Source organism: Cornus florida, unplaced genomic scaffold, assembly GCF_030987335.1.
Source record: "Cornus florida cultivar Cherokee Brave unplaced genomic scaffold, ASM3098733v1 CherokeeBrave_3.0.0_Hap2_Chr11, whole genome shotgun sequence".
NCBI classification, from domain to species: Eukaryota; Viridiplantae; Streptophyta; class Magnoliopsida; order Cornales; family Cornaceae; genus Cornus; species Cornus florida.
The window spans coordinates 109,762,084-109,819,422 of NW_026775581.1; the positions used below are offsets into that span (position 1 = coordinate 109,762,084).

Here is a 57,339-nt window from a genome sequence, read left to right on the forward strand (position 1 = left end):
GAGCTCTGATTCCGTGCGCTCTTCGCGGTTGATGAATGGCTGAATCATTATCAATCCGATGATTTTCAATTTCTCAAACACTTGTCCGCTGATCTTGTGAGTTGTGCTATACGAATGGATGTGAAAGTTTATACTAAAAATAATCTAAATGGTGGTGAATGGGTTTTACTTGTTTCTTTATCCAATTTTTACTTATTTTAATTCTACTAAAATAAAACTAAAATCAAACTAACAAAGCAAAAATAAAGTGCAAGTAAATAGAGTTTGAGAGATGACACCGGAATTTTTAGCTAGGAAACCTAGACCGGTAGAAATTGACATAACTCGTGAGAGGTCGCTTCACAAGGTTGATAAGAATGTGGTTTTGAAAACTTTGGAAAGTCAATTTTACATTTATAAAACCACTACTACTACTATATCACTACTACTACTATATAGTATAGTAAGTATGGATCGTCCACATGGATTAGTGGATTTATTCAATTTACAATTAGTGAACAAGTGATTAAATAGAAAATATGTTTGCTTATAATCCTAGCGGCTTCATTCAATTTACTATTAGTGAACCTGTGATTAAATAGAAAATATGTTTGCTTATAATCTTAATGAAACTAAACAAATGCAAATAAAAGAAATGATAATTGGATAACTGAATGAAGATATTGAAAAATTTAAGTCATAGAATCCACCTCTAAGCCTTGTAATTATACCATTGCAATCAAATTTTGGAAAAAATATTTGTGCAATTAAGAATTGTGGTTATATGTAAACAATCATGGTCAAGAGAATATGTAAATTGCATCAACATGCATAACTCATCAAAGCTAAGCATGAATTGTATACCTGGAAACTTTTACTCTAATGTTGTAACACAACCCATCAAATCTAAGCATGAATCATTAAATAAAATGCAAATGCATCAATTAAGTACCATTATTTAACCATCATCCACACAACTACAAGAAGTGGAGATGTTGAGATTAATCAACCACAATCAATGCATAAGACAATGTAAAAATCATAAGAAGATTGATTAAAGCATTAAACACACAACTAATCTCGGTACAAATTAAAGAATTTAAATAAAAAAAACTAATCTTGGTACAACCAAGTTTAATTTGCAAGGTTAAACAATCTACACAATAATCCCTAAATTGAAAACAAATAATACAATACTTAGGTTGGGGTTTCATGTAACGACCCAAACCCGAGGGTCCGAATCGCTTACCGGGTCCCGACCCGACCCGTATATACCCAAGGGTAAAATGGTCTATGTGACCCGTACAAGGCATTTGAAGTCTATATGAAGTTTTAACGATTGATTCTAATCATTTTAAATAGCTTCTGGATGAAGAAAAAAAAAAACCCCCGGTTACAATTTGGTTCACTTACAGTTACAAGAGTAAATCGGTCTTTTTGGGTCGTTTATTGCATTAGGGATCTTATAACTGCCTTCTAGGCTATATCTAGTTGCTTAGGATCATTTATAAATGAAAGAAAATAACTTGGTTCGAGCTCACCCATTTTAGGGCTCAAAAGGGTAAAAATGTCATTTCGGGCCAATCTGCTTGCATTCTAGCGGGGCCATAGTGATTTAAGCTCCCCCAAATATCTTAGTGGACCCATACGTTGAAGTTCGGGGCCAACAAAAAACTTTTAAAAAAACAGCGCCTAAAATCTAATACGGAGCGCTCCATCGATGTCCTCGGAGCGCTCCATGGGTGCCATGAGCACTCTAGCGCATGCCCTAAGTACTCGGTAGACACTCTCGGAGCGTTCCGTGGGTATGTCCTGGGCACCCCGGCGCATGTGCCGAGCGCTCGCAACAGAGTAAGGAGTGCTCAGAGCAGCCCATAAATGGGGTTTTTGCCCCTATTCGTGATCCTGAACACCCATTCGGTCATTTTTTGCCTAAATGCTCCTCTCTCAACTCACTAGCATGCATTTGACAACATAACTCATCAATTTAGACTCTTATATAATCAAACATGCATAAGTATGGTAAATGAAAGCAAGACATCTATTTAAAACCTTTAAGTTACATCGTTTACATTAATACATAGTCCGACGGAATAAAGATACAAGTTCAGACCCTTCCGGCCACAATTACAATGCTTTATAAGAATTTACATCAATTTAAGCGTCTAATACAAGATAATACAAAATGGTGTTTTCGTTAACCCTAACTACACTTGTGAGGGTCCGTCCTCAACCGCATCGTTGCCATAACCTGAAAAATATTAAAGGAATGGGTGAGCACAGAGGCTGAGTAGAAGATCCCGAAGACACAAACTTTGGACTCCCTTGAGCCACGAAACAAATAAGGGCAATGAAAGAATATCGGGATCATGCATTGGGGAATGTCATAGCATTTTAAACCACAAATCAATCTCAACAATTTCATTTAAACAATCCATCAAATTATTACATAGAATGTAATGCAGTGTTCCTTATTTTCCCAACCCTAGTCTCAACCAACTCCAAACCTGGCCTTTACCGGCCCTAATTCCCACCTACACTAACCGACTTTTACTGAGCTAGGATTGACACTATCCATGGCCTCTTGGCCATTTGGATCCTAGTATCAACTTTTTCATGTCTAATACCAAACAACGTCCCTTTAGGTCGAGTTAGCATCGGGCTTGCAATACCCGGTCCATTTCTAATATTCTCTTTTCCACCCATCCTAAAATGGCTAACTTGTTAATCTCTTTCAACTTTCTCACCATTCTAAAATGACTCTAATGTCCTTCAAATTCAAGTTTCCCACCATGCCATGGATATGAATGCAATTGCATTAACTTAACCTCCATCTTAATTATACAATAGAAATGGCATCAATATGGCATTCTCTATACAATAGATACAAACATGGCATTCTTTATAATTTATGCACAAGTATGGCTTTCTCATGTAAATCATATCAACAAAATCATGCTAACACGTTAGCACAATTAGCAATTCTTCAACTAGTCAATGACAACACTTCATTTACATGGAAAAAAACATGTTATACATCAAATACTAGCATGCTTTCATCACATTTTCTTCAATCATCATTTCATTTACAAAACTTGCATTCTACATGGTCAAGTAAGGATTCAAAAGAAGATTTCTTAACAAAAGGCAAAGTACAAAGTATTAGAAATCCCTACCTCAAGGATGGCAACCAAACAAGCCCTTAACCAATCCCAATTTCAAAATCACCCTTAGTCCTTGCAATATGGATGTTAAAAGATGGCCTTCTCCAAGCTCTTTCACTTTCTCTTCTATGACATCTTTAAAATCATACCCCAATTCCTCCAAATTTAAGTTAGAAGCATGGAGGTTATTGTAATACCCCTAAATTTAAAAAGGATATAATTGAAATTTTGTTTATTTTTTTTTAGTGTTTAATATGCATTTTTGAATTGATTTTTGTGGCTATGTGCTTATGTGTCAAATTGTTGTTTATCTTAATTAATTGTTTTATTCTTTATATGATTTAATTGTTTTATTCTTTAATTTGATTGAATTGTTTTGTTTGGTTAATTGTCTATGTAATGTAATTGAGGTTTTAATTAATTAGTTAATTGGATTTTTGTTTTTATTTAATTAAATTAGTTTTGATTGTTTTAAATGAGTTAATTAGGTTGTTAAATTAGGATTTTAGGGTTAGGGATTGTGTATTTGGCCGACTAGGGTTTAGTTGGGTTTCCATCTCTTAATATAAGTAGACGTAGGTTTTTATATGCCTATATATATACTGTTATAAGTCTGCTTAGGGTGGTAAGCACAAACCCTATTCCTGAATAGTGAATATACAGAGAGTTTAAAATGAAAACAGAGAGAGGTTGTGAGGAAAAGATAGAGCAACGTCAGAGAGGGTTTTGGCAGTGGCTTGAAGGTCAGACCTAGGAGGAGGAAGGTTGAGCAGTAGGAGGTAGAGTTGACAGTGAACGGACGTCGTCGGAAAAACCTAGGAAGACGGCGACAGGGTTTTTATTCAAAAACCACAGAGGCAAGTTCTTTTCTTTCTCCTTCCCTTTGGCTCGTGTTCTATGCACCTAGATATCCTCTAGGGTTTTAATTAATCAGTAATCGGGATTTACGTGTTTATTATATGCTATTTTGATGATCTGTTTGTATTAAAATCAAATCTGCTTACAATTTGTGCATGTCTGCTTCCAGTTTTGTTCCTTAAAGGATGTTAAATTCTGTTGTGATTTTTGTTACTGTACTTACTTCCATCTTCTATAAACGAACCATGGGGATGTTAATGGGATGATATAAGATCTTAGGTTCAGTATTGATGAGGAACAGAGAGGTTGGAATGGAACTGTTGTTGCAAAATAGTTTCAGTTTGTTTCTAAAGCATGTTTAGTTCGGTAGCAAATTTAATCTTTGTATTTAATTCCAATTGTTGTTATTAAACCATTGGGATGCTATTTGGTATTAATAAGACCCTTAGGATCAGTTTTAGAAACCAACTATCATCGAAAACGGAGAAGAAAGTGGAACAGTGAGCTTCCCCTTTCTGGAAGCGGCTCCAAACACTTTGAGCCTGCTCCAAATTTTTTTGGAGCCGGCTCAATGTTGGTTTGAGCCCGCTCTATTTATTTTAGAGCAAGCTCTTTCCATTTTGATGCGTACTGTAAGTTTTCAAAAACTGTTTAGGCTTTTGGGGTTTCTGAACAGTTTTAAAACTTTAATAGGGGTTTCAATAATTAATTTAGGATGTAATTAAGGTCTTGTATTGCATAAAATACCCTCTTTATATTAATGGAATTAACAGTGCGCTATTTAACAACTTGTGTCCGGTTAACTGCTGGAAGGAAGTTAAATTGTCTAATTTTAATTTGACAATTTAGGGTGCTATAATATGATTCTAAATTAAATTTTAGATGTATGAGGGAGTCTTTTAATTAACAAATTGGACTTGTAGCATAGTTTATGGCTCGGTGCTAAAACAATAAAATAGTATGCAAAGATGCAACCTAGCATGCTATTGATGGATAAAAGGAACTGAATTGCTAGAATTAATTTTAGCAATTTCTTGGACAATATTATGATTTTAAAACTTATTTATATGCATGATAAAGTTATTGATTTATTAAAACTGATCTATTCATACTTTGGATGTTAGTCGTTGAACTGTTAAACAATATATGGTTTAACTCTTGGATTTAAATTGTTAAACCTTTAAACATCTTTCTGCAATTATTTGGATATTGGTTTTGGATTGTAAATCGCTAAACGATTATATATATGTGGAATTTTAATTGCTGAATTAATATATTCTGTCAATTACATGGATATGGAAGATTATATGCACCGGTATAGGATGGTGTCATACTAGGGATGGTTTAGCTCAAAACGCATAAACCTGACCTATTGGATTAAAGGAAAGGATTGTAAAATATTGAATCCTAATTTTGTTTAAGTCAGATTAACTGAGTAAGTTGTGAGACTATCTGGATTAATTGATGTTTGTGGTTTAGGTCAGATCAACTGAGTAACTTGAGTGACCATATGGATTTACTGTTGTTTAAAGCTAACTCATATCAACTGAATAAGTTGAGTGGTTAACTGATTATACGTCTTAGGTCAGATCAACAAAGAATTGAATGACATACTTTGGTTTGGACGTATTTTAAATATATGATTACGGTACCACGATATGAGCTTGAGTCTCAGAGTCGTTGGTTAGGGTGCGTATATGCAATGGATACGTAGCTGGCAATAGTAGGTTAAGATGTACCATGTTAGGTCTAAGTACTCATGCCCACCTTTGGGTGCGTTTTCGCATGTTGCCTTATATTCAGGTTAAGACCCCTACTGTAGTCCAGTGAATGTCCCTTAGTGTGGATATTTATATATTTATGGACTAGATAGCTATTGTTGAGATATCTAGGGTGTATTTGCGTATCGGGTCACTGTATGGATTGCAGTTAGAATAGAACTTGTTCGTGGGCCTGACCCACTATTATTTTCAGGTAACGGACGGTTCCAGGTCTTAGATCTTGTTTGTGCTGAGCAGAGACGGCCTCTCATTCTTCCGATGACGTATGAGCTTCTTCATGATTTAGCAATGGAGTTCTTCAATTGATGATTTCAGTGTTGGAGTTTTTAGGGATCCACCAGATGGATTCCCGAGTTATATTAGAAATAGAGAATTTGGATGTATCAGAATAATTCTTTATTAATTTGATTTTATTCCGAGGTTTCAGTATTTTGATTATCATTCTAGTATCTTTTTAGCAAATTTTTATTTATTCCTGTTTCCTTAATTGTATTCTGTGTTTGTTTATTGTTAATTGGTTTGATATCCTCGGGTAATCGGGCGTGGGCCTGGCCAACCCGCATCCAAAAATCCGGGGGTATCACAGTTATGTATGAATAGATATAGAGAGAGAAATAGAAGAGATAAAGAGAGAAGAAGAAGATCCAAAAATGAAAAAGAAAGGGGGTAAGGCTTGGTCTTCCAACTCATTCCTAATGTTATGTTCGATAGGAATGAGAGAAGAAGGGTGGAAGGAAAATAGAAAGGAAAGAACAAATTTCCTTCATCCGGTAGAGAAAATATAAGGAAAAAAAATGATAATAGGAAGGATGAGTCATCTTTCCTCCTTCACAAATTTTCATCCGCCCAAATATTGTTGAAGTTGAAAAGTAAGTGATGGGTTTAATGGTAAAAATAACTTAAAAACTTATCTTTCGTTTTATCATACAGATTAAATTAAATTTTTAGTTTTTTCCATTCTCTTCCATCCAATGGAACAAAAAGGGGAAACACTTAATCTCTTCCCTAGGGATGTCTCATTCATTCCTTCTTCTCTCCATTCTATTCAATTTTTTTCCTTCCTACCGAACAAAGCATAAGGCCAAAAATATGCCAAGTGTCACCAATTTATGGGCTACTAATTTATGCCCAAGTTACCATTTTACCCTCACTCATCCATTGCAATGTCATCCACATCCCATAAAATATCTACATCAATGTATACTTATATATATATGTATATGTGTGTGAAATGTCTACAATACCCCTCACTTAAAATGAGAAAATCGGGAGAAGTTCCAAAGCCCGGAAATCATCCCGACTTCGAAAAATTCTAAAAGTGATATCATCACTTTTAATTGACTTAAAATGATTGAAAATGCACTTCTAATTCCCCTGGCTCAAAAAAATGACCGAAATGGCCCTCGGCGCCCGCGTGACACGCAAAACAAGGTACGAAAAATAAATAATAAAAAACCCAGAAATATCCAAGATATTACACTTCATCCAAGCCCTAAGAGAAGAACTAGTTAGTTATGAATAAGGATAAGATGACCATTGACGCCCCAGCTGCCATCTCCAATCATAACCAAAGATCTTCGATGGTAGAAGAGAGGAAGTCTAGAAAGAGAAAGTCTCCAATCCTTGCCCCAAATCCAACAAAATCACTCACACTCTCTGCCTCACATTATGAGTTCTAAGATAAAGATGGTTTTTTTTTTCCTAGTTGGGATTATTTACATCAAGGAGGAATCGATCCTGAGACTTGATGTATCATGAGGTACCAAGACCCAAGTTTTTTCTAACTAGGCAAACCCCTTAGAAAAATGCTTGTTTACTCCTTGGAAAAAGTCTTTTCTAACTAGTCTAGCCCCTTTGATGTCATGAATCTGCAATACATTTCTAGGATGGTTGATTGGTTTATAGCTAAACTCAAGGCAACTCTATGAAGTACAAACTGGAAAGATACTTGTTTACAACAACATTATGGTTCATTTGGGGAAAAAGAAATAAGAGGGCTCATGATGGTGTTAAACACACTCCTCAACAACTAACAACTGAAACATGCAAGGAAGGTTTAGATGCATCAAGAATCTCTCTCTAATCAAAATCATATGTATTAATGTTGTTTAAAGGTTTATATTGTTTAGTTCTCTTGTCTTCTACTGATATGGGGTATACCGTATACCTCATTTTAGTTTTTATTTATTTATTTTTTTGTAATGCTTGTCCTAGTGATCCTACTGGTCACTTTCCTATGTATTATATTGTTTACCTTATATGAATAAAATTAAGGGTAAATTACACGGACTTCCCTAAAAATGAAACTAACCTACACAGACCTCCCTTTTGTTAAAGTCAACATCATTTAATGATGGATTGTGCTGATGTCATGTATTAAATTGAGTAAAATACCTATTTTGCCCTTCATATATCTCCTCTTTACTCACTTTCTCTCTTTACTCACCTATTTTTTATGGACACGCTTGGTTATTTACTCGCCGGTGCCGGAATCTATGGAAGCTAATGGGTCAAGTTAGTTTTGTTTCTTAGAACTTCACTAGAAACAATGGAAGCTTATGTTCAAAGCTTTATCGATGGTGGGTATTGACACCATTAAGTTTCAACATTGGTTAGCTTCACCGAAATGGGTCTCTCCTTACTGGACCTACTATTCGACATTTGAATCAATTAATCATGGAGTTGGTCTTCGGTTTTCTCGGACGCACTTGGTTCTTTGCTCACCGGTGCCGGAATCTATGGAAGCTAATGGGTCAATGTAGTTTTGTTGTTTGGAGCTTTCATAGGAAACAATAGAAGCTTTTGTTCGAAGCTTTATCGATAATGGGTCTTGACACCATTGAGTTTCAACGTTGGGTAGCTTCATCGAAATAGGTTTCTCCTCGTCGGACCTGTTCTTCGACAATTGAATCAATTAATCATGGAGTTGGTCTTCAATTTTCATATATGCACTTGGTTATTTGCTCGCCGGTGCTGAAATCTATGGAAGCTAATAGGTCAAGGTGGTTTTGTTGCTTGGAGCTTCACTAAAAACAATGGAAACTTCAGTTCAAAGCTTTGCCGATAATGGGTCTTGACACCATTGAGTTTCAACGTTGGGTAGCTTCACCAAAATAGGTCTCTCCTCAACGGATTGTTCTTCGACAATTGGGTCAATTAATCATAGAACTGGTCTTTGATTTTCATGGACGTACTTTGTTCTTTGCTCACCGGTGTCGAAATCTATGGAAGCTAATGGGTCAAGGTGGTTTTGTTGCTTGGAGCTTCCTAGGTTAGTAATTTACTATAGCAACTTGAGGGCATTTTAATAAATTAAACAAGTATGTTAGTCCATTTAACGGTCCATCACTAAGAAGGGAGGTCTGCGTAGGTTAGTTTCACTTTTATTGGATATCCGAGTAAATTTTTAAATCATAGGGGAGATCCCTGTAATTATAACAAACCACATGGGAGGTCCATGTAATTTACCCAAAAATTAAATACATTAAGGGAAAAAAATAATGCATATTCATTAAATAGTAATACAAATAATATAATATGTCCGACTCACGCAATAAAAAATGTTGACTAGTGGGCTTAAGCCTTCACAAGCCCAGATGTTTTGGATATTGGGCTACCTTTTAGAAACTGCGAGGATCCCCCTCTTTATATTCGTTTTTATTTTTTGAATAAAAAAGTGGTTTAGGTCACAAATCAACCTCCTGTCCCATTATCCTTCCTAAAATCAAATGCTAATATCATTCAAAGAAATTAAATTAGATTAGTGATATTAAACTGGCATATTCTTTTGTTATAGGACTCATTTTGAAAAAAATAATGTTGTAAGAGGACCTCTTAGGACATTTTGTGTGTAAATTTGAATCGACAATATTTATATAAAGTGGAGAGAAAAGTAAGTGATGTACAATTGAAGAAGAGTGTCATATAAGCATATCTCGCTTCTCATTTTCTTTCATAATATCTACGAATAGTCAATGATGTGGAGAATTCCTATAAACTTTGCCGCCTTTTATTTTTGTAGGTCTCGCATCCTTTTTCTCTCTTACCTTTTCTTGCGTTTTTATAATAAAATAATAAAATGAATGGATAATTTAAATTTAATAAAAATAAATAAATAAATAATTTTGCAAGTACGCACATGCCCTTTTAATAAAGAGCCGTAAGCCATTATGATTATCCACGTATTTGAAATATTTAAAGAAAACTAGAAAAGAAGGAGAAGCTCATTCACAAGATACTGGAAAAAAAAAATAGATTTATTTTTTATAAATATATAATTTATGAATTCTTCCATAGTCAATGATGTGGAGAATTCCTATAAACTTTGCCGCCTTTTATTTTTGTAGGTCTCGCATCCTTTTTCTCTCTTACCTTTTCTTGCGTTTTTATAATAAAATAATAAAATGAATGGATAATTTAAATTTAATAAAAATAAATAAATAAATAATTTTGCAAGTACGCACATGCCCTTTTAATAAAGAGCCGTAAGCCATTATGATTATTCACGTATTTGAAATATTTAAAGAAAACTAGAAAAGAAGGAGAAGCTCATTCACAAGATACTGGAAAAAAAAAAATAGATTTATTTTTTATAAATATATAATTTATGAATTTTTCCAAATGATAAAAGCGCCCCAAAGAGCATCAACAGCGGATTCTAGAAAGCCTTTTTTTCGCGTGCCAAATTGCCCAACTGCCCCCTAACGGTTAGGAGCTAATTGGGTGGGCCCAAAAGAGCTCGCGGAATACTGCGAGGCCAAACCCGATCAAGAGTTTTTTTATTATTATTATTTTCTTGCCAAAACTACGTCGTTCTGGGTGAAGCATTTTTTCCATTTTTTTTTAAGGCTACAAAGGTTAGGTTGTATGATTTTTTTAGAAAAAACCCAAAAATAGGTTATTTTGAGCTCATTTTTTTTTTTTTTTAAAAAAATAAATAAAAAAAATTCATTAAATAAAAAATATATTGTTTAGGCACTGTTTGTTCAAAAAAAAAAAAAAAAAATTGATTTGGGCCAAAAATAAATTAAAAGACCTTTTTTTAAAAAAATTCTTTTACTTTAAATTTTAAATTTCCGCTACAAACATTGCATTTGGCCGTTAAGGCACTATTTGGTGGCTATAATTTTCAAAAAATAAAAAAAATAAACTTTTTTTTTAAAAAAAAAAAAATTTAAAATTCATTTCTCTTCTATAAATATTTCAACTCCTACCACAATTCATCACATCTACATATTTTTATTATTTACCATTCAAGCTATTTTATCTTCTATTTTCTCAATATTAGTTATTATTTTTAAACTCAATCCGATTCCATGGATTCTCAATCAAGTAACTTCCGACCTTCCAAATAACAACCGATTATTCGAAATCCAAATTATAATCTCGATCCTACCTTTTAAATAATTTGCAAAGATATTATTTGCCAATTGGAAGAAATTTTACATAATTGAGAGATAGAATGTAGGGATGATTTTTAAATGAGAAAATGAATGTTCATTATATAAGTTGAAAAATATACGCAAAGGAAAATTCGGAGAATCAACGGGTGCGTGACCGAGCAGCATTACGTCCTTACTTTTGAAAGGAAAATCAAGATTTTAAGCCTCCTAAACATGTGTACCTGAGTATCAACTATGAAAAAAAAAAAAAAAAAAAAAAAAAAAATAATGGAGAGCAGAGCAAAATCTGCTTATGTTATCAAAATTGGCAAGTGGGGATGCTCTAATAACTTTGATCATGCATGGAATTTTCATCACCATGGAATAATTTCTCTGTTTGGTTCCTGTGAAGTGTCAGTTGCCATTCCTCAATACTCTCTCTATTCTTTTTCTGTGAAAGACTAATAAAATTTCATTTCTCTCTCTCCTTCTCAACAATAAAACCAATTAACTCTGATACGCATCTCTGTGTCTCCAATTTTCCTTTCCATCGCAAACCCTAGACCCAATTGTGTCAGAGTCCATTTTCAACCGTATAGAGACTCCTACTTTCTCACTCTAGTCTCCTAATCATTCTCGACACTGTAAGCATCCCCATTCTCCAAGCTCTCCCATTTGTTTATATGTGTTTGTGTGTATATGGGTATGTATAGGCTCTGCATTTAGCTGATGGGTACTTATGGTTGATTTTTGTTTCTGATGACTGCCGCATAAGTTTTTTCATATGGTAGTTGTTATTGCTTTTGTTATCATGATTTGTTCTCTGTTTTATCAAACAATAGCATGAAATTATTGAAATGCAAGTGTGTTATGTGGGTCTGTCATTTATATTGATTTTCCTGATGTTTTTGCCTTTCGATTAACTTGTAGATGTGTTCTTCTACTTCAATTGTTTTTTTTTTTTTTTTTTTTTTTTTTTTTTTTTTTTTTTTTTTTTTTGCTTATTGAACAGCCTCAGTGGTTCAATTAGGAAATAAGCTTAGGAATGAAATATCCATAATGTCTCCAATATATTCGTCTATAATACCATATTTTCAGGACGAAGCCTTTTTTTTTATTATTTTTTAATTTTTATGGCAAGAATTTTAGAGGTTAGGGGGGAGGGGGAGGGTGCAGGGCTCAAGGGTTCCCAGACATGGCACATGGGAGCAACCAACCACTCCGGCAATACCGCACTAGCCATATTTTTCTAGGCAATTAAAAAAAAATTTATTTATTGAAAAAAAAAAAAAAAAAGAAAAACCTAAAATTCCCTTAAGGGTATTCTGGGATTTTTATAAAAAATTGATCAAAATTGCAGACCAGGGGATTATTTGCACGTTACCCTTCTTCTTTTTTTATCAATTCCCCTATTCAAGCATGATTTCTTACTTCTGGAATTCTGATATATCCATTTTATCAATGTTTTATATCTAAGAAATAACAGCTGCAGGTAAAAGAAAATGTACCTTTAAGATATCTTTAATAATCTTTCTTCTTTTTTTTTTCCTTAAAAAATTTCTTTCAAGTCGCATACAAACATGACTGAAAAGTGAAAATGTGACAATTTTTACCTTACGGGCATCAAATTTTAGGTTTTTTGGTACAAAATGTGCATATTATCTTATTTGCGAGTGGACATGTTATGCATGCACGAAAAGTTGTGCTTATACTATTTCCTGGGAAAAGAAACATTGTTCATTTCTAAATAAAGATATAATATGTTTTCAGCTTGATAGAAAACTACTGTACCTTATATTCTGTGTAGTTCTTCTCTTTTTAACTTTCTGTTTCTAGTTTTCATCCTTTTGGATCTGTACGTAAACTTTCATACCTTTATTTTCTTTCTATTCACCTTTTAATTATTGCTATGTAAGGAGTGATTTAGAAAATTACTGGCAGTATCAACTTCATACCAGGATCTTAAGTTTTCAACGACTTAATACAACAAATGAATAATTTTTAAACTAAATGAATAATTTCTTATATTTTGTACAAGTGCACACCAATGGAGAACATTATTCTTCTGGGTAAATACAACAAATGGAGAACTTGCTAACTGGAGATTTCAGGAATAGGGCTGAAACGGAAATAGCTGAAATGAGGAGGAAGAATGTTATGTCAGTGGACCTTGCAATCCAAAGAGAGTTGGCATATTGGAAGAAACTAAAAAGTTTGCAATTGCTTGCAGATGTTGTCCCTATGCCTTTGCATGTGAGAATTTATCCTCTCTTGTAATTGCCTCTTGACTCTTGTCTTTGTGACTTTAATAATGGCTATATCTATGATGGTGGATTTGTATTGTCCAATTCTTTATAAATGTCAATGAAGCCATTCTATCTATATGGCATGTCCTTACAAGCCTTGATTAATTTACTTCTGATAAAGTGAAAATTGAGCCTTTTGTTACGTGGAAACTTAAAAGGGGAGGAGGTGAGTTGGTGATGTTTCTAAAGATGGAGACAGGATAGTGTTGTTCAAGTAATTTGAATGTTGTCCACTGATATTTTTGAAATCCTTGGGAGAGGTTTCTATAAACCGCTCCTAATGTAAGTGTTGCACTCAATGCTGGTCTTCTGCTACAATAATATGGTTTAGTGATTAAATGTACTATGTCTATATGCATAAAGATGGTGTGGAGGATTGTATCATATGTTTTATATTTGAGATCATAATAGAATAGGATTTATGTATCCAACCCCAAGTAATTGGAACTAGAGCTTGTGGAGTTGAATTGAGTTTGTGTTAGCTTCGTTTAGCATCTCAAGCAAAATTGCATTTGAATAGTTGAGTTGCAGTTCTGAAAAAGGGGTGTTGATGCTCTGAAATGTGAAGACAGAAAAATGGAAAAATCTGCTGATTCTTCGCAGCAAGCACAGAAGTCCAACGAACTGTTGCTGTTCCAATAAAATGGATGGGATGTGAGCTATTTGTTTGATACCATCTTGGAATGCATGAACCATACCTTGTTCATAAACAAAATGAAAGCCATGCAATTTTAGGCGAACGCATAAAGAGTCAGACGCAACCTTTGGGTTCCAAAATCTGGAACCCATCTTTTAAACATTCTAAAATTTGCATGATTGGCTGTGGCTTGACAATGTCTTTTCTTTTTTCTTCTATGTCTTAGAATATTATCCAGTATGTTTCACCAATTGGTTAACCGGTATCAGTTTCATGTTGTTAACTTGCATGTTCCTCGTATCAGGTGCCATCTTCAATTCCAAGTCCAAGTCCATTGCGGGGAAGAAATTGGGATTCAAACTCAAGTTTGAATCTGGTTCCAAGTTCATCTAGTCCAAGGCTGTCATCAACTCCAAGTCGGAATACAAGTTCAAGACCAGGGCCAAGTTCAATTTCAAGTGCAAGTCTGGTTCAGGGTCCATTATATCAGGTGTCATCTTCAAGTTCCCGTCCAAGTCCATGGCTGGCACAAAAACATATTTTAAGCTCAAGTTTGAGTCTGGTTTCAAGTCCATCTAATCTGGCTCCATCTTCAACTTTAAATCCGAGGCCAGCGCTAGTTCCAAGTCGGATTCTTAGTTCTAGACCAGGGCGGAGTCCAAATCTGGTTCAGAGTTCATTCAATCAGGTGTCGTCTTCAAATTCTAGTCCATCTTCAAATTTAAATCCGAGGCTACCACTGGTTCCAAGTCGGATTCCAAGTCCAAGACTGGGGCAACGTTCAAATCCTAGTCCAACTCCAAGACCATTGCCAAAACCAGGTTACATTCGAGGTCCAAGTTCATGGATGAGGCCAAGGCCAAGTCTGTCAAGCACAAAGAGAAAAGCATCAACTTGCAACCTCCAACGGCTCCCACCTCAACAGCCGAGACCATCTCACAGTAATCACATTAAAACAGATCAAGAGGGGCTATTCATTTGCGATTCCTGCAAAGTGCCATGCTCAGGTGCCTTGAATTTCAAGCAGCACCAAAAAGGTCAAAAGCACAAGGCTAAACTGCAACAGTTGCAGCTGAGCAGGGAAGAGGACAAGGAGGAAAAAGATCTTCGACCATGGTGTGAACTATGTCAAATTTGGTGCATAGATGAGGATTCGTTGCAGATGCACCTAAAAGGTCAAAACACCAGGCTAAACTACGACAGTTGCAAACTATGTCAAATTTGGTGCATAGATGAGGATTCATTGCAGATGCACCTAAAAGGTCAAAAACACCAGGCTAAACTACAACAGTTGGAAATTGGTAAGAAAAATGGTGGAGATCATCCATGGTGCGAACTATGTCAAATATGGTGCATGAATGAAGATGCATTTGAGCAACATCTCAAGGGCAAAAATCATGTCACTCGGCTTTATGCTACTGGGAATTAGAACAAGAGTGCTAAAACTGGAATTGGAGATGATCCAGTGAACTGAAAGAAAGCTGCTTATGTATCATTTCTTTTGCCTAAGTTCCACACACGCATGCGCACGTACACAATGAAAAGCTGCAGATTTCCTAGGACATTTTATATACTCTCATATTTATATACAGCTTATTTCACTATTTTACGTATTTTACAGATAGTGAGTATGACAAAATTTGCCCTTGTGTTAATTCTCTTGAAGTTTTATGGAACTATTTTTTCTTTTCTTCAACTTTTGTCTTTGCACAAAAACTGCTGTGGAAGGTGGATGGTTTAGATTCCAATGATGATTTCTAATACTAAAATTATGTTTCCTCCAACTGCAGTGTTGAACTGCACACAGGAATTGTCATAAATAATTAGTATTAGAATGAAAGGACTTGACACTTTGTTGGAAGAGCTATCTTTTCTATGAGCTGACTTTACCGCACGAGTCTAACTGCTAAAACTATCCGCTGTATGCATCATCTTGTTATTTGCTGATCCAGTGAGACGTGGCAGTTTTGATTCCACTAGTTATCAGATTTTCTTTCTGCAGCAATTGTTCTGGCAGCTGCAACTTGGTTTTATTGATAATAAAACCTTCCTTACAAATTCTGGTATCACATTAGCTTTAATGAATTGTTTCCAAGACATCAGGTGTACTATATGAGATTGAAAAAACTCATCTGTTCTGGATTTGGATTTATATTTCATGTAGTCTAACCTCATCATGTATTTCTAATCATTTGAAAAGAAGTTTCTCATGGGTTTTATTCATGCTTTTCCAAGTTTTGAGTTACCTCTCTACTAGGAAGACAGTGCTAATAAATATGGATGAGGCACCAGTTCTTGCATTTTGTGCATCTGTTAGCTACATGAATTCGGCCAATGAGTGGATGTTGCATCTTAATCATTGGATAACATGGGTCTTGGGACGGATACACCATCCATGGCTGAGATGTGTCAGTCGCCTCGCTGACACCATCACTAGCACTAGTGACTAGTCCAATTACATACAAATGTCCAATCCCGAATAAACTAATTATAAGTGACCCTTGTGAGGTTTTCAAAGAAAGATATTTGATCTATGCTAACCTGTGAACAATATGAGATAGGTCACTTGCCGGTGCCAGAAGACCAACAACCCGTTGACCAGCGGCTGCCTTCAAGAAACCTGTAAGGATGCTCTTCCCTTTTTTACATTTTTTTAAATATATTTTATATTTTATTTTATTTTTATGTAAGGAGTGGTTTATGTCACAAATCAACATTCTGTCTTTCTATCCTTCCTAAAATAAAATCTAATCAAATGTTCATGTCATTCAAAGACATTAAATTAGATTAGTGGTATTAGACTGGCACATTCTCTGGCCATTTTTCATCAGAGGACTCATTTTGAAAAAGGTGTTTTTTTTTTTTTTTTTTTTTTGGTTGGAAAGTGGGTGAAACTGTTTCCTGTGTAGTTTAGATAAGTCATATAATAGGTACAGATAGGATTGGGATATGTGGGCTCCTAATTAGGTAGAGAAGGATATGGCATATAGGGCACTAGGGACAGCATTAGTTTGTGGCATCTTCTGCTAAAATGGTTTGAATTAATTTTGGTAAAACTTTGGAATTCAGAATAAGACTTGGATTCCTCCAAAATGACAACTTGTAACAGAAATGTAATTGAACTCAGAAAAATGTCAAGGTTGGGCTAATATAATGCTTCATTCGGATTTAGGGAGTTGTAAAGAAAGGAAAGGAAAAGAAAAGGAATGAAATGTTGTAATCATATTGTGTTCAAAAGTGAGGCAGGAGATAAATGGAAAGTAGGGGTAGGGAGGGGGGATATCAACCTCTCAGAGTGATTTTTCTTTTCTTCCAAAAGTGGGTAGTGAAGGAAAGAAGGAATAATGAATAGGTGATTATTTGTATCACCTACTTTTTAATAGGGGATTTTATGTGTGTAAAAAGAAAAATCAAACTGTTAAGTGTCCTTTCTTTTTTTATCTTGGTAAATTGGGGGAAGTGGGGATTTGAATACAGACACATCCGCTCGGAGAACTAAGCGCTCTGCCAACTAAGCCACTGGATTGATACCTTAATTTAGTAGTTGATTTAGGTTTGTAGAAACACTAATCAGTCTTCAAAACTAGTCCTAAAAACTCAGGACAGGGAGAGTGGGAGAGGGGGGGCAGAAAAACAAGTTGGCATTCCTGATGCCTAGCCGCATGCCAACATGCCAAGCACTGGCACACGTTCTTGAACTCATCTGGACCAGTTGACATTGCATCAAATGCTGACAATTGTCCTAATCAGAGCCAAAATTCCGGGATTTACAATGCTAATTATTGTCCATCTTCCATCAATCTAAGAGCAAACAGACAACCTTTTTCTGTTTTGTACCCACCCCAGTTAGCAACAACAATCAAACATTTTATCAATTATTTGGATGGAATGTATGAATAACCTCAGTCAATTCATGTGCTATCATATCTTTCCTTATTAATTCTATCATGTTAACTTTGTTCTTTCTCTTCTCCGAGTATTACTATTAATGTGGAATACGTCACTTTTCTTAACCGTTGTACTCAAAAGTCTTCTTTACAGATGTTCAATCCATTTTAACCGATTTTTTCTCCAACCGGTGCTACTCCAACCATAAAGCGTGGTTAGTCTAATAGTTGTTCGGTAGAATTATGGTAAATGTCTCCTGCATTATGAATAATTGAGCCTGAATAACGAACATTTTCAAATTTTTGTACCTCTTGATTCTCAATTCTCATTACATTCTCATTTATCTTTTTAGATTTGCTGAAGTTACACTTCATATCTCCAGTTTTATTTTGACTTATCTTAAAGCCATTTAGTTCAAAAGCTTCTTTCCAAATCTCCAATTTGGCATTAACTCACTTTCTACTCTCGTAAACTAAAATAATATCATGGACAAATAACATACACCTCCCTAAGTGCCCCACCAGTAATTTACCAAACAGTACATCTAAATTAGAAAAGAGAGAGAGTCTCTCTCTCTCTCTCTCAGACACACACACTCATTTGTCTTTAAATAGATGTGTTGTATGGGTATTGGTGTATAACACAACTAAGAGAAAAGAATATGGAGAATTCTCAAGAGTGTGCCAGAGTAGCTAAGGATGTTTCACTTCAAGAACTTAGGGATAGCCTTTCTGAGTTTGCTAGAGTGAGGGGATGGGATCAATATCACAGTCCAAGGAATCTTCTTTTGGCTCTGGTAAGTCCAAAGTATACACATGTCAACTAAAAACATCATGAAGTTTGCATATATATATATATATATATATATATATATATATATATATATATATATATATATTGTTTAAGATGTATTATACAGTATATACATACATATTTGTACTAAATTGTGCAGGTGGGAGAGGTGGGAGAGCTGTGTGTGATATTCCAGTGGAAGGGAGAAGTAGCAAGAGGGCTACCCAATTGGAGTGCTGATGATAAGGAACATCTAGAGGAGGAGCTCTCTGATGTTCTGCTTTATCTAATTCAGCTAGCTGATGTGTGTGGGCTCGATCTCGGCCAAGCTGCTATATCAAAGATTGTCAAGAATGCTCAGAAATACCCAGTTGGTAATTCAACTTCTTCTTCCACCTAAGTAAACTTGGAACCTCCTTGCATGCCCATCTCAATATGTATGCCAGTCTTGTGTGATTTTCCTTTTACTACCAAACCTGTGTGCTTAAGTATGTCTCTCAGAGTCTCAGACATATTAATAGCAAATAAGCAAAGTTTAGAAGAAAAGGATTTCACCTTTGTTATCTGCAGCTTCTCAACTTTTACTGGTTATCATTATCATAACAATGTATAGACTATCAAAGCCTCCTTGATGTAATAGGCATTTATATTGCTGTCATCAACTTTTACTGGCAAGTGTTTTGGGCTAGTCTTGCATGAGACTCCTGCCAACGCGGGGTCTAGAAAGAGTCAGATGTACGTAGCCTTACTCCTATGTGCGGAGAGGCTATTTTCGTATTCCTCTTTGTTGCCGTGTATATTCAAGCAATCATAATTTTTGTTTGCTAGGTGTTTGACAAGTGAAATGATTTTCTATTGCTGTTATCTCATTTTTTCTGTTAATTTTTTGTCCAAATGGATGTCTTCCCCAAATGCAAAGGTTATTAATTTCTGGAGTGGATTGGATTTCTTGCCATTACAGGGCCTGTTTGAGTGTGGTCCTGTGGTAGAAGGTTTTATCCATCTCTCTGAGGCATATTAATAACAAATTTAGCAAGTTTTGGAGAAAAGTTTTTTTTTAATGTCTGCCACAGGGTTTGAGCTATTGAATCTGAACTCAAGGGCTGTCATGAAATTAGAATCGGAGAAAAGTAACTCAGAAAATTAAATCAATTTTTTCTCAAATTTCACAAATTTCAATTCTAAAGCTCCAATTCCATGCGCGTAAGAAGTTATTAAGTCAGCCTGCAGTGCCCAACGTGTAAAGAATGTACTCTAATAATTTTGATCGGGAGATTGTTCAACAACATTGTTAACTGCTAATCTTGATCAAGTACTACACATCATATTTGCGCACTTTAAATTGAATAATGTTACACCTATACACCAACAGAATGCGCATAATATAGAATTTCTCATACACAGAAATGATTCTGAAATAAATTTGAAAAAAAAAAATCTTTGGAAGTTTGAAATGTCAATTTAAATTAATAAATCGAAGGTATAGCCACTATGCTATGTCGATGTAGTGGTATCAGTCGTGATATAACGAATTCGAATAAAATTAATATAAATTGATCGATACGAATCCCCTATCAGATTTGAAAAAAGATTTGCAACCATTAAACTTAAAAAGAAGGAAAGTGGATGGGTTGGTGTCCCACCTTAGGCGTGTATTGGCCTCAGCCGAAAGAACTCTGAAATGGAAGAAGAAAATTTCCGTACAAATCTGTCCACATTCCGAAAGAAGCCACAGAGATGCGGTCCCCACAAAGATCATTACCAGTTGAAAGAGCTTTAATTATTTGTTGGTGACAGCAACATGGGTATGGTGTGTGTGGGGTCATTATTTCATGAATCCAATCTAAATATGTTAAGGCCCAAAGAGATAGAATGTTAATACTCAAATTGACTCACCAACTACTTTTTCTATTACTAATATTTTGTGTACTACCAAACATTTAATTTCTATAAGCTAAAATATAAGTCTTTTCATTTAATGAGCTGATTGAAATAGGTCACCTTCCATTGATATTATGCTGATTTTCAATAGAAAAAATAAAGAAAGGCATGTGCATAATGATTTAATTGAGGTAGGGTTTAACATTAATGGAGCCATTGGTGTGAGGGTTATCATTGGAATTTTGCACTTCAATCATGCAATGATCACCAAAATCACACCATAATTTTGTGTTGTACACTTGTACTAGCATGGTTGTTCTGGGCCGAGTACCATCTTATTTAGAAATAAAATTAAATTAGAGTTTAAAAGTTTTAATTTCGGTAAACGTTTTTTGTAGCTCAACATTTAGGTTGCTTTCTATTATTTTTGGGAGTCCAATCCGATTTTGAAATTTTGCATCTCTTACCTCTAATATAACATTTTTGTCCTAAAAAAAATAAAATAAAAAAAGTCCCAATTCCACCCCCTCACAGCACATCAATTTGGTTCATATACATGACTACTAATATAATTGTTTAAGGGCTGTATGGAGTATTTAAATATAACTGGGGAGTGGAATTGAGAAAATAATTTGTGTATAGTATAAAAATTTATAAGATTCCTTCTTTCACTGTTTATAAGCTTTCTTCATATGTCCATTGTTGACTAGTCACTACAGAATTTTTTGTTATCATGACAATAAAAATGACAATGACAATGAAATTATGAGGAAAAAAAAAAATGTGATTGAAACAAAAATTAAGATCTGATAACCAAATTGAATTTATGTCAGGAGATTCATAATGAAAGTAATATTTACTTTGTAAGACAATTTCTTGGAGAGATATATTGTTTGGTAAGCTTTACAAAGAAAACTTTTAGGTTTCATTGACGATCACAACCTATTCAAGGAAAATCACATAAAAATTTTGAACAAGGAAATCAAAATATATTAATAATATTAAAATAATTTGAGAGTTCAAACAAAATTCTTATTATTATTATTATTTTTACGATATTCTAAATATCAAGCAATTCAAGAATTAATGAAATATGAAACATAGATTTGCACTTTTATACAAATATAAATATGACTTGTAATATCCTTCTCTAGTAAGTAAAATAAAACTTCTCAGTCATATTCATAATCTATAGTAAAAAGAAGATAGTGACACCATTAGTTAATTTCATCAATGTTTTTCATTTTTTTTCTTGATCTTAAAGGAGACTCAACTTCTCGGAGATAATATTAGACTAAATGTATTAATTAATACAAATTGAAGATAAACCAATAAATACTAATGAGATACTCTAATTGTAAGAGATAATAATATTAGACTAAATTGATTAATTAATACAAATTAAAGATAACTAATAAATATTAATGAGATGACATCACACGAATCTGCATGAATAAATAATCAATTTATTTTTATAATGGTTTGGTTTACTTTTCCCACTTTAATAACATTACTTTCTTTTCTTTTCTTTTTTTCTTTTTTCTTTTTTTCATGTTATCTTTTCAAATACGCAATATAATTGCTTTTCAATTTTCTAACGCCAAAGGGGACCACTACTTTATAGTACTACTTTAGCTTGAAAAAACAAAAAACAGATGTATTAACAATTCTATAAAAGAAAAATCAAGGTAGTTTAAGGGATACTTTGTGAGATTATTAGATGTGAATGTTGACTTTCTTTCTTTTAGTTAAAAAATTTTCATGACTCAGACACACATATTATATTTGCCAGGACATAATAATAAAAAAATAAAAACACACACACACATATTATATAATATATATATATATATATATATATATATATATATATATATATATATATGGAGAGAGAAGAAAGGAGGGTGGTGGAGAGAATCTAAACAGACCCATATCCTGAACTTCACCAAAAAAATTCCATAAAAAGATATAAATGAGAGAAGATAGACCCAGGTGTCGACAAATCTCTTGTCCCTTCTCTTGTAATTTTGTGCTTCTCTCTCCTCCATCTTCCTTTCTTGTAAGACTGGCCCAGCAGATCCAAATCTCCGATTTTTCTTTTCAGTTTTCTACGCTCCATGACGATCTAAGCCGTCTTTCATGGCGTTTCCACAACACCCATTTCCTTGTTTCAGCTCTCTGAGGCTCTGTGCTCTGTTTTCTGGCTCATGGGTTTTTCTAGATTCTTCTTCTTTTCTTTTGGGTACTGTGGAACATCAAGTTATGAGTTGTTCAAATGAGTGAATTTGTAGTGGGTTTTTGAAGCTAGGTTCTGGGTGTGATGTGAGGTAAATTTTCAAATCTCTCTGTATTTCCAATTTGTAAAGATATTTTCAATATTTATTTTCTTATCTGGGATGTTTTTGTATGTGTGTGTATATATAGAAATGCACTGTTGCACACACACATATCGGTGTTTTCCTTTGATGTTTTCCTTTTGTGATAGAGTTCCACAATAATGAGTTTGATGATTGGGATTTATGCATTGTGACTGGATCCTTTTTCCTTTTCTTTCATATTTTTTGTTTTTCTCTATTTCTCCTTTAAATTTTGATTAGCCATTGATCATGTCTGTGATACTTGCTGATTATTGTTGCATCTTTTTAAAATTTGCTCTCATAGACATTGAAATTCTTAAATCTGATTTAGATGTCTTATACTAATGTGAAAAGTGAGTCAAATCTGCTCAATTGTTGAAACAAAATGTTACATGTGTTATTCTTACTTGGTCGATGTTATTATTGTTCTATCACATTGTTTAGGCATCTGATTCTGATTTGACTCTAATTTTCCTAATTTCTCTTTGTTATGAGAATGTTATGGTGGCCAGATAACATTAACATATCCTTATATCAACAGTACACATTTCCTGAATTTTACCTGTAATTTCCCGTATTTCTGAAAGATTCCATGATTTTTCATCAATTTTATAGAAAGATTACGGAACAATAATGTCCCTTTTTCTTATTTTTCATTTAAGCTACCTATTGTTGTTATATTGCTGGGGTTCACTTTAGCCAAATTGCATGTAAAAGATAAATATAAGAGCACTTATTTGATTCATTTGTTCAATGTTCTTCTTCGTGTAATTGTAAACTCTTACTCTGTCACAAAGAAGTTGAGTCTAAGTAACCAATGGAAGAAGGAAAAATTATTGCCAATTTTTTCTGGAAGATGACCATGACCTTTGTGAAACATTTTGTACACAGACATTTGAAGTGGTTGTATTAATTGATTGTATAATTTTCAGTTTTAAATTGGGGTAGAGTTGCAAAGCGTTGTTATATATGCTGCCAAAATCTGTTAAAGTTCAACTTCAGCAGTGAGTTTTGAAAATATTTTGTTTGTCCAACCTATCAAAAGAATGTTGATTGTATGATCATTGTGAAGTCCTTTTCTAAGTTGAGTCGTAGCAGCAACCTATTGTTACTAGTTGATTCTTCTTGTTCTACAGCTTACATTGGCAACTCCATAATGTCAGAGTCTGAAGATATTATTCCAACCTCTGTGTTTACAAGTTCAAATTCTACATTGGACTCAACATAATATTTTCCTAGATTAATTTGGTCAGTTACTAATCAGCTTAAAATTGATCATGACAATTTAACCATATAATTGAAACTGGCCCATCTGGATATTTTTTAGTTCTGTGACAGGCTACACATGAATGTGTGGTGATGAATTATTTTTCCATCTAATATTTCCCTCCAATCACCCTGCATAGGTGGGACATATGTGTGCTCAAAGCAACTAACCCGTTATTGTTTTAGTTGTGTATTATTCTCTAAATAGAATTTATAGTGCACGGTTTATATTGTTACTCAAACCTCTGGTCCTTCTCTTTTTAGGTCAATGTCGGGAATTGTAATGGATACACAGTGTACAAGCTTCCTCCCTGGATGTTACTCCACTAGAGATCTTAAAGTGGGTGCTAATAGTGGTACATGGCCCCCGTTTAATAATGATAGAACCCCGAAGAGTGAGCACACTTACAGTATTTTATTGCCACCACCTGCTACAAACCAATATTCAGGGTGTGACAAGAAAATGATGAGGCAGACAATGCTCATGCAGGAAGCCACATTTAGGGATCAGGTATTTTCTTTCTCAACTTCCGGTACCGGGGCAATGAAATTTACTTGTCAAGTCTCTTTGACTTGGGCACCTTAGCCGTTTTCATGATTTCATCAATGGAACCCTCCCATTCCGTTTTTCATTTCATTAGTGGCATAATTTTTTTTTTTTTCTTGATGTATGTATATTTTTTCCGTTCTTTAAAATGCCTGAAGTGGTCCTAAACATTATATAGGATAGGCTTTCTTCAAATGATGCCAGAAACAAAATGGCTTCATTAAAGAATACCTTGTTGTAAGAAACAATTGAATGTTTTAATTTCAGTTGGATTTCAAAATGCTTCCCTAGTTTTTCCTCAGCATATGAATATGACTTTTCAAGTTCTTTCTGCCGATTCTGATAAATTGTTTTGATGCTTGGGTTGATGTTTTTGAGTATCAAATCAATTTTGTATTCTAGAAATTTATTAATTTAGAGTGCATTTAACAACTCTAAGAGAATAATGACTTCTGGTAGCAAATAAAAATTAAGAGTGCATTTGTTAGAAGCAGTTCCAGAAAATTTAGGTGCATCTGTTTTTTAAGTAAGTGGGATCAAAGAAGAAGAGGAACGCCTGTACAGATCACCGTATTGAATCTTATTTAGAAAACATTCTTCATCTGAACACACCCTTTTGGCATGTTTCTGGCATTTAGGAATGATCATTAAGGAGGCCAGCCAAACTGAACTTGATTTTGTGAAGTATCATTACAACTCTTAAAACACTTGATACTTTTGATATTTGATATTTGATATATGTTTTACCCATCCAGGTCCAAGAACTCCACCGCCTTTATAGAAGACAAAGGAAATTGATGGATCAACTTGCAGGGAGAGAAATATCTGAACATCAATTGCATTTACAGACTTTTCAGTCAAATCCTTTAATGTCTCAAAATTCATTTGAGTATCCCGATAAGACATGGCAAATTCCAAGTATGCCCTGGATAAATCCTGCTGGCAGTAGACCATCCGTTTCAAATGCTGAAAACTTGAAAGCATCATCAAATTTATTGAACAGAGCAGGTCTTGGGCCTGCACAAACTGAGAAAAGTTTGAAAGACTGCAACTTGTTGGAATATAAATGCAAGAACACTAAAAGAAGAATATTGGATCTTGAACTTCCAGCTGATGAGTACATCAATAGTGAAGAACGGGAGGGTTTCAGAGAAGAAAAGGTTTCTGTATTTCCTGAGGGGTCATTTAACCCTCCAAAGGGAATGTTAGAGGTCTTTCCGAAGAGTGATTTAAAACTGTTTCCTTGCGAAGGTCAGTTCAACTCTGTTTACCAAGGAGGTTCTTCCACTCATGCTTTTTCTAGGGGAACCGATGATTCATCTGGTGTGAATGGACCCATTTGGCTCAAGGATGCAGCAACTCCAAGTTCTGTTAATTTTCTAGGCTCTGACACCTACCACAGGAAGATCCCGTGCTGGGATCTGGATCCATCTGCAAAGTTAACCTCAGGCTTCCAAATTCTTTCGAAGGAAGTTGCCCACAATATTGAGACAGGAAGGAATACTGAAGTTTCAAAGGTTATTAATCTAGACATTGACAGGCAATGGCAGCTGCTACCTCACAATGAGGAAGCTGGTAAGTTTTGTGTTAAATAAGTTCAACAAACTTTAATAAAATCTTATTTTTTTAATTGTGATCTTCTTCTTATCTTATAAGTAGATTTATTGCTCAACCTTTAAAGATATTCATGTTCAATTATATTGTAGTAATTATTTATCTTTTCATATGTCTACAAACATCATTTTCAGGGCAAAGCAGAATGAACATGAATTCTCTCCCTCAAATTTCCACCCCTGGAAAATTACCCATGCCATCTAAATCATTACAAGCTGAACTTCGAACTGAAATTGGAATGGTCAATCAATTGAATAAGTGTGATGGAAATTTGTGGAGTGGAAGAACAAATTTTAGCTTAGAAACCTGTATAAGGAATGATGTCATCAACGACAATTATCCGGGACTGGTTGATTCTTTCACATCCAGCACATGTCAACTTGTTTCTCAGTCTAGTGTGGCCAAATATGAGCCAGCTTCATTATCCCCTCAGAGAAAGCCAATACATAGCTTTAGGCAGAACCCTATAGCAGTTCAAGCGCTTCCTTGCTTTAATGTCCCCATGCAATTGAATAAGAGTTCTAAATCATCTTTGGGGTGTTCTGGGCTTAAAGGAAACAACTTTCATGTGAGCAGAAACTCAAGATGTAGTAGCCCAAGTGGGGGGAGTGTTAGCCATCTTGGGAACAGCTTTAATCACCTGAACTGCAGTAGTGCAAATGGTTCTGCTTCTAAACTCAATAACCTTACAAAGTATGCTCGGGATTCAGATTGTAAGGATGAAAATTCTGCAAAGGGTGTGGACTTGAATTTAATGCCTCCTAGCTGTTTGTTAGAAATTCCAGGTTCTCAACCAAAATTTGGTACTGCAACTGGTGTAAAGAAGTTTGAGGAATTGGTTGGGGATTTGCCTTGGCTTAGAGAAAAACCAGATTACAATGTGAAAACCAGTAAGGAAATTGAAGATTTCACCCGGATAGATTCAGTTGAGCCAAAAAGTTTTCAGACAACTGACTGCTTGAGTAATGAAAAGAGTTTTGGATCTTCCAACTTTGATAAGCCTCATGTTTGCCAGTTTTCTGCTCTTACTTCTCCGTACAGGTCTCATCCTAGTCCATCTGAAGACAAGGACATTGGGAAAAGTGAAAATTTTGGGGAACTCGATATTAACTTGCTTCACAATCCTGCATCCAACTCAGGAGAACGGTGCACTGTGGATGATCTGGTAGAGGTTCCAGCTGATAAAATGACTTTGGGGGTTGGAAATCACATCGACTTGAACTCCTGCATAAATGAAGATGATTTGTCAGCAAAGCATACTGTTCCTACGGTTGTGATGAAAGCATTAGAAGAAATAGATTTGGAAGCACCCGTGAGTCCAGAAAACAAGGAATCTTCCCCACCTAGAGGAAAATTGGAGAAAAACCAACTTGAAACACACCTCCAGCTCTTAAAACAGGATCATGAGGACCCACAGGAGGAACTTATTAGGATGGCAGCAGAGGTTATAGTTGAGTTTTCATCATTTGGGTTACAGAAATCCTTGGAAGACGCTGCTTGTGAGCCTTTGGTAGCTTGTCCCGGTGATTCCCTCCAGTGGTTTGCCGGGGTAGTCTCTTCTGCAGCTGGTAATGTAGAGAATGAGATGGGAGTAGTTTTGAGTGGTGATCACAAGGAGCTTTCATCCGGGAGTGATTCCTTTGAGCGCATGACGATGAAGCTGACAGAGACAGAAGTGGAAGAGAATTGTTGTGGGAAGAATGGGCAAAAAGAGGAGGAAACTGGTGAAATTTTATCACCAAGTCAGCCAAAGAGGGGCCGGTCAAGGAAGGGGAGGCTGCACCAGGACTTTCAAACAGACGTTCTACCATCTCTCGCCTCTTTATCGAGGCATGAGGTGAAGAAGGATCTTCAAACAATTGGAGGGCTGATGGAAGCTGCGGCTACTCTTCTGGTGACTGGTTCAGGAAGAAGAAATGGAGGAAGAAATGGGTGCACAAAAGCAAGGAGGCGGTCAAGTGTTTCCCCTTCCAATGTGATAGGGAGCACATCGCCCTCACTTTTGAAGCAACAAAGCAATGACTGCACTGTTCTCACATTTGGGGCAAGAAGTCTAACAGGATGGGGGAAGAAAAATAGACGGCAGCGGGGTCAGAGATTTCCAGCTAGGAATCCTGCCGTCATATTTTGCTGAGCTGAGTGCTAAGGGAGAGATTTTGGTTTCACTTAGGAAGAAGGTAAGAAGGGGGTTCTGCAGGTTTGAGTTTATTAAGAAGGTAAGAAAGGGGGCTTCTACACTTTTGAGTTTATTAATGGACAATTTGATTGTACATGTCTTCATAGCCCAAAAATATTTTGGGGCTGTCTGATTATATTGTATAAGCATGCATGGGTGCATGTGTAGTTAAGAAAAGGAAAAGTAGGCAAACCCAGTGCATGAGTAATTACCATATATCTTAAACTGTGAGAGCGAAGTTATTTACCAATGGAGGATCTGTTATATATATATATATATATATATACTCGCTTACACGCACTATTATTGAGTTATTAGAACTATTTGAGGAAAGCAGAGTTAAAATTGGTGAAGCACAGCGAGGGCTACTTGACCTTCTGTAGTTGTATAGATTTCTATATAGTATCTGTTTGGCTGTGACCAATTGTGCATTAGATCTGGAAATGTGAAAAAAGCTACTGTGAAATTTTAATCGCCAAGTGTGAATTTCATGCTGTCAAAGGCTCAATAGTTCTCCCATGGCTCATCCAACGGGTGAAATTGCAGGGTTCCGAAGTATTCCTCTTTCTCTAAACAACATCAAACAGGCTCTCGAGTACTATCAGTAACACAATATTCTAAAACCATGGAAATCATTTTCTGCAAGAAAGAGTGAAACTCAGCTCTTCAAGAGCGGGGAGACTTGGACTAAGAATCTACTAACAGGGATCTATTTACTACTACTTTTTAGTTCACTTGAGAGGTTGTATATATCGCCATGAAAATGAGTGAAATAAGAGTCGCGCATGTTACAAGCTTTCTTTCTATGACTTGTGAATTTAGTTTTTCAGGAGTAATTTGGGAAAACTTTTCAAACACATGCAATGTATCCATAAATATGCAAAAACTTGAGGTCAATTGTCCCTATTCGGTGACCCAGCATAAAGCTCTTCTGTGTGTGTTAATGTCCTATGTAGCATCCATTTTTCATTTATAGATAAGCAACTCCTGCATGACATATCGCACCAATGATACAGAGCCATATAATTTTAGAAAATTATTCAGGAGAAATTCTATATTTTGATATTAGAGATGTTTGTTTTTAGTAGTTTTAAAGTCCTGGCAGAAGTATATACGAGATATTAGAGGAAATTAATTAATTTTGCTTATCATTATTTGAACATAATGTTTGAATTTGCAAATGTTCAGAATTGATTGTTTGAAATTAAATTATTGGGCCTTAAACTTATTTAATGATATTTCTCTTCACAATATAGATAGAGATACCTTTGTGATTTAAAACTACTCATGTGCACGGAATAAATTCTTTTCTCGGCATGAATGAAAAAACATAGAAGGCAATACATTAACATAACTTTTGGACCTATAAAAGTCTGTAAAATTCAAGAAGTATATAAGAACTTGAAGCAGCTTATTTCTAACTTTGTATCCAGAAGAATAATGAACTAGCTTGTATCCATTTTTTTCAAAATTTTTTTAAAGATTTTTGGATTCAAAGTCGTGCCTAGTGATGGAATCAACACAACACATGATGGAGATAATTTTTACTGGAAATAATTTTGTTGGGTGTGACAAACAGATGATTAGGTGTTATTTCTTTTTTTTTTTTTTTTTTTTTTTTGTTAGGATAAAGTTGTAGAAAACACTAAGATATACTTTCACTCTTAATTTTTAAAAGTATGCTATTAATCCTCCTACTTTAAAAAAATTGTGCTAAAACATCTCTTAATTTACTTTTTGTAGAATTTCGACATAAAGTAATCATGTAATGTCCCTTATGTCATTTTAATCTTTCAAAATTGACTAAGGAGAGTGTATGCTAATAATCTCATAACAAATGAGTGTTATGTGCACATTAACAATATTTAACTAACTTTTAATAATTTTCTCTCATATTTAAAAAAATAAAAAAAAAAAAGAAAATTATCTCTATATATTTCTACTAATAGTGTATTATCTCTGTTTAAGTTGATTGTTTTACATTTTCTAGTACTTAATGCCACTCATAAATTATAAAGTTTTAATATATATATATATATATATATTTATTTATTTTACTGGTCAATTGAAGATTAAAAAATATCTCAAAAAATATATTTGTTCTCATAGTTGTCAAATTAATGTACATCAAATATTATGGAATGAAAACCTTAGTTCTTCCTATAATTATATACAAAAATAAATAAATAAATAAAATAAAATAAAATTCCCTATTAAAATTTAATATAGTTATCATTTTTCATGAAATATATAATTAAAATTTTAATTTAAAGATACTTATTCATTATATATATATGTAATATACATTCAATTTTGTCAAATATATATATATATATATATATATATATATAACAACAAATGGGTGTTCAAACTTTACTGGAGAAAAAAACTTAACACTGCTCTCTACTCCTTAAATTTTAGCTCGCGCACACACACACACACACATATATATAATTTATTACATAGCAAAAAAAGGATGTTCAATTTTTTATTGAAAAAAAAAAATTAAAAAACAAAACAAATGGATGTTCAATCACTCCAACTTTAGGAGTATTTTTTGCACTTTATGGGTGGTGGGTGTTCTTTTTCATCATTTTACAAAATGACTTTTTAAAATAATAATAATAATAATAATGTATAAATTATCTCCAAAAGATATATAGTTGTAAATTAAAGTATGTATAATTACATATTTGACTTTTCATCATCACAATTAATGATATATAGATCGATATATAATATTATATGGTGCTAGCTATGGCTCATAGTATATAAAACTATTAATTTTCTTGTTGATTGAAAAAATCAAATGCTTATATTAATTACCAATTTGGTAAGTTACTTGCACACTATGTAATTTTTCTTATAATAAAATGTTTACAACAATGTAAATTTTTTAAAAATAATTATGTAATTGAATTATTTTTCATTGTGTATAATATATATGCAAAGAATACGCACAAATTTTTTTTAAAAAATGTATTTTTTGTCAAATACGTGTATTGTACAATTCTCTAAAAATATGAATAGTATTCGTTTAATTTAAAACTTGTACAAAATATAATTTTTTAATTATATATACGTGCATTTATTATATGCCGATAATACTTTTTTTTTAGTTCTATCATTCATTTTTCAATTGATTATATTCTCTTTTTTATATAATTTTTTAAATGAAAAAAATACTATTTGTGATATATTTGTGAACTTGCATCTTGAAACGTTTAGATGATGTATTGGTTTAGTATAATGGTTGTTGCTATTTGCATTTCTATAATATTAGATTTGGGTTCGAGCACAATGAAAACGTGGAAGAACCAAAGGTTTCAAGATGCAAGTTCACAAATAAATTAATTAAAACCAGAGGTGTTTAAAAAATAATAATAAAATAAAATCAGACCTTTTAATAAGGCACGTATGGTGGTCACATAAGGGACACTTAAAAGTGTTAGTCTTATTTGCAAATTTTCAATGGTATGCAGTAAATTATTTTGCCACAAGAGTAATGTGCAATTTTTTTATATTTCTATTCCCCCTCGTTCTCTCACACAATTTTTTAAACCCCTCTCTCAATTATCTTCTTCTATTTTGCATCTACTATCTCTTCTCTTTATGAGATTTTAATATTGTTCTGTAAGTAATAATGAAAAATCTTGTAAATAAAAGAATGATTGAGTTATAAAATGTAATTGATCTTGGTAATATGAAAAACATCAAAAAAAATAAAAATAAAATAAAATAAAGAATCATTCAATTCCTTCTATTCTACTTGTACGTGATGGTAATTTTTACCTTTCTTATGGACATGCTTTGGGGTGGTTTATTTTTTTTATTTTTTATTTTTTAATTAAAAAAATTAATTTAGTAGTGTCTTGAATCTTGAACTTCACCTTATTATTGATGCCTAAGCCCTCTTACAGTTAGTTATTTGCATTTAAGCCTTGCATATTAGATGTTATCCAAAGACATATTTTAACCCAAACCCAAAACAACCCATTGCTGCTATAGAATTTATACATTTAAGTGAAAGAGGGCCAACTAGTTTACGATATTTCCGTTAATAAACCTCCACAAGCTACTCAACACAACTTATACTTGAAAAAAACATGACTAAAAAAAAATTGTAAAAGGGTAGTTAAGGTATTATAAAATAAAGAATGATACATTAATGAATTTATGTACTTTTTGTCATTTTTTATAATAATAAAAAAAATGGTAAAATGCGACGAAAAGTAGAGTATCAATATCCCATTCTTTTTTTAAATTACAATATTAAAAGGACTGTATCTCCTAAAGTTTTATTCTAAATTTATAATAGTAAATTTTACTCAAATTTAAATAATTGAACGCAATGTTTTAATTGGGTGCAGTATAAAATTGTAGACATATTCAAGAACTTACTTTTTTTTATCCTGTATTCAAAAGATAAAAAAAAAAAAAAAAAAAAAAAATCTTGTATCCAATTCCAACCATATATGGAATGTAAGCATATCCCACATGAATAAATGACGTAGAATTATTAAGTTTTATAGTACGTATCTTTTTTATTAGTAGAGAAATAAATTGTGACATTGACAAGTGAAGAAATTTCGTGTGACTTTGCTATGGATGTTTGATTTGGAATTTTTATTCAATCCAAATATATACATATTGCGGTCGTTGATAGTTAAAATGAGACAATAAAGTTGAATTTTTTTTTTCAACTAGTCAATCCTTCAGTTGTCATATCTTATATATATATATATGATAAATCATACATATTTTATTTATATAAGAGCAAGTTTTGCATGACAAAATCATAGTATAAGCGGTGCAATCAATTATGTATGGGACTGCAACAATCAAGCAATCAATTATGTATGAGACTGCAACAATCATATAGAGCAGGATATTAGAGGTGTTTATTATAATTGGTTGGTTTTTCTTTTTTCTTTTTTTTTCCTTTTTTTTTTTTTTTTTTTTCTAACAGTGAGATATTAGAGAAAATTAAAAATGTTAGTATAAATTGTTTCTATATATCACCTGGTATTTCATATTAATAACAAAAAAATTATTGTATTGCAGATCATCGTTCTTATGCTCATCTAACAAAGATACAAATATATAAAATTATTTATACATCCACCTCATGTATAACTTCGTGATTGATGTTTCAACTCATGGTTATGGTGGTAACTAATTGGTTATGGTAGTCGCTAAAATGTTTATAAAAAATATATAAATGAATGTTGCAGATGTTTCAATTACTTTTCCCTTCATTTTTTAATTTTATTTTATATATTATGTTTAATTGAAAGTATTATATTTGGTATGCATGATGGATGCTTTATCACGCATGAGCGTGGTTCCAATTGTGTTTCAACCCTAAGTAACCCTTAACACAGACCTTTAGGCTTCAGCATAGTGTCTATTAGGATTACAAATGACCTAGTCAAGTTTTTGCAAACGGAGAATTTGAGCTGAACTTGAACATTACTTGTCAAGCTCGAGCTAGACTCGTTTAGTCAATTTCGAACCTGTTTTCAAATTCATTTATGAAGTTTGAACTTGAGATCAAGACTGATAAGAAAAATAATAATAATAATAATATATAAATAAAAACAATTCCTAATGAGTCAATTACACAAGTCTAATTGAGTTTGTTCACCAACAGTTGAACACAAATATGTTCATTGCCACATTCTCATGTTGTTTTCATTCATTTTTCATGTTTGAATGAACAACTCTTGCATGACAAATTTAAAGTTGCAGTCATGATATAAAAGGGAATGTTCTGTGATAATTATTTAAAAAATTGTACTATTCGTCCTTATATTAGGATAATAAAGTTTGTTTCTGATACTTTTAATAAATTTTAAGAGTAAATCTTTATTTGAGATATTAAAGAAAATTAAAAATATTAAATTAGCAATGTCGACTAAATTATGGTTCTTTCACTAGTTTAATTTTCAGGGTTGAGATGGGAAAATAAATTTGTATTTGTATGCCATCATCAAATTTAGAAAAAGCATACAATCTTGTGTTACCATGCATTCGAATCTTTCAAGTTTACAATTGTTTGAGATACTAAAGAAAATTAGCAATATCCCAATGAGTTTTTTATTTTTCTCAAAATAGTTTTAATAAATTTTAAGTGTGCAAGAGTCTTTATTTTTACATATTAGAGTAAATTAAAAATATTAACAATATCCCGTAGTCATACCTAGCCGGAATGAATTTTTTTTTTTTTGGGATTGTAACCCTCAAAACCTACTATACAATGGGTATAGGTGGATTGTAATGGTTAATTGGGTTGGTAGGAATTGCAACTTAGTTGAATCCTAAAAATAATTGTTAGCATTCAATTTTTTTAAGTTCGTTTGAGAAATAGTTCGTTTAAGTTCCGTTTTGAGTCACTCCTCTCTAATTTGCTAATTTAAAAAAAACAAAAAAAAAAAAAAAAAAAAACTATTGTCAAGATAATGCAAAGGTTAAACCAGTTGAATTGATAATTCAAATAATTGTGAAAAATATATTTGCTAAACAAAATCGTGTTATTTATTTTTTTATTTTTGTTATAATCCCAAATCCATGAGTATGATTGTATGAATAATGAATGTAGCCGTGAGATCGACAGGTACGAGTGTAGCTCTGTCCAACTTACTTTCTCTCCAATTTAGCTTTTTCTCTTCATTCAAGCTATAGTTTATCAGAAACCACCAGACACCATGAGCGATTCAATTGGGGACCCAGTTCAAGTCAAACTCTTATGAATCAAGTCATTCATAGATAGACCTTTTATTATAACTATACCACATATATAGGTTGAAATGATTGTTTAAACCTGGTTTATACGGCATGATAAATGATTATGCTTGCTACTTGAGATGTACTGAATGCAGAATGTTTGACCCAATTAACTAACAATAACACTAATTAAATCCTACTACGTGTGTCTCAATCAAAGATTATGATGCACAGCAAGTTAATTATTATTTATAATTTTATTCATTTATTTAATTTTTATTTTGTTTTTTTTAATATAAATAAGAACGTATTGCGCTTCTCTACACTTGAATCCTTAATTATTTATTTTTAAAAAAAACTAGAATTAAACTCTTAATTAGTGATAACACAGTGCAAATCCATGCCTTCCAAACAAATTTAAAAACTCATGCTTATATATATTACACACACAAATATAAGTTACATACTAGGTAGTAGTATCATGATTAACACAGTGAAATTGATACGTAACTTTGGATTATAAAAAAAAAAATGGGATTTACATTTTGGGTTGCTATATAAATTGAATGGTCAACTCAGTGTGGAAGCTAGGTTTTACAGATACTGGATGTCCCTCAGATAGAAGGTTTACTACATGCTATTGCACATTTGTAGAAGGAAATCTTGTTACATGGAAGGGTAAGAAGTAAACAGCAGTAGCTTGATTTAGTGCTGAAGCTGAGTACAGGGCAATAGCTCGTACTACTAGTGAATTGACATGGATACAATATTTTTTAGAGGAACTTGGGTTGACAATCAAAGCTCCTGTTCCATTGTTATGTGATAACCAAGCAATTGTTCACATTGCATTCAATACTATGTTTCATCAAGGAATACATCATTCGAGAAAAAATATCAAGTGGGAGCATTTGTACTCTATTTGTAAAGCTTGAAGTCAACTAGCTGATATGTTTACTAAAACGTTGAGTCATAATCGATTAAGAACTATCTATTTCAAGCTGAGATTTATATGATATATATTCTCCAGATGGTCCCTAATATTTTTAAAACCTCATTCAGTTAGGACCACCATCAATTTAGTTTGTCTTGCAAGCAAATATTCCATGTAATGAATGAATTTCATGTAGTACGTAACTAATTATATGAGAAGTATAGACTTGATATTTCAAAAATAATTAAAGAATAATTTCCCCTTGTACATTCATTCTTATATTACACTCCAAAAAGCAGAAAGAATAAGAGATTTATGGAGCCCTTTTTACTCAAACTTATTTGATAATTATATACATATATACATAGATATATATAAAATTAAATATATGCAAATTGCAATAAAGGGTATATTTCTTTTGTTTATGAATCATTTAGTTCAGTTGTTGTGATAAAGAAGCAACATGCATGAAAAGGAGGACAAGCTAGGAAGGGCATACTTGACCAAAGTTAAAAGTCAAATGATAACAGAGGTTGCTCTGAATAAACATGATCACTGTTCCATGATTGTACATGTTCCTCTGGATTGAAGAAGAGGCAATCCACTGTGGGGACCAAAGAGTAGGCAGAAACAATCATATTTTTCTATTCTTTCTTGTTGCTAATTAGTTTAGTAATCTACAATATGTACTCTAAAAATACTTCTCCTAATAATATAATTTTTTTAATTAAATTAAACTTAATTAGTCAATTTTTTCTAATAATTCTATTTTTTTTCTATAAATTATAAAATGCATTGTGATTATTACTGAACTGAAAAGCGCCAAGCATGACATTTTCGGTCATGGAACATGTGAACTTTTTTAAATTGAAAGTTTGAGGAAATAGTGCATATGGTTTGATTTACTTTGCTTTTAAGTAAGTTTTATGGACCATGCAATTGAATGTTCACATTCACTCCATATTAGTCCCAAAATGAATGGTGTTGAACCCTTGTTTTTCATGTTTTAGGACAACCCAACCATGGCCTTCCTGGACCCAAAAATAAAAACACACAAATACTTAAAAAAATATGGACTATAAGTCTCTCCAGTATACTATAACGTCCAGTTCGGTGCGAGTGAGTGATAGGAATCGACCCTCACTAATAATGAAGGGTTGTTACAGATGATCTTTACTGTTCATAAACGTTCAATTCGGTGCAAGTGATATGAATCAACCCTCAGGTCGTTACGAATGATCTCTACCGCTCGTAAATGTACTGACATTGAAAATAATTTTATTTTGAGAAACAGAAACTATCAAGAAAGTGGTTGGTAATCTAACTTTTATGACAAAATGTATGGTCATCTATTAGGATGTACCAAATCCTCATTCATTACTGTGGCCAACAAAAGATGCTCTCAGTAGCACCACCTTTTGTTGGAAAGGTATAATAGTGTAAAGGAATTTCATTGAGAACGAGATACAAAATGGTGAAATTGGATCAAATAGGTGGACCAGAAAAAAGGTAAAGGAGAGTACCAATACCTTTCTTTTCTTCCATGAATTTAGTTGAGTAGAGTAGAAAAAGGATGGAATTTACTTTACAGCAATGCTTGGTGGGAGGAAACAAAAATATTGGGAGGGGAGAGGAAAAAGAACACCTATATACTTCTCCATATAATGTGTGTGTGTGTGTATATATATACGAAAAAATTAATTTGAGAGACAAATTTTCAAAGGAAAAAGTTGAATTTCCTTCCTTTTCTTTACACTTTTGGAGGGATTGATTTAAGTGAACTTGAAGGATTCACTTTTCCTCTACTCGTTTTTTCATCAAATGAAGCAAAGCATAGTCAGAACTGCAGTAGTCCAAACCCCATTTTATAAAATAAAAAATAATAATAAAATTCGTTTCAATTACCAGATGGGCATTATAATGTTAGATTCACTAATGATCAAATTTTGGTGTATGATGAAAACAATTTAGTATAGGACGCATGGCCGTTGAGAGGAAAAGTCAATCTTGCTGGTGACCGACTAGAAGAGAATCTTTGCTAACCCACAAAAATGGTGTTGTTTTGACACACAAACACGGTCCAAACAATTTCAATGCAAGCAGGCTTGGGTAAATATTCCACATAAGAACTTATTGGAGAAACGGTAAGTTATTTGTCGGTAGGCTTTAGAAATTGTCCAATTTGACAAAATGAGTCGATCATAAATGTAGATTTCATAACATGTGGGCCCAATGGCTGGTAGAATTTGACCCTTATAAACCGGGTTAATGCAAATCAACAAAATCTGTCACAACCATCTAAATGTTACTGTATAACATTGCATATATTTACATACGTGTGTGTATGTATATGTGTATATATATATATTGCTCTACATATATAGAATTTAGGAAAAGGAAACAGAGAACATATGAACATGCAGTGTTAATGATAAAACTCATTGATATAAATATATTTTTTGTTTCTGAAATAACATATAATTAATATAACACGGATGGCATGGTAATTTAGAATAATTATGCAATTATATAACGAATAAAATTTTATTTAAAAGAAAAAAAGAAAATCTGATTTTCATTAACAATCTAAGTAAAGACAAAACGTGGAACAAAAATGAAAGACAACCCACCAAAGATCTCCTAATTAAACCAACAGATGATTAGAAATTTGAATAATTCAAACACTTGGAAACCTGTTATGCAACCTTTAAAAGCTGCCCTACCCAAGATGCCATCATCTTCAAGTCTATTAAACAGAACAATCCAAAAGACAAATGTGACCCCTACATATATGGATCTAACAATAATTTTATTAGTCTATTTTCCGAAAAAAAAATTAATAATTTTATTAGTCCCACTGCATATCTCACTTAAACTCACTTCTTTGGATCTATATATATATATATTTGTGGATCCCACTCCATGCAAATCGTGACCCTGAAGACCTCCAAAGACAGCTCACCAGTTGGCCCAGTTGCCCATGCTGTACGTTGTGGTCACAAACTCACCAAGGCATTAGAGGGCCTACTGATTTTTCATTATATTATATGCTCCAAATTAATGAAAACTCTCAAGTTTACAAGTCCAAAAACATATGTGATTTTAACGGTCACGTGTGTCCCCTAGCTAGCAAACCATCTCTATTTTACATAATTCATTTCCTTGATTTCTGTGATCCAACCAATTCAACTATAAAAACCCATCACCAACCTTCACATTTTTCACCTCCAAAACTATATACACAATCAGATCATCATCAGATTAATTAACCACCATGGTCTCGGAGAGGAACTGGTCCAAACACGTGTGCGTGATCGGAGCCGGTCCGTCGGGGCTGGTGGCCGCTAGGGAGCTGAGGAAGGAAGGTCACAGTGTGGTGGTTTTTGAACAAAACCATGATGTTGGAGGGCAATGGCTGTATGACCCTAAAGTGGAGGGTGAGGATAACCTAGGGAAGGGCACTACCCTAAAGGTCCACAGCAGTATATATGCCTCATTAAGGCTCACATCTCCTAGGGAGATCATGGGTTACACTGATTTTCCATTTTTGGTGAAGAAAGGTAGGGACATGAGGAGGTTTCCTGGACATAGGGAACTCCTACTGTACCTAAAGGACTTTTGTGAATGGTTTGGGTTGAGAGAGATGATAAGGTTTAACACTAGGGTGGAGTATGTGGGCATGTTGGATTATGCTGAATTTGGTAAAGATTTGAGATGGGTTGTTAAGAGTAGTAAAGATGATCAGAACAAGTCAGAGAAGGTGGTGGAGGAGGTTTTTGATGCAGTGGTGGTGGCCACTGGTCATTACTCTAAGCCTAGGTTGCCTGCCATCAAAGGTACATGAAAACTTCTCTCTTTCTATATATGCAAATGTATGTATATATTTACATTTCACATGTAGTCAAAAAGTTAAAGCTAGCAAGTCATTTCAATTATTATGAAAAGGGAAATTATTCATAAACTTCTTTCACACTCGATCATGTCGAGGATAAAACCATTTTGTTATTAAAATTTGTAAAGGACAATGTTAAGTGAATCTAACAATTAGATCTGTGAACCTATGCCAGATTTACAAAGTTCAAGAATTGAGCTTGTATGGTTGCGATTGTAATTAACAACAGAGCTCATATATATATATATATATATATATATCTCTTTTTTCATTGTACATGTATTTTGTTAATATATTCAAGATTTTTGGTTAATTTTATGAAGGAATGGATGCATGGAAAAGAAAGCAATTTCATAGCCACATTTACAGGATTCCTGATCCCTTTCGGAAAGAGGTAAGACCCAAAAGAAAAAGAAAAAAACTTTCTTTGTAGCAAAATTCTTGATGAATTGTTTATGTATAAGGATATATCATAAATTAAAGTTACTTTTGTTATTGACTACTTTCTTTCAAACACATAAAGTACTAGTCTTTATTTTGTTGAATTGAAAAATAATAATAATAATAATTGTTGAAGACTTAAAATAATGTACAGGTTGTGGTGGTGGTTGGAAATTCACTGAGTGGACAAGATATATCAATGGAGCTTGTGGATGTGGCAAAGGAAATACATCTTAGTTCCAAATCGCTTGACGTATCTGAGGGCTTGTCTAAAGTCATCTCCAAGTATGAAAACTTGCAACTTCGTCCACAGGTATCAATTATTGTTCACAATTTATGTACTTGATCATTAATTCTGAATATTATTTCTGGTTTTGGGCTCTCTGTTGTGATGGGCTTTACCTAATTCTGAATACTCTTTATGGTTTTGGGCTGTTCATTGCCCCGTCTTTTTCTACTTGGGCCCTCGGTCTCTCCCATTTAATAGGCCTTTTTAATTTTACAATATCAATAATACTTCAGAAAAAATAATATGAGATGTAAAAAAACTTTCAAAATTTGTGCATATTATTATTATTATTATTTTATTTTGTTTTAAGGTCATTTTAAGTATTTTAGTCTTCAAATTGAGAAATTATTCTTGCTTACTCAATTTGAAAAATGTAGGGAAGTATTTTAATCACTAGAGAGATTTTTGCACATTCTGTATATAAAAGGGAGATTTTTTTTGCACTTTATCCTTTAATAAAAATAATTGTTAATTTTAAGGTTAATGACATTGTATTGTTATGATTTGCAGATTGAGTCTCTACACGAAGATGGAAGGGTTTTATTCGTAGATGGCTCCTGGGTCATTGCAGACACCATTATATACTGCACAGGGTATGACACCATTCTAATTATTAGAGTAGTTTACCGGTGCCACCAGCCCATGAAAATATATCAAAATTTTACCAAAATGCAGAGCATATACCTTAATCATCTATTATTTAATATAAGTACATGTATATGTATACATACTGGTTGCGATAAAAGAATAAAAGCATAAATTAACAAGAATGAGGACACAAATTTAGTGTTTTAAGTATGGTTACTTTGGATAAAATAATGTTAAAGACAAATTCAGTGCCTTAAGTATGTCACTTTATACAAAATAATATCAAATGTTATGACAGTATTATTAAAGCACATAGATCTTCCAAATTTAAAGCAAATCCAATTCCTCACTATTTTCAGTTGATGAAATTAGTGAAATTCATTAGGGTCTAGTTTGATGGTTATATATATTGCTATCCAATTGGTTACAATGTATACATTTTTTCCTGTGTCAAAAGGTATATAGCCTGATTGGATCATCATGATTTCTGACCAAGGTGATCTTCTAAGGGACTGCATATTCTCATCATTAGTACAAAAATTGCTTGTACGCCATTCTTGAAGAATAATAAACCCTGATTTCATGAAGATTATATATATATATATATATATATATAATAAATTTGAATCAAAGTGGGCTATTTATGTACAGGTACTCATATTCATTCCCATTTCTTGACACCAAAGGAATAGTGGTAGTGGATGACGACAGAGTGGGACCTTTGTACGAGCACACTTTCCCTCCATCACTTGCTCCCTCTCTCTCCTTTGTAGGCATTCCTAGAAAGGTAATCATCTCTATCATTTTCTTTTCCAAAAGAACACTTCCTATATATACACACACATTTGAAATCTTTTTACCACATTTCAATATGAATTCTTTTTCCCAGTAATTAACATTTCAAATTATGTTCACATAGTTATATATAAAAAAAATTCTTTGGTAAGTAGAATCCTAAAGTTTCTTCTGATTAAGCTCATACATTTTTTCTCAATGGTTATCACTCTGCTCCCGCTTTTATATTCCGTACGGGCTCTCGCTTTCATTCTCATTATGTGTGACTTATATATTGTCGCTTTTGCACTTCTGCTCTTGAATTCGCTCTCACTCCGATTCTTACTCCCGCTTTATTTGACTTAGGTTTCTAATAGAAAAGATTTTGTGATGAATGCAGCTCATAGGTTTCCCTTTCTTTGAGTCGCAAGCAAAATGGATAGCTCAGTTACTGGCTGGGAAAAGAACATTGCCATCAAGGGATGACATGATGCAGTCCATCAAGGAGTTCTATCACTCAAGGGATCTTGATGGCATCCCAAAGCATAATACCCATGATATTGCAAATTTTGAGGTAAACAAATTTATTTACCCCTCATCTATATATGTTATTTAGATGATTGTTAACTAATCATGTATAATCACCGAAGACTTAATTCAAATCTTATTTTCTCGTTCTTCCAAATGAAGATGAACATTGAGAATTCGAGTCTCAATGGAACGATAATGTGTGTGGAAAAAAAAAAAAAAGTAACAAGGCTTTAGATTCCACACCTTAAGAAAGAAACAAGGCTTGAAGTCTAAGTTAGTGTTGATTATATAAAATGATTTGATTGCAGTACTGTGACATGTATGGAGATCACATTGGATTCCCACACCTCGAAGGATGGAGAAAAGATCTTTGCCTTTCTGCTTTAAGAAATGCAGATGTCAACTTGGACACATATCGTGATTTATACGATGATCAACAGGCTCTTCAACTGGCTCTTCAAAGCCCTCATTTCACTCAACTTGGACCTCAAGCTTTTACTGCGTGAAACAACCCCTTACAGTTGCCTCGTTTCACCATTACAGGTTACTATAAAGTTCAGAGCAAAAGAGTCTGAATTTTTTTTTGCTTTGTAAGTACAGTTTTAAGGGTAATTCACTTTTCAAACAAAGTGCTACTCATTTGGTTGGTAAGGCATGTTTTGGGTAGGGATCAGGGGAAGTACTTTTTTTGCTTTTGAAACGAAAGACGCCTTCGCTTTTAGAAGCAAGTCAAGTACTTCCACAATCATAATCAAATTGTCCCCATATTTTGAGTTGTGAGGAACAACTTTTAAGACTGATGTTTTCTATCTTTCAAATTTATTATTGAACAACATTATATTCTTGTCAACGATGTTTGGTTTGAAATGTTATCAAGCAAGATAAACATTTGCATTTGTGTCGTGAATCACATATAGTCATACCCGCTAAAACCATGTGAGAAAATATCATCTCTTTAGGAATAAAGTATACAATATTTCGATGGTACTGTATTTACATGTGTACCCGACGAATGGATCGTAAAAATTCTTAGAGCATTTGGGGTGCAGTTTAAAGTAGATAAGATTTCTGAAAAGTAGAGAGAGAGTATGAATTTAGTGACTCCCACCTGCTCCTATCTATTCTATTTACAGATATAGAATCATATGGATACGTTCTATTTTATTTTTATAATATTTTATGTGCTCCTGTCTCTTCTCTCCGTATCAATGTTTTTTTTTCTCTTTACCCAACAGCTATACCCTTTGCCTACACAATTCTCTCTATCTCATTTTTCAATTTTTCGGTGATTTGTTTTCATTCCTCAACAACTATTTTATCTCAATAATGGGCACTCATAAAAACTCTTAATTTGTTTTTTTCGGTCAAAAAAAGAAAATGGAAATTTTACTGACCACGGTTGGACTTGAGAAAATGACCCAATATGACCATCGACACAAAGGAACAGAACAGAAACAGAGCACCCAACCGCAGACAGGAACCGCAGACAGGGCAACACAAACATTCAAGACTGAAGAGCCACCTCGTAATGCACAAATCTAGCCCAATCCTGGGTTTTAATTCTGTAGAGCCTTGTGTGGGGACCCATCTCGAAAAGAGGCCACTCTTAATTTCTCAACTGATATTTGCCTCTAAAATTCATAGTGACATTGGGCTTTAAAAAAAAATTGGAACTGAAATATATTTTCCTGAAGGAAAATTCTTAAATGATCTGAATTTCATGTGGTCCAAACATCAGGATTATGTATCGCAGTGTCCGTGGCAACATAAGAAAAGCCCAAAAAACTTAGATTAAGCAAGTTCTTCAACTGGAACCTGTTCTTTAGTTTTTTCTTTTGCTGTTTCATGATTTGTTTGCCGCTGTGTATGACCATTTTTGGTTGCTTGTGTGTATGACCATTTTTGGCAGCGTTTGTAAATGCCGGTTGTTTTTCTTATTAATAAGAATACAAAAAAAATAAAGGTCCTCTGCACTCAACTTGAAACATGTGTGCGTATATATATATATATGAACTGCAAATATACTAGAATACTACTGATGGGCCTGGGCCTATTGAGGAGCCCAAAAAATTAGGCTGGATAAACACTGAACTCATAGAATACATTGATTGTGCCAATAGTTCACTATAATAAAAAATCGATCCTTCTTAAAATGAAACAAACAAACAAGAACCATATTATTAACTATTTCTAAAGAAACATTACATGATAGAGTGGCAAATTGTTCTCACGAACAATTTTTTTCCCAAGGTTCAAACAAACATAAGCAAACTCACAAAATTATTCATAACAGGACTTCAACAAAGCAGAGAAATGAGAGATCAGTCCATAGATAGTCTAACGTTTAAAAAAAAGCAAAAAAAAAAAAAAAACTGAATAAAAACTTATTAATAGGAAGTTTTCACCTAAAACTGACACGTACCCCTAATCATCCTTGAACCAGATCGAGTGTGATTGGATGAAGAAGCTAGAGATCGATGCATTATCACTCATTTGGAGCCTGTCGACTCTCAGTCTCAGCCTCTTTCTGCAACCCCCACCTTCTAATATTGAGCTGAAGCTGAGTGGCAGCAGCCAAGAACTTCACATTCTGAACCGGACTCAATATCCCCATCACCCCTTCCACCGTTGTCATCCTCAACCAATCCGCCCTCACCACCACCCCTTCCATCCTCTCCCTCAGCCTCTCCACCACCGTACCCAACTCCTCCCCCACTCCATCCCTCCCTCTCCTCCTCCCCCTCATCGCCTGAACCATTGGCAGAGCCGCCACGCTCATCTGAACTTCCTCCAACTGGTTCTCCAGATCAATCTTTTCCCTTTCCGTCTCTTCCACCAACTGATTCATCCTCTGACTCTGATCCTGACTCAACTCACCACCCACCGACCTCTCCACCAACCGGAAAGCCAGATCCGGCTTAAACCCGGAAATCCACAAGAGCGTCCTCTCATATGGAGTGAACCAAGGCGGAGATAACACGCCGAACGTGTTCCGGCTCACCTCTCTGAACTTTTCGTGATAGTATTGTTGGTAGTGAGACGACACTCGTGTAGTGAGGTCTCTGAAGTAGTCATTTCTAGACTCATGCAAGTTTTGCTGAGCCGTGACGAGTTCGTCAAGGAGGTGTTGTTGACGAACCAACCAGACTTCGAGAAAGGTCACGAATGGACCATCATTGTTACTGCAGCTTGTCTCTGCTGTACTCCTTCCTGGCATATTCAAGGCCTAGCTTGAAGAAGGGATATGAGACCACACATATGATTTGATATAAATAGTGTAAATAGTGGTGTTGTAAATTTGGTTTGCTTAATGGGGAAGTATTGAAATTGATTGGAGGAGTAGAAGGTGAGAAGGGGTTTGGCCGTTGGGAATCGTGGACATAATGGCGTCATATATGGGACTGAAGCGGCGCCACCCCCGCGGGGAAGCCCTGGGCGCGCGGTGGCAGTAGATGAGAGATTTTTTTAAGGTAGGGATAAATGGTGGTGCATGTGTGCCTCCTTTGATGGCACTTGCTACCACCGCCAAGTCACTGAACAGACACGTAGTGGTAATGGAGGGAGAGCCAAGTCCCGCTCAACAGACACGTACGTAATACGTAGTAATTAAGAAAGTGAGAAGAGAGAGACATTTGTTCGGTTGTTTTTGCCCTTAAGCATCATGTGACGTTTTCTAGACATTGGGAGTATCAATAAAATAAAAAGTGGGTACTAAATTTGTTGCATGATACTGAAAAGGAAAACAACCGCCGAAGCGGTTGCTTTGCTTTTACCAATTTTCATATCAAACGTAAGTCTCAGTCCTGAATAGCTAGTGCCTATTCTGAACAAAGAATTATCATAATTATCTGAGAACACGAAACCTCTTCATTAACTAAACTGAGTTCAAATTATTTATTTCATTACCATTAGAGACGAACAAACAATAAGTAAATGTACTTGAAAATATATTAGTTAAACATGTTGCTACTAAAAAAAGTTCAGGAAATATTAACTAAGCCATGCCTTGACATAAGCTTGGGGAAATCTAATAGTTTCTGAAATCCCAATTCATTGCAAGCAAAGTAATGCTACAGAGGATACAATTGATGTCAAATTTCGTTAATATCTTACGGAGTATTTTATAATTGAAGAAAGGGAAACGTCAAATTTCATCCATCTCTAAAATGGAAATTGAAGTATGAGAACTCGGTTACATCTATACTATCTATGAGTATAAGAACTTGTTGGAATTTTTATATATATATTTAAATAATAAAAATTATTTTATGGTCCTATGCATTATGTTTTTTTAAAGTAGAATTGTAATGTAATTATTGATACTTGATAGATTGGGTTGTACTTTCTAATTTGGTAGTCTAATTGGTAGTATGGTTTTTATACCGTTGGATTGTGATTTTCCAACTTATTTGATGTGATTTAATTATAACCATTTGAAACATGATTACATTTGAAAATTAATCTCATGAGGGCCTTTTAGAGAGTTTTCTTCTTGTTTGAGAGAGAGAGAGAGAGAGAGAGAGTCATATGATTATCAAGTCTATAGGTCTCTTGAATGATTATTCTTTTCTGAAGCTTTATTTAGTCACAACACATGTTGGACAAAAAATACTTATCTTTGAGTTATTTTTTTTTACTATCAATCAGTGTGGAAAAGGCAAATTGAAGGGTAGATTTTGTTGTCAATAAATTAACTGGACTAACAGGAACCAATCGGAAGAGCGAGGATGTGGTTAGCAGCTAAGCTGGTGGAGGTGAGTGAGAACCGGTTTGAGACTGATGATGAGATAGCAGTTGGGGTTTAGGCAAGTTATTCCAGGTGTAAACTTGCAATGTTTGGAAAAAGAACAAAAAAGAGAGACGCTTGATCAACCTCCTCCCCAAACTCCCTCAACAAAAGGAAAAGAAAGAAAACCCTCTAGAAGAAGAATAACACACACATAAATGTATGCATGTTCCAATTGGGGTTGTTGTACTACTGCATGGTTCTAGTCATGTGATTGCAGAAGTTGCCCAGCGGAGCTGGTCTTGGAACAGTCGAGCTAGTCTGTTTACGAACTGAAAGAACAACCAGGTCATTGATTGATTTCTCCTTCCTCAAATAATTCAATGGGGGCTTTATTTTGGTTTTTTAAACTTCAAAGAGGAAAAGGAAAGTAAAATACATACATACATGATTTTAACTGGGTTTTTCATTTCCCGAATGCAGAAGAGCCTACTGAAAGTGGATATCCGAAACAGGGCATCCATGTGCCACCTTACCCCCATACAAGCAGTTTTTCTAATGAGAATGTAAGAAAATGAACAAGTTATTTGTGTGTTTGTGTGTGTTTTTTTTTTTTTCTTCCCTTTACTTACTATAGTGCTGGTAGGACCGGCACTACACGGACGCACATGGCAAATCTCTAGCAATAAAATATATGTTTATTATATTAAAATTACATTTTATATGACAAATAAATGTTTTGTGGCTGTATATATTTTATTTATTTGTGTATATATGCAGATATGTATACAAAAACACTTTATTAATAACACTTCTTAGCCTTTTTTCCACTAGTGAACAGGTCCCCCGACATCGAAATAGCATATGTTAGCTTTATATGGTGCTTGTAACAACTGTAGTATTGTATATGGTATATGCTTGAAACCCCCCTAGAAAACACAAATACACGTTCTTTCTTTTCTTAAAATAAAAAAAAAAAAATAGAGAGAGAGATTAAAAAGGGATCTAATGGTGATGTGTTTATATGTCCATAAATCAGTCAAAATTCTCTTTAGGCCCAAGTTTAATGTCAACTTACTCTGTAACCATGCTATTTGTTTTCCTTCTTTAAGTGTACGTTATTTAAGTACTTTTTCAATCTTTCTGTTCTCTGTGCTCTGCGCAAGAATTGATGTAAACCTACTCTTTCTTGTTGATAAAAACCAAAGGGTGGTATGCCAGATAGGCACTGGTGGTTGATTCGGGCCCGTTTGCCACGCGAATCTTCAGTTTTACGCTCTGCGGTCAAGCCCCTTCATGTACCATGGACACCAAAAGCCAGTTTTTGTTTAGGATTTCCTACAACTGCGGAAGTTGAAGTGAAGGGAAGAAGCAAGGGAATAAGGCATTGTGTGCGGAATTTCATGTCAAACAAGCAATGGGCCTCTTTGGTATTAACTGTCAAAAGGAGTACACGAGGCCTATGAATTTCTTAGTGCCATTTTTGAGGGTACGATGGATTATTGTAACTAGCGGTGGTAAAATGGGTCAGGAACTATCAACCAGTCTATATTCGTCTGTTTTTTAATGATTATGGGTAACCACTTAATTTGAGGGTCAAGATGAGTTGGATATGGTTAATCATATTTAACCCATCACATAATAAACACACAACACACATCTATTCTATATTGCACTCAGCTCATTTCTCTCTCTCTCAAATTCTCTCGCTCATAACCCCCTCCCCTTTTCTCTCTCTCTCTCCCTCTCTCTCTCTCTCACTCACTCAATTTGTCTCTCATCAATCCCCGTCTCTAAGCTCCTCTCTCTAAGTTTCTTCTAAAAAAATAAATAATAAAAAAATTATTTTAAATATTTTAAAAAATTAAAAAATAATTATAAATAATTTTTAAAAAATAATTAAAAAATTAAAATAATAATTATAAATAATTTTTAAAAAATAAAAAAAATTCCATGGTCCATAACATTTGAGCATTTTAGAGAGAGAAAGTGAGAGACCGCTAACAATGGCAGCCAATTCCGGACGATTCTTCTTTCTCCTCACCCTTACATACCGTCGCTCTCTTCTTCACCCCCACCACTGTCGCCGAGATTTGATTCAAAGAGATCTGCTCCGATGACCAATCCACCATCCCCTTCGACGAATTCGGGTTCACCCACAACGATCGTCTTGACCTCAACGTCTCCCAAATCTCCCTCTCAAACCCTAACCCTCACATCCGCACCAACCCCGACAAGGTCGGCTTCTTCCTCTGCACCCGAGAATCCTGGATTCACGTTGTCGATCAACTCCAGGACGGCGAAATCGCTTGCCCTATCGATTCCGATGTCGTCAAACAACTCTTCGCATTCAACCAGCTCAACGGCACCCATCGAAGCAATATCAGCTTCAAAGTCATCGATTCGAATCAATTCTCTCTCGTTTTCACCAATTGCGTCCCCTTTCTCTCGTTTTTAAAAATAATTATTTATTTATTATATATATAGAACAGTGGTTACATATACAATTATATATGTGTGTGTGTGTGTGTGTGTGTGTGTGTGTGAGATTCTGAAATCTGGATGCATGATAAGGACAACTTGCTTTTGAAAACCCAACTTCAGAAACCCAATATATATATATATATATAAACCCAATCAATTTTAAAAAATAATTTTATATATTTATAAATGTCCGGCACTTTTTTAAAAAATTTAAAAATAATTAAAAATAATAATTAATGGATCTACGGTTCATAATGGATTGACCCTGTCCATTTTCAACTCGCCCATTTTTAACCGATTCTTAATAGATTAAATATGAATCTTGACCCAAGTTGACCCGTCTATTTTCAATACAACCCAAATCCGACCCAACCCGTCTATTTGCTACCCCTCATTATAACCTTTATATTATAGTTCCTATTCATTTCTTGTATATGCATATGATGGTTTCAGACATCATCTGTTCTCTTCAAGCTCTGCATTGATTCAGTTGTATGAAAATACATACACATCTTTCAACTTGTTTTTATAGGATGATGGCTTCATACCTGCAAGCTTCTGCCATATAAATTCTAGTCATTTGTATAATGTTCTGCCAGATGAAGTTTGGTTTGATCTGATGCAAGCAAAATAAGTTCCATTTCCCTCCACATGTAAATATATTAGGATAGTGAGGTTTCTCAAAGTGCTATTGTCAAAAACGTATGGTTGGTTTAAGCAGGATTATGGTCTATTTTTCAGTGAAACAAAGATGAGGTCATGTTGATTCTATAGGCGTGTGGACCGCTTTTTGTATATTATTCGTTTACTCGGCTTGATTACAGGTGGAATAAGCAAATATCAATCCAAAAAAAAAATTCCTTTGTTTTTGCTGGAAAATAATTCAGCAAGTAATACCAACAAAATTCAAGGGATTTTACTTTGATTGGTATTTTTTGATGAACACGCAAATAACAAATTAAAGTGATAATAGCAATCCCGAATTCAAATTTATTATATTTTGTCTTATGATTCATCTCTTTTGTTACGAAAATGGTACTGGTTTTGTACTAATTAACACATTATGAGGTGAAAACCTGTATTGGCTATAAGCCTAGTATTTATTTATTTATTTATTTATTTTTTTGGGATGCTTTGGATCCCCTATACTACAACTATTTTCCTCTATTATTATTGTTATGTTTTTTTAATGCCATGTATCTTTTCTAGAAGGAAAATGATTCTTGCACCGAACAGTTGCAATGAATTGTTAGACCTACTTTTTTAATTGGTCAATTATGCAATAAATAAGAAAGTAGAATCCTCCACTTAGTTGTATTTGGTATAAATAACTAATTAAAAATAATTCTGTTACACAATTCACTACAAGTATTCGATGTGACTATCACTACTCTTTTTAGAATTAGAGTTATTTTTAATTATTATTATTCTTTGTTCAACTAACTAAATAGCAACTAAACATTTAATTTCTTGAACAGTGTGTGTGGGTACGAACTAAGAAAAAAAAAAATAATGTTAACTAAACAGCAACTAAACTATCAATATAAAAACTATTTTAGACTAAAATTTGTGTAAAAAGTGTAGTTGTTTCATTGTTCAAAAAAAAGAAAAACAAAAACAAAACAAGTAGTTGTTTTTAATGTTCAAAAACAAACAAACAAACAAAAAAAAAACAAAACAAATAAAGAGTTGTTTTATAAATTAGAATGATCCAATTTCTCGAATCAGTAACAAAGAATCAAGCCCGTTGGATAAGCCCAATCCACAAAGTGAATACCATTATACTGAGGAAGTATATCATGAAGTGGATCTAATTTTTCTTCAGTGGATCTCACTCGACACTTACTTCGAGAGTTATGATTTGTGAAAGGATATTCATTTAAACAGATGAGATGAAAGAGCGTATGTCGGTATGGTAGACTTTGATGTAGCGAATCTCGATCTGCTCCATCCCACTTGGAGTTCGATCTCAGAGGTTCAAAGGAAGATGTTCGAAGGAAGATATTAGCCAGGCTTATATATATATATAGACACATATATATATATAGAAATATTTCGAGAGAGAGATAGAGAGATGAGCGGATCTATGCCTTGGGCACGCTCTCCAATATCGTGACAAGCAATTGGTAAGATGACCAATCGCCTTTGTTTTTCCATTTCTCATGTTGTGTAAACCATTATTTGTCGTCTTGGATAGTTTCCATAGATTGTGATTTGGTGCTTTTGGTTATCTGTGTTTGTTACTTGTATACGATTTGGCATCTATGAGGAAACTTTGTACTGATGAATTGCTGTTCATGGTCTTAGATCGAGAAGGAAATTTGGGTGCTTTTCTGTTAGCAATTTGGAAGTACTTTTGGCTTTTTAAGAGCAAAGACTTTGATTTTTGTTTCCATATGCAAGTGAAATTTTCTTTCAGAAGCAATAAAAGTACTTGCGAATTGCTGGGTATGAAGAGATACCTGAAACATGGGAATGGATTTTATTTATAATTCAACCCATTAACAAGATTTTTTTTTTTTAATATTTTTTTTCTGTTTTAAAAAAAAAAATTTGGTTTACTTGACCAGATTGCCAAGATAGAATAATATAATTGCAAATTAAGGAAGAACCCCAAATTTATCCCCAATTAGGTAATTTTGAAATAATGCATAGTTAAATTGAGTCTTCTGAGTACCTACTAAGAAAAAAAAAAAATTGAGTCTTCTGCTATCATGCATTTAAAAGTATTTTTACAAATTATCTCTTTATCTGTTTATACATGCTTAGGATTAAAATCCAACATGGTTTTTTGCCCTGTTGTAATCAGATTGAATCAATTTATCTACTTATCAAAGGGTAAAAAAAAACAATGGGAGGAATTATTATTATTATTATTATTATTTATTTTTTTATTTTTTTGTGGGACTTAATCAACTTCTTGTAGTCTTTTACATCTTATGTCAAATCATAGGCCAGTGAATATTTTCTGAGTCTCAACTCATGTTTTATTGCCGTGCTCCTGCATGTGTTCATTTTCAACTTAATCCAAAGTACCTCTTGTTGAGAAGTAATTAGCTTAACTTGCACATTATCAAAACTTTTAAGCGAGCTTTCGTTTCCTTGGGGTGCCATTACAGTCACTAAGTTTTTAATTCTTTTCTCTTTTTACCCATTCATCTCAACGATTTCATTTTAATTTATAATCTTTCTGTCTACATGTTTTTTCACTTTCCATTCCTCGCCCCCCTCCTTCCTTCATTCATGCTATCCTTTATGAATGCTATACTATTCAATCTCCCTACTCTTACGGATGGCACACACCGCAGTACCCCGGTTTAAACTGGTAAGTCATAGATCCAAGTTAGTGAACATTTCACATCTAATAAATCAGATTATGGTGCTAGGACAGAGAAAGAAGACTTCCCCAGAGCTGTGTCCATGGTGTTTGTGATGTCTAAATTTTTTATATATTTATTTATTTATATTGTTGTAGTGGTCACCATGTGCCTTCTAACAATATTTGTTCTCATGATCACACTACCATTTTAAGATTTTAAATCAGGTTCTCACTTGGTATAACCACTTGGAAAGTTGCTGCAGTAGGCAGCATATATGGCTTCAGTAATAGTTTGATGCTACAAAGACCCCGAGTTAGTTAAAACAACATTAAAGCCACTTGTGGTGTATGACAATCTTGTGAGAATTAAAGTACTGAAGTATTACTCAAATGTTTATATTACCAAATATTATTGTATATAAATAGAAAAACATATTTGAAAATGTTATATTAGTTTCATGTAAATTATGGCTTTAACTTTCAATTACATTCTCACATTTATTATGGTACATGCATTTGCCAGTGGCATCTTACATTCAGCAACCACCTGGCCTCAACTATTTTCCATTCATAGCTAAGAGTTGCACAATGTGAAGTGGTTTGAAATTGTCTCAGTTAGAAAGATCTAGAGGGGTTAAATAGGTCTAGTTTTGTTCTTTTTGCTTGTTTTTTAATTTATTTAAATAATTTATTATGCAACAAGCATGCAGACACAAAATAAAGGTGAAGAGAAGTATTCTTTCACCAAAAAATAGAGGTGATCATTGTAAACAAAATGAAGAGAGAATATAATGAAAGAGATGTTGCCCTTTGGGCTTTGTGTGCAATCAACTTATCATGATCTGTTTTTGACAGAATTAGATGTCTTTTTTTCAACTAGCTCGTGCTAAGAGTATGATTCAGTCACTGCTCTGATCGCTTTGGATAACCTTTGTACAGGTGCTTGATACCAACGATAAGTAGATAACACACACAACTATCACTCACGTGTAAAAGTGTGTGTATAAATTCAAAGAAAGACAGAAAATTTTCAGCAATTTTCTTCAGAATTTTTTCTCTCTGAAAAGATCTCTGCAAAATCTGATCTCTATCTGTCAATGAAACAATAGGTGAGCTTGTAAACCAAGAGTCTTCGTTTTTAAGTTCAAAAATTCTCTGAAAAACATTAGAAAACATTTCTTAGAGAATGTGTTTGAGACATTGAGTTTAGACATATATCAGATAAGTATCAAGGACCAATTTGAACAGAAACTAGTTGGACCGACGCATGCGCATTTGACACATGCATTCTCTGCAACAAGTTGGACTGGTGCATGTCATAAGTTAGACTGGTGCAACTGCCTTTTGGATTTGAAAACCGTTTGGGACAAACACAAGTTAGTTCGGTGCATGCACAAGGTTCCTACAAATCCAGAATGGATGCAATTCCAAAATTGGACCAGTGCAAGTGTTGATTGTTCAAATACACCATTAAACACTTTTCAACTTTCATAAAACAATTCGATAATTTTAAATTAAACATTAAACTTGAGGTGTCCCCACACCACTCAATTCACCAGGTCCTAGAGTGTTCATGTTGATGAAGCTTCTATTCCTTGATGATTTGCCCCTTTGATCTTGACACTCTCAATAAAAGACTCAGAAGTAAATTTACAACTCGGTCATGGTTCTGGTTCAAAATTTGTCAGTTGCAAATACGGTGTATAGGATCACTTGAAGTCTCTCTTTTAACCCACATATGGTATTGAAATCTATGTTTTGTCTCATCGGCATATCCCAGTGTTATCTGTGTTTTGCTCATCGGCATATCCTAGTGTTGCAAGCTTTAGATAGCTGAAGTAACATTTGGCTATGATGCTTTCATATGCAATCCATCAAGGCTCTTGGGGGCTGCTAAGCCTGTAGTTTTATCATTTTCCACATTTGAGTATGAATAGGGAACTTCAGATTCTTTTTATTGGCATATCCCAATTTTGCAATCTTTAGATAACCAAGGCATTACTTGGTTGTGATGCTTTATATTCAAAATGGGTCAAGGTTTCTGGGAGTAGCTAAGCATGTATTTATGTAATTTTCCACGTTTGATTCTTTTATATAGAGGAGTATGCAGTATTGATGCTATATGAACTCTTTGTTGTAGCTTTTGTCGGAAAGGAAGTTTCGGATCTTAGCTTGTTGACATCTCTAGCAAGTTCTAAATTGCAATTCCAAAAGTATTTTTCCAAACCGCATCATGTTACCAGAATCTTAATTTTTTTTTTAATTTTTTGCAAAATAAAGTATACCATTAAGTTGCAAGACTAGTAAGATATTTCTTATAGTTGTCCAATCTTGCAGGTTGACTTAGAGAAAGAGATGCTATTTACAGTTGCACCTAGGTAGAAAACTCCTCCAGAACTTTTCATAGCCAAGCGTACTTGAACAGGTACCCTTTGGTGGAGAATTTTTTTTTCACGATCACAATGTGGAGTTTTGCTTCAAATTCCATTGGTGGAACCACTGGAATGAAGAATGACCATCTAAAGCCAAGTCGAGCTCCTTCAGAGTGCTCTGACGATGAAATTTCTGTGAACAACAGTGGAGTGGAAGGGCTGGAATGTCCAATATGCTGGGAATCATTCAACATTGTAGAAAATGTGCCCTACGTTTTATGGTGTGGCCATACCCTATGTAAGAATTGTGTTTTGGGACTGCAATGGGCTGTCATAAAGTTGCCAACCCTACCAATTCAGCTTCCCTTTTTCATTTCTTGTCCATGGTGCAACCTCTTATCCTTCCGATTGGTCTACAAGGGGAATCTCAAGTTCCCCCGCAGGAACTTCTTCCTCCTCTGGATGGTTGAAAGCATGAATGGTGATAGGGTAAAATCTCATTCGTCCTTCTGTGGGGATCACCAACCAGTTTTGTCTTCAAACAGAAGCTTAGCCATGGGAAGTCAAGCTAACCAAGTAAACAACAGCCGTGCCCCATCTTTTCATCTCTCGGAACAAATGAATTCCAACAATGATGACGGTCGCCTTGTTGGTAGCTTCCTCAATCCAGAAAGACTTCAGTTTTCTCTTCGTAAGTCCTTGGTTTTCTTTGTTCACTTGACAGCTAAGTTTCCCTTGGTCATCATATTTCTTCTTGTAGTTTTGTACGCAATACCAGCCAGTGCAGCCATCTTGGCCCTGTACATTCTCATCACTATCTTGTTTGCTGTCCCATCTTTTCTAGTACTATATTTCGCGTACCCCAGTTTGGATTGGCTGGTTAGGGAAATCATCACTTGAATTGCGATTTGTTCTGATTATGTATATCATAGTATTCGTATCATGACAAAAATCCTTTTTGGGTCTGTTAATGTGCAATTTGTCGACCTTCCCCTTTTTTCGAACTTGATACTCTTGATTTGTTCTATGGAGTCACCATCCTTTGATTGAAACATTCCATATTCAGAATCAAATCAAATATCTTCGCGTATGGTTGCCTTGATGTTAGTGAATGTGTCAATTAGTTTCAGAAATGGCTTCTGTATCTGAATCCTACAATTGATTGTCGAGATTTGTGTTTTGTAAGATATAATACATCCTTTCATGTTTCTTTCTCTTAACAACATACTGATAGGTTGTATTGTTCTGGCACCATGTCTTCTTGATAAGAGTGAAACTTGGCAATATCCATGCAAGTGGTATCATTGTGGTGTACTGCTGCCTCAGTGTCCAACTTGACAGCCATCGAACAAGATGGTTTTGTACCTGCCTATCAAGAGGCCCGTCCTGCCTCTCAATTATTGAATTTAGTTAGGAAAAATCTTTTGTTTTCAAGCAGCTGGAATAAGAAATGAGGAGCCACATCATTTGAGATGAGATGCTAATTGGATCCTCATTTTTTTCTAATGGGGAAGAGGACTGAAACATGTCGTAGAAAGACTCTACTGAGACGAAGATGGGCAGTCAAGAATCTAAAAGAGTTAGGATGAGCAATTGGTCAGATCTAGTATGGATTGTGCATGGATGGCGGTCGGAGTTG

The 57,339-nt window shown here is 34.1% G+C and overlaps 6 protein-coding genes across 10 annotated transcripts; 5 read left to right on the forward strand and 1 right to left on the reverse strand.

Annotated features, from left to right (window-relative positions):
- Positions 1 to 11,397: 11,397 nt before the first annotated feature.
- On the forward strand, positions 11,398 to 15,802 carry LOC132286097 (uncharacterized). 3 transcript variants are annotated; one of them, XM_059788361.1, is made up of 3 exons: positions 11,398 to 11,807; positions 13,202 to 13,416; positions 14,411 to 15,802. In XM_059788361.1, exons 2-3 carry the CDS (start codon positions 13,246 to 13,248, stop codon positions 15,533 to 15,535), a joined length of 1,296 nt encoding a protein of 431 aa, XP_059644344.1. In that variant the 5' UTR covers positions 11,398 to 11,807; positions 13,202 to 13,245; the 3' UTR covers positions 15,536 to 15,802. The 3 variants fall into 3 exon arrangements, with proteins under 3 accessions (XP_059644344.1, XP_059644346.1, XP_059644345.1); XM_059788363.1 differs by having other exon boundaries at positions 11,408 to 11,807; positions 13,281 to 13,416; XM_059788362.1 differs by having other exon boundaries at positions 11,410 to 11,807; positions 13,275 to 13,416.
- Positions 15,803 to 18,583: 2,781 nt separating this feature from the next.
- On the forward strand, positions 18,584 to 19,650 carry LOC132286434 (uncharacterized). The gene is made up of 2 exons (XM_059788767.1): positions 18,584 to 18,790; positions 18,947 to 19,650. Exons 1-2 carry the CDS (start codon positions 18,656 to 18,658, stop codon positions 19,184 to 19,186), a joined length of 375 nt encoding a protein of 124 aa, XP_059644750.1. The 5' UTR covers positions 18,584 to 18,655; the 3' UTR covers positions 19,187 to 19,650.
- A 2,915-nt stretch (positions 19,651 to 22,565) lies between these two features.
- Positions 22,566 to 29,061, forward strand: LOC132282421 (uncharacterized). Its single transcript, XM_059784096.1, has 4 exons — positions 22,566 to 22,994; positions 24,555 to 24,801; positions 25,593 to 26,412; positions 26,586 to 29,061. Exons 2-4 carry the CDS (start codon positions 24,559 to 24,561, stop codon positions 28,583 to 28,585), a joined length of 3,063 nt encoding a protein of 1,020 aa, XP_059640079.1. The 5' UTR covers positions 22,566 to 22,994; positions 24,555 to 24,558; the 3' UTR covers positions 28,586 to 29,061.
- Positions 29,062 to 39,354: 10,293 nt separating this feature from the next.
- Positions 39,355 to 43,649, forward strand: LOC132284815 (flavin-containing monooxygenase FMO GS-OX-like 9). Its single transcript, XM_059786945.1, has 7 exons — positions 39,355 to 40,120; positions 40,500 to 40,570; positions 40,772 to 40,930; positions 41,417 to 41,499; positions 42,146 to 42,281; positions 42,669 to 42,842; positions 43,108 to 43,649. The coding sequence occupies exons 1-7, from the start codon at positions 39,559 to 39,561 to the stop codon at positions 43,303 to 43,305; spliced, it is 1,383 nt and encodes a 460-aa protein (XP_059642928.1). The 5' UTR covers positions 39,355 to 39,558; the 3' UTR covers positions 43,306 to 43,649.
- A 1,198-nt stretch (positions 43,650 to 44,847) lies between these two features.
- LOC132281834 (protein RESPONSE TO ABA AND SALT 1-like) lies at positions 44,848 to 46,252 on the reverse strand. The gene has a single exon (XM_059783498.1). The coding sequence runs from the start codon at positions 46,014 to 46,016 to the stop codon at positions 45,285 to 45,287; it is 732 nt and encodes a 243-aa protein (XP_059639481.1). The 5' UTR covers positions 46,017 to 46,252; the 3' UTR covers positions 44,848 to 45,284.
- Positions 46,253 to 51,844: 5,592 nt separating this feature from the next.
- Positions 51,845 to 56,923, forward strand: LOC132283185 (uncharacterized). 3 transcript variants are annotated; one of them, XM_059785111.1, is made up of 3 exons: positions 51,845 to 52,135; positions 55,469 to 55,541; positions 55,666 to 56,923. In XM_059785111.1, the coding sequence occupies exon 3, from the start codon at positions 55,791 to 55,793 to the stop codon at positions 56,598 to 56,600; it is 810 nt and encodes a 269-aa protein (XP_059641094.1). In that variant the 5' UTR covers positions 51,845 to 52,135; positions 55,469 to 55,541; positions 55,666 to 55,790; the 3' UTR covers positions 56,601 to 56,923. The 3 variants fall into 3 exon arrangements, with proteins under 3 accessions (XP_059641094.1, XP_059641095.1, XP_059641093.1); XM_059785112.1 differs by lacking the exon at positions 55,469 to 55,541 and having other exon boundaries at positions 55,650 to 56,923; XM_059785110.1 differs by lacking the exon at positions 55,469 to 55,541 and having other exon boundaries at positions 51,846 to 52,135.
- The last annotated feature ends 416 nt before the right edge of the window (positions 56,924 to 57,339 follow it).

Bases quoted from the DNA above. Each gene is read 5' to 3' on its own strand.
- LOC132286097 (XM_059788361.1), top strand. From the start codon at position 13,246: ATGGAGAACTTGCTAACTGGAGATTTCAGGAATAGGGCTGAAACGGAA. The intron at 13,417-14,410 runs GTGAGAATTTAT...TCCTCGTATCAG, and splicing joins TTGTCCCTATGCCTTTGCAT to GTGCCATCTTCAATTCCAAG.
- LOC132286434 (XM_059788767.1), top strand. From the start codon at position 18,656: ATGGAGAATTCTCAAGAGTGTGCCAGAGTAGCTAAGGATGTTTCACTT. The intron at 18,791-18,946 runs GTAAGTCCAAAG...TAAATTGTGCAG, and splicing joins GGAATCTTCTTTTGGCTCTG to GTGGGAGAGGTGGGAGAGCT.
- LOC132282421 (XM_059784096.1), top strand. From the start codon at position 24,559: ATGTCGGGAATTGTAATGGATACACAGTGTACAAGCTTCCTCCCTGGA. The intron at 24,802-25,592 runs GTATTTTCTTTC...TTACCCATCCAG, and splicing joins AAGCCACATTTAGGGATCAG to GTCCAAGAACTCCACCGCCT. The intron at 26,413-26,585 runs GTAAGTTTTGTG...CATCATTTTCAG, and splicing joins ACCTCACAATGAGGAAGCTG to GGCAAAGCAGAATGAACATG.
- LOC132284815 (XM_059786945.1), top strand. From the start codon at position 39,559: ATGGTCTCGGAGAGGAACTGGTCCAAACACGTGTGCGTGATCGGAGCC. The intron at 40,931-41,416 runs GTATCAATTATT...TATGATTTGCAG, and splicing joins ACTTGCAACTTCGTCCACAG to ATTGAGTCTCTACACGAAGA. The intron at 42,843-43,107 runs GTAAACAAATTT...ATTTGATTGCAG, and splicing joins ATGATATTGCAAATTTTGAG to TACTGTGACATGTATGGAGA.
- LOC132281834 (XM_059783498.1), bottom strand. From the start codon at position 46,016: ATGCCAGGAAGGAGTACAGCAGAGACAAGCTGCAGTAACAATGATGGT.
- LOC132283185 (XM_059785111.1), top strand. From the start codon at position 55,791: ATGTGGAGTTTTGCTTCAAATTCCATTGGTGGAACCACTGGAATGAAG.